The sequence below is a fragment of the Humulus lupulus genome, chromosome 9 (genome assembly GCF_963169125.1).
Source record: "Humulus lupulus chromosome 9, drHumLupu1.1, whole genome shotgun sequence".
Taxonomy (NCBI): domain Eukaryota; kingdom Viridiplantae; phylum Streptophyta; class Magnoliopsida; order Rosales; family Cannabaceae; genus Humulus; species Humulus lupulus.
In genome coordinates, this window is record NC_084801.1 from 172,966,247 (window position 1) to 173,038,335 (window position 72,089).

Here is a 72,089-nt window from a genome sequence, read left to right on the forward strand (position 1 = left end):
GATTTTCGCAGTTAATTGTTGTATAACCGCCGCGAAAGTTGAGAACAAAAGGCTTGATGTGGTGAATAGTCATGGTTTGCTTTACAAGCCCAAGGATAAGATTCCAATGAGCATGTTTTGGTTGTTACCACAATTTCTTCTTCTTGGAGGACTTGATGGGATTTCGAAGAAGAGCATTGAACTTTTTGTTACTAATCAAGGGCCTGCCTCTATGGATAGGTACATGACTCATTTTGCTATGGCTGTGTTTGGAGTGGGAACTATGGGAAGTGTCATATCGGTTTGTTTGGTTGATAAGATTAGCTCAAGCGGGAGTCATAGTAGTTGGTTCCAAGACACCTTGAACAGGAGTCGTTTGGATAAGTATTATTGGGTTTTGGCTACTTTGAGTGCTGCCAATTTTGTTTTATACATTTTGTTGGCTGTTTTGTATGATAGTAAATATTTAAGAACACATGATCAACAAGTGTCCAAAGATAACCAAATTATGGAGTATGGGGATGATTAATATATGTCTGCATTTATTTGTTTGTTTTTTTTATAGGCTTTGTTTGGAAATTTCGGGTTTAATTTGTCTTAAATGACTAATTGACGGTTTCTACTTTTTTATTGACAAGTAATATGTAGGAGAATAAATAATAGAGAATGGAAGAAAGGATTAGGCAAAAGTGTTCCTCATATTCCATCTATCGGTATACTTATATAAGGGAAGGGGTCAAGTCACTTCTTAGAATTAATTATATATAATTTATTTATTTTCCCATAATTTGTGATTTTTTTTATATAATAAAATAAATAATTAACAGTTTATAAAATTCCTATAGTCCTACATAGTTTACAAACTATTATGATGTTATACTTTTATGCTATATATAAAGTACCATTTATTCATTTTGATTTGTAATAAGTCCAAATATTAGTATTTTTATTTCTTATATAGATGAATTATTTAACTCAATCTTGCTAAATAATTTTTTTTACTTATATTAATATTTAACATGTTATTTATATTTATTGTTGACGTCGTTTTTCGTCAACTTAAATATGTAGAGCAATTAAACACGAAGAAAATAAAATAAAGAAATTTTTACGTGGTTCAACTTTTAAAATATGTTTATGTCCACAAGTCAATTTTATTAACTTGTCTACGTTAAAGCTTCAAGAATGAGCAATTTCACTGAGCATTTCTCACTACAAAGTTGTGTGTGAGTACAAATGATCAGATCCATGCTATTTAGAGACATGGTTACAAGAATATCTTCCTACAAGTTTAGGGTAGTTACAACATATATTCAAATCTAAATTCAAATGAACATTTGAATAATAATAATAATAATAATAATAATACAACTTAAATGCATTATTTATATAAACATCTCATCACTACAAGAAAAAATGGTTTTTTACTTTGGTTTTTATGCTGGATTCACTTCGGTTTTCACTTAAATTCGCAACCGCAGTAGTTCAGGGCGAAGTAAAAAGTATATAAAAACCGAAGTGAAATATAGGCTTTCTACTTAGGTTATTATGTAAAAACCGAAGGAGAAAGTGAGGATTCTACTTTGGTTTTTACATAATAACCGAAGTAGAAAGTTATGTACACTTCCGTGCTGGGTACTTTCTACTTCGGTTATTATGTAAAAACCGAAGTAGAATCCCCACTTTCTACTTCGTTTTTTTACATAATAACCGAAGGAGAAAGCCCCCTCCCTATTTTTTTTTAATAATCTAGAGTCCCAGAATGTTTACTTAGTTAGCTAGTTAGTAGTAGTTGTAGTATTTTAGATTCCGTGGATTTTGGTTCAAACTGGGACTTAGTTAGAAAATCCTAGCAACAATTATGGATTTTATAAGTTTAACTCATAGTTTAAGAATACTAATTATAACATAATGTTTGATTAATATTGCTGGTCTTAAATATGATATTTATTATAACCTAAGGTTTAGATGGAGCCAATAAGAACATGACACTTGTCATAAGCTTGATTATTAAGGAATTACGTATTTTAATAATTTAATAAAGAAATAGCAGCTTTAGTGCCTACCAGAAACTGTTAGGGTCGTATTTTGACACAGTCAAAGCAGTTATCTAACCTTAATTATGCTAAAAAGTACAATTACGTGTTTAAAATATTCACGTATGTCGATATATCGTAGCATTGGAGCCGATATATCACCTGAAGAAGGATACAGAAAACACGTTGACGTTGCACGAATGTACGAACGGAGGCTCGGGACTAGGGCAGAGCCGATATATCGCCACATAGGGGCGATATATCGCTCTTAGTATTTTTTTTTTTTTTTTTTGTTATTAATTTTTAAAATCAAACCTTAATTTCTTAGACCTACCTTTGAACATTTTGACCGAGTCTTCAGCCTCTGATTGACGAATACTCAATTATTTTCAATTTTATTCAAGCCAAAAAGAAGATATTTATTCCTAGAACTCTATAAATAGGACCTAGTACCCAGCCCTTCCACTCACTCTTCAGCTGTGATCAGACTCCAAGGTGCTAGTACTACCATAAAGTGATAAACACTTGGGTTGGGAAAAATTTGTGCCATTCTTAAAGCTTTATAAAATACTTGGGAAGTGAGGTTTAGTGTATTTCGGTATTGGAGTTAGACCAATCCATAAGGTCAACTAAGGTACTTTTACTCTTTAAGTTCAATCCTTTAAAACTCTTTAGTTTTCTTTACTCCTTTTTTTTTTTTTCAAATCCTAACTTTTGATATTGGTTTTTGATTAGGCTCTTGAAACTTAAAGATCTTATTTGGTAAGTTTCGTCTTGAAGGTTTAGTTTCCACATTTATTCTTTACTCTTTAGAAATACTCACCATTCTTATTGTTGGTTTTAGGAGTGTTCCAAATCCCGCATTTGTTCTCAATTATCCCGATTTTGGTAAGGAAAATAGGATAGAATTTTATATGTTTATAAGATATGTTATGCTATCTTATGTTATGTTATCTTATGTTACATTATGTATAGTATATTCATAGACCTTGGGCATATGACTTGTCTAGCTAGCAAGCCCCAATAACTTATGGGCATATGACTTGCTTGGCTAGCAAGCCCCCCACAAATCCATTGGGCATATGACTTGCTTAGTTAACAAGCCCCAAGTAGTATAATGGCCATTGTAGTAGTATATGACCTATGTTTATAGTATATGTTTATGGTATGTTTATAGTATATGTTTAGGATATAATTTTATGTATATGTTTATGTTGTTAGTAGTTTTTTGTTTTTTGCTGGGCATTAGGCTCACTCCTTTACTTTTAGTGTGATGTAGGAAAATAGATACTAAGGCAGAAGGATTCATGGAAACTTGGTGTGTGTGTTGAGGTGAATGGAGTGGATGGGCTGCATGTTGATTCGAGGACGACGTTATTTTGTTTAGTCTCTTTTAATTACGTTTTTATGTATTTTCCGCATTTAGCTTTGTAAACAATTTTCATTTAAAGTTTTGTTTTATTTTAAAACAATGAGCTCATTTATGTATTACAAATATTATTTTAAAGTTTTCACTAAAGTTATGAATTTTCTCATGTATGTTCTCTTCAAAGTAGTAATTATGTCTAGTAGTTTTAATGGTCTACGTCTTAGAAATAGTTGGGTCATTACAGTTGGTATCAGAGCAACGATCCATTTACATGAAATTCTCTTTGATACACATGCTCAAGCTCTGAATCTAATCGCCAATGTAAGTATTTATGTTTTAGTTATTATGTTTATGTGTTTTAGCTAACATTTTAGTCTTATGTTTTCAGTTAAGATATGGATGGAGCTTTAAAATATAACGATATCCGAGTCATTAAGGAAAATGATTAGAGAACCAAGAAATACAATAAGAATCTTGGAAAGAATCACTCGGAGATTACTATTATTCCATAACCAAATAGTTCATCTCCAAACGACTAAGCAAATAATGATGAAAGCTACAGAGCAATATATTTTAGTAATTATGCTTTTTAGAGATTTTTCTTTTGTAATTGCTGCTTTGGAAGAAATATGGGAGACAATAGATGTTGAAGATGAAATACCACCAGCTATGAGATATTATTTTCTCATAATTAGGTTTACCTCTAAGATGGAATTCCAATTCACACAAAAACAAAAGAATAGAATCTTTACGAATCTTCCCCGATGAATTTTTGAGGCTCACGAAAATGATGATTATGAAGAGATAGACGATGACATGTTAGATGAAGGATCTGATGTAGAAGATCCCGATTTTTAGAATAGATTAGTTTATTTATTTATTTTATTTATTATTTTGCCTTTATGATTGTACTTAGTGAAAACTGTTTTTCCAAATTAATATCATTGTTATTTTGATGACATGTATGAGTTTTAATTTATTTTGCAATCATAATAAATAATAAATTTAATGAATAATGACTAAGTTCGGTGAGGGTGGATACAAATCAATGAACCAGGGTTCTATATTGAGAGTTAGGGGGCCATAGTAGTGGGAACGATTTTACTGATCCCAGCCCTCCCTCAGTATGGTTAACTTTGGAACAACGATGAGTTTCGAGCCTGAGAATTTAGTTATATAGGATAATTAGAAACACACTTAGAAAATAATAAAGATGGCTTATTTTTCTAAGTTTAGGAACACACCCTAATCATAGAGAAGGCTTACATAATTTTTCATAAGAAATCATAATTAATAGGTTCGAGTTATGTTTGCTTAGATTAAGTTTTTGCTTTAGAGCCTATTAAGGTAAGTTATAACATATTTTTCTCAACTGTTAGAACTCTACTAAAGATGTCGCTCAGAAGATCTGCTCGCAACAATGTCAATGTCTCCATCGTCGCTCCTAAGAGCAATGAAGCCCCTTTAGTTTGCAGAAGGGGAAGGCGTGCTAATGCCAACCAAAATGCACCACCGCCGCTGGTTGATAGCACTGTAGAAATTACCAGATTACGGCAATAGATTGAGGAATTACTACAGCAGCAGTGACAGCAGGCTCAACCTCAGCCTCAGCCTCAGCCTCAGCCGCAACCACAGCCTTAGCAAATGGCTCCAGCATCCTAACAAGTTGGTCGATATGGGGGATGGCCAATGGCGAACTAAGCGCCATACCCAGCTCAACATGTGGAGCTTGTCTATGAGCGGTTTTGTAAGCAACATGCTTCAAACTTTGAAGGGACATCCGACCCCTTCGAGGCGGAAGAATGGCTCAAAAATGTAGAGCTGATCCTTGTACACATGAATCTCGGCAACACGGACCGCATATCCTGCGTTTCGTCTCTACTCAAGAAGAATGCAAGAATATGGTGGGACCTAGTGCAGCAAACTCACAATGTCGCCACCATGACTTGGACTAGATTTGTGGAGCTGTTCCACAAAAAGTACTACAACTCAGCTGTCATCGCTTCAAGGGTCGAGGAGTTTGCTAGTCTAAAGCAGGGCAACTTGATGGTAGCAGAGTATGCTCGGCAGTTCGACCGATTAGCTAAGTTTGCATCAGAGATGGTTCTAAATGATTTTTCGAGGGTGACCAAGTTCGTTAGAGGACTTCGACCAAAGATTGAGCTAGGGGTTAAGCTTGCAAACCCGTGAAATACTTCCTATGCTGATGTCTTAGAAACGACAATAGAAGTAGAAAGGCTTCGGGTGAACGTTAGTAAAGAAGAGGCTAGTAAGCCTAAGCCTAAACATCAGAATTAGCCTCAGAATGGTCGAAACAACAACAACAACAATCAGTCCAGTAACAATAGTAATGGTCAGAAGAGACGACATCCTGACAACAAGCAGTCCGATAACGATAAAAGGGCATGGATGAACAATGGAAGTAATAGGTCGGGTTATGTTGAATACCCGCAATGTGCTAAATGCCAAAAGAAACATCCTGGTGAATGTCGTGCAAACACTAAGGGATGATACAACTGTGGTCAGGAAAGACATCGGAAGAGAGAATGTCCCCAACTCAAGCAGAGGGAAAAAGGGATGACAAGATGGTTCCTGCCAGGGTATTTGCCTTAACCCAAGGAGAAGCTGACGCTAGCAATAAAGTAGTTACAGGTCAGGTTTCTATCCTCCATAATATATTTTCTGTATTATTTGATTCGGGAGCCACTTATTTGTATATCTCGTTAGGGATGATAGAGAAATTAGACAAACCTTGTGAAAAATTTAGAACTAGGTTTGTAACCGAGTTGCCTTCGGGCGAAGTAGTCCTATCATCACGGATAGTACGAGGTGTACCAATCAAGATAAAGGACGTAGAACTAGAAGGAGACCTGATAGAACTAAAGATTAAAGACTTCGACGTGATACTTGGAATGGATTGGCTAGCAAGGCATGGCGCAACCATCAACTGCAAACGTAAGAAAGTGATATTCGAGACTCCTGATGGTCAGAAACTATGCTTTATGGGACAAGTTTCAGGACTACGCACACTGCTTATTTCATCTCTCAAAGCTCAGAGGATGATAGAAAAAAGATGTCACGCATTTCTAGCCAGCGTCACGGATGTGGTTAAGGAGACACCACTGAAGGTTGGAGACATCCATATTGTAAAGGAATTTCCAGAAGTATTTCCTGATGACTTACCAGGGCTACCGCCAACTCGGGAAATTGACTTCACAATCGAGCTAGTACCGGGCACCGAGACTATCTCCAAGGCACCATATCGGATGGCACCTACCAAACTCAAGGAGTTAAAAATGTAGATACAAAAACTCCTAGACTTGGGTTTCATTAGACCAAGCCATTCGCCATGGGGAGCACCGGTTCTATTTGTGAAGAAGAACGACGGAAGTATGCGTATGTGCATAGATTACCGTAAGCTGAATAAGGTGATGATTAATAATAAGTACACGCTACCCCGGATTGACGACTTGTTCGATCAACTCTGAGGAGCGACCGTGTTCTCAAAGATTTATTTACAGTCTGGGTATCATCAACTCAAGGTACAGGAAGAGGATATTCCCAAGATAGCTTTTAGAACTCGTTATGAGCATTACGAGTTTTTAGTTATGTCTTTCAGTCTTACCAACACTCCAGCCGCGTTTATGGATTTAATGAATAGTGTCTTTAAGGACTACTTCGATAAATTCATTGTAGTGTTCATTAACGATATCTTGGTGTACTCAAAGGACGAAGTCGAGCATGAGAAACATTTAAGGTTGATCTTGTTACGAATAAAGGAGCATCAACTTTACTCCAAGTTCAAGAAGTGTGAATTTTGGCTTTCACAATTAGCATTCCCCGGCCATATTGTATCCAAGGACGGAGTTGCAGTAGACCCATCTAAAGTAGAGCCTGTGAAGGATTGGCCAAGAGCAAAGAACGCGTCTGAAGTAAGAAGTTTTCTGGGACTAGCAGGCTATTATCAGAGGTTCGTAGAAGGCTTTTCTAAGATAGCCACTCCGCTCACCAACCTAACTCGGAAGCAGCAGAGGTTCAACTGGAATGATAAGTGTGAAGAGAGTTTTCAGTTGCTAAAGGATAAACTATGCTCAGCACCAGTACTTTGTGTACCGACACCCAATGACAAGTTTGTAGTCTACTGTGATGCATAGAAGCAAGGGTTGGGTTGTGTTCTGATGCAGAATAACAAGGTGATTATTAAGGACATGACACTTGTCATAAGCTTGATTATTAAGGAATTAATTATTTTAATGATTTAATAAAGAAATAGTAGCTTTAGTGCCTACCAGAAACTGTTAGAGTCGTATTTTGACTTAGTCAAAGCAGTTATCTAACCTTAATTATGCTGAAAAAGTGCAATTACGTGTTTAAAATATTCACGTATGTCGATATATCGCAGCATTGGAGCCGATATATCGCCTGAAGAAGGATACAGTTAACACGTTGACGTTGCACGAACGTACGAACGAAGGCTCGGGACTAGGGCAGAGCCGATATATCGCCACATAGGGGCGATATATCGCCCTTAGTATTATTTATTTTTATTTTTGTTTTTAATTTTTAAAATCAAACCTTAATCACTTAGACCTACCTCTGAACATTTTGACCAAGTCTTCAGCCTCTGATTGACGAATATTCAATTATTTTCAATTTTATTCATTATTTTTATTTAAGCCAAAAATAAGATATTTATTCCTAGAACTCTATAAATATGACCTAGTACCCAGCCCTTCCACTCACTCTTCAACTGTGATCAAACTCCAAGGTGCTAGTACTACCATAAAGTGATAAACACTTGGGTTGGGAAAAAGGTTTGCCATTCTTAAATCTTTATAAAATACTTGGGAAGTGGGGTTTAGTTTATTTCGGTATTGGAGTTCGACCAATCCATAAGGTCAACTAAGGTACTCTTATTCTTTAAGTTCAATCCTTTAAAACTCTTTAGTTTTCTTTACTCCTTTTTTTTTTTTTTTTTCAGATCCTAACTTTTGATATTGGTTTTTGATTAGGTTCTTGAAACTTAAAGATCTTTCTTGGTAAGTTTCGTCTTGAAGGTTTAGTTTCCACATTTATTCTTTACTCTTTAGAAATACTCACCATTCTAATTGTTGATTTTAGGAGTGTTCCAAATCCCGCATTTGTTCTCAATTATCCTGCTTTTGGTAAGGAAAATAAGATAGAATTTTATATGTTTATATGATATGTTATGCTATCTTATGTTATGTTATCTTATGTATAGTATATTCATAGACCTTGGGCATATGACTTGTCTAGCTAGCAAGCCCCAATAACTTATGGGCATATGACTTGCTTGGCTAGCAAGCCCCCCACAAATCCATTGGGCATATGACTTTCTTAGTTAACAAGCCCCAAGTAGTATAATGGCCATTGTAGTAGTATATGACATATGTTTATAGTATATGTTTATGGTATGTTTATAGTATATGTTTAGGATATAATTTTATGTATATGTTTATGTTGTTTGTAGTTTTTTTTTTGCTGGGCATTAGGCTCACTCCTTTACTTTTAGTGTGATGCAGGAAAATAGATACTAAGGCAGAAGGATTCATGGAAACTTGGTGTGTGTGTTGAGGTGAATGGAGTGGATGGGCTGCGTGTTGATTCGAGGACGGCGTTATTTTGTTTAGTCTCTTTTAATTACGTTTTTATGTATTTTCCGCATTTAGCTTTGTAAACAATTTTCATTTAAAGTTTTGTTTTATTTTAAAATAATGAGCTCATTTATGTATTACAAATATTATTTTAAAGTTTTCACTAAAGTTATGAATTTTCTCATGTATATTCTCTTCAAAGTAGTAGTTATGTCTAGTAGTTTTAATGGTCTACGTCTTAGAAATAGTTGGGTCATTACAATTGGTATTAGAGCAACGATCCATTTACATGAAATTTCTCTTTGATACACACGCTCAAGCTCTGAATCTAAACGCCAATGTAAGTATTTATGTTTTAGTTATTATGTTTATGTGTTTTAGCTAACATTTTAGTCTTATGTTTTCAATTAAGATATGGATGGAGCTTTAAAATATAACGATATCCGAGTCATTAAGGCCTTAAAAATGATTAGAGAACCAAGAAATACAATAAGAATCTTGGAAAGAATCACTCGGAGATTACTATTATTCCATAACCCGAGAGAGGCCACTCGCCCCCCAGTCGGCCAAGCTGAGTTGGAGACCTTGTTCTCCAACAAGTTATGGGACATCATTGCCCCTCTGGTCACCAAGCTTCTTCAGGGGATTAGCTCCACCATGTGTGAGTTGACCGCTCGTAGCTTCTCTCAACTCGGCGACTCTAACAAGGTATCTCTCGTGGCCTCGTGCTGGTATTCTTCTATCCAGATAAGCTTATCACTTTCGCACTTGCGTTCAACTTAACTACATGTTGGAGCTAACACCCACATTTTTCTTACAGTCTGCCTTAGCCTGCCAACGCCTAGGGGACATCATGATGGAGAAGTCGTACGAACTTCAGAGATCCCAGGACAAGATTGTCTCCCTCAAGGAGAAAACGAAGGGATCTTGGGAAAAGCTTGCCCAAGCCAGAGTTGCCCTCGAGGCCGAGCGCAAACGTTCTCGGGAACTTGGGGACTCCCTCTAGAAGGCCTCCGAGGATTTGCAGCAGTCTGAAAGGGAAATGCAGGCGGCCGCCGATGGCATGCAACTAGCCTAGGAGGAGGCCAAGAAAGCTACAACTGAGAGCGGCCCTGGAGAATTCTCAGCTTCAGGAAGAGGCTAAGGAAGCTACCGATTGGGCTGAGTTAGCTGAGAGGAATACCCTCCAAGTCATGGAGATGAACATGACTGCCACGTGCCAGGTGCAAAAGCTCAAGCAGGAGACGGAGTCTATCGCTGAGGACGCCTTTTATGTGGCCTAGTATCATAATCAGGGCATGGATCTGGACTTCACCGGGGAGCCCGAGAAGTGTAAGTTCCTCTTCAACGAATGTCTCCGAGCTACCCAGGCTTCCGAGGCGACCCAAGTGGTTCCAACGGCCGAGGCAACCCAATCTGTTGAGGCCACTCAACCAACTGAGGTGACCTCAACTGTCGATACGGTCCAGTCAGGGAGTTCCCTAGGTGGAGATCTGATCATGGAACTAGTGACAGAGGTTCCCGAATACTAATTGTAATTTTTGCATTAGGCTTGTGTGCCATAAGCTTTTTGGGGTATAGACGAATAGTTGCTCGCGCCCCCGAGCATAGCTGTACCTATTTACCCAACTAAGAGTTATGTAGATTTTCTTGCTTTTTATCTGGTTTGGTTCTGTGAATTCACCGTAACTTAAAATGCCACGAGAATAAGCACTCAAACTATTTTATACAATTGGTTCTATAAATTCAACATAACACAAATGCTATGATAACAATAACTCATACTAGTTTTACATGATTCGGTTCTATAAATTCAACGTAACATGAATGTCACGAGAACAAGAACTCGGTCATTGTTTTTCAAAATTCGATTCTATAAATCCAAACGTAACACGAATGTCACAAGAACAAGAACTCAAATGATTTTAAACATGGTTCTATAAATTCAAACGTAACACGAATGTCACGAGAACAAGAACTCAAATCATTTCAAACATAGTTCTATAAATTCAAATGTAACACGAATGTCACGAGCACAAGAACTCAAATCATTTCAAACATGGTTCTATAAATTCAAACGCAACACAAATGTCACGAGAACAAGAACTCAAAACATTTCAAACATGGTTCTACAAATTCAAACGTAACACGAATGTCATGAGAACAAGAACCCAAATCATTTCAAATACCTGGTCTCCGCGTTTAGTCTCTAGTAGGCCCATAGTCCTAGAAGTGACTTCGACGCGATATTTACTATAGGCCTTTACTTGTTACCTTATGTCCCTACACCCCAAAAATTCAGGCTTTCAGGGGTTCTGGTATGCAAAAATAGCTGGCCCCAAGTGTGCACTACTAGAGAGGCCGAGGGTTTCGACACTGCCCCTGAGTGCATACCTATCTCCTAGGTTGTGTTCTCGGGAGGTGAGGTTATGGAGAGGCCCAGGCATAGGCCGCCTGTGCATCGTACATATTAGGATTTGATTATTACTCTCCGGGCGTGCACTGTCCTCGGGAGGTAACCTAAATTCCTGACTGTTATCCTGACTTTTCCAAATATGGGATACATCGATTCAAAGGGCACTTCGCTCGTCGACTAGCCAAGCTCCTTGTAACAAGGATTTCCTGAGGCCAAGTATAGGCACTCGACCTTCCTTTCGCATCTCGAGTTCAATAGACATGGTCAGAGCTCCTCGGGCTCGGTGTCTGCGAGAGATGACTAGTATATTCTCGTGCTACTTGAGTTATCTAGCTCTTAGGTACTAAGCTTAGATCTGTCCGGAACAAGCTACCTTCTATGCTAGACTTGGTTAGTTTCCTAAGACTTTCTATTTTCGGGATGGCGACACTAGGCCTACTCCTCTTGGCTAGATACAAGTTTAGTTTCCTATGTCCTCCCTTGCGCGGTGCAGTGCTACCCTCTGCAGTCACTTTTTCGGACGCGCGTGCTCTTAACACAACATTAATAAAAATTTAACGGAAGCTAAAGAAAAATACATAGGCAAAACAAACAGATTTCTTACCATGTTTTACTATATACACGGTTTCCATTATATGTGCCTAAAGGCTACAGGGTGTATTACAGAAATAAGAAATGTTTGTTGCAGATGCTACTGGTAAAACCGGCAAAGATGCTCGACATTCCAGGCGTGAGGAATCAACTCCCCACTAAGTCAGGCTAATTTATATGTTCTCGGACATATAACAATCTCGACTTGGTATGGGCTCTCCTAGTTGGGTCCTAGCACTTCTACACCTATGTCTCGGGTGGCTAAGAAGACTCTTCGCAACACCAGGTCTCTGATCCTGAATTTTCTGTCTTTCACTTTGGAGTTGAAATAGCTGGCACCCTTCTGCTGGTAGGACGCTGCTTGTAGCTGAGAAGCTTTGCGTAGCTCCTCATCGAGGTTCAGGGACTCCCAAAGTAAGGCATGGTTCGTGGTCGGATCATATGTATCCCGTCGGTGCATGGAGATTACTGCTTCAACTAGGAGCATAGCCTCATACCCGTAGGCCAGCAAGAAGGGAGAATGGCCGGTGGAGGTCCAGGCAGTGGTACGGTAGCTCCACAATGCCCTGGGAAACTCCTCGGGCCAAGTTCCTTTCGCCTGCTCCAACCTTTTCTTCAGAGTGGACTTGAGCATCTTGTTTACTACTCTACCTGGTCGTTGGCCTGTGGATGGGCTACGGAAGAGAAGCTCTTGATGACACCATGTTGTTGACAAAATTCAGTGAATACTTCGCTGCCAAACTACAATTCGTTGTCGGAGACTATCTTCCTCGGAAGCCCATATCGGCAAATGATATTTTTTTATGATGAAGTCCAAGGCCTTTTTGGAGGTAATTGTGGTGAGTGGCTCAGCCTCAACCCACTTCGTGAAGTATTCGATGGCCACTATGGCGTAGTTCACCCCTCCTTTCCCTGTAGGCAGAGACCCAATAAGGTCGACCCCCCAAACGGCAAAAGGCCATGGGCTGGTCATTTGAGTAAGCTCATTTGGAGGTGCTCGGGGGATGTTGGCAAAACACTGGAATTTGTCACATCTTTTAACGTAATCCATTGCATCTCCATTCATGGTGGGCCAGAAATATCCTTGTCTTAATATCTTTTTGGAAAGGCTTTGCCCCCCGGGGTGATTACCGCAGAAACCTTCATGTACCTCTCGCAGTACAAAACTGGCTTCTTGCCTGGACACGCACCGAAGCAAGGGCAACAAATAGCCTCACTTGTAAAGCCTATTATCCATTATTATATACCTCGGCGCTTGGTACAACAACTTCCGAGCAGCCTTCTTGTCCTGGGGCAACTCCACGAAGACAATGTATTTAATTATCGGCTCCATCCACCCATCTTAGGGTTGTACTATTTCCACCTCATCTGGAGCCATGATACTCGGAGAATCCAAGTAGTTGATGGGGACTACACTGATTAATTAGGCATCTTTGGTGGTAGTCAGCTTTGCCAGGGCGTCTGCATTGGAATTTTGCTCCCTCGGCACTTGCCGAATAGTGAATTTTTGGAAGTTGTGCAGCATTTCTTGAGCCTTTGCCAAGTATGCTTCCATTTTGTGCCCCGGGCCTGGTATTCTATGAGAATTTGGTTCACCACGAGTTGGGAATTGTTAAATATCTCAAGTCCTTCAGCCTTGAGTTCTAGTACCGCGTGAAGTCCAGCGATTAAGGCTTCGTATTCTGCTTCAATTTTAGAGGCGCTAAATCTGAAGCGGAGAGCACTATGCACTCTATGCCCCTCAGAGGAGACCAAAATAGGTCCCACCCCTGCACCATTCTCATTTAAAAATCCATCTACAAACAACTTCCACACTGGTCCGAACACCGAGGTGTGCTCGGTTCTCTCCTGATTCCCAGTACATTCGGTGATGAAATTGGCGAGTGCTTGTCCTTTTATGGTAGTCCTCGGGAGGTAGGTAATGTCAAACTGACTTAACTCCACCGACCATTTCAAGAGCCTCCCCGACGACTCAGGCTTCTGAAGGAATTGTCTGAGCGGGTGGTTGGTTAGGACCTTGATTGGGTGTGCTTGGAAGTAAGGCCTTAACTTCCGAGAGGCCACCATCAAGCAGAATGTTAAATTTTCCATCAGTGGATACCTAGACTCTGCTCCGAGGAGCCTCTTGCTGAAGTAATAGACGGGGTGTTGAACGCGTCTTTCCTCCCTAACTAACGCGACACTAACAACGTCCTCCAACACATCCATGTAGAGTAGGAGGGGTTCTCCATCCACTGGCTTGGACAGTATCAGAGGGTTTGCCATGTGTGCCTTGAGATATTGGAACACCCATTCGCACCCTTCTGTTCATGCAAATCTCTGACTCCCTCGGAGAATATTGAAGAAAGGGACGCACTTATCTGTTGCCTTGGAGACAAAACGACTTAAGGCTGTGATCCTCTCTGTTAGGATCTAAACATATTTATGCTTCTGGGGAGAAGGCATTTCAATTAAAGCTTTGATTTTTTTTGGGGTTTACCTCAATCCCCCGAGCGCTTACAATGAAGCCTAAAAAATTTCCGGAAGCTACCCCAAATGTGCACTTCCGGGGGTTGAGCTTCATCCCGAACCGATGGAGCACCGTAAAGACCTCAACCAGGTTGCTTACATGATTTGGGGTGGTCCAGGACTTAACCAACATATCATCCACATAGACCTCCGTGTTCTGCCCCAACGGGTTCTTGAACATTCTATTAACCTGTCTTTGGTAAGTGACACCGACGTTTTTCAACCCGAACGGCATCACGATGTAACAATTTACACCCTTGTCGGTTCGAAAGCTGGTGTGCTCCTGATCAGCGACATGCATGGATATTTGGTTATATCCCGAGTATGCATCCATAAATGACAGCAACTCGTAACCAGAGGTGGCATGGACCATCTGATTTATCCTGGGGAGTGGAAAACAGTCCTTCGGACAGGCCTTGTTAAGGTCTGAAAAATCTATGCATGTCCTCCAAGTGCCATTTGGCTTTGGAACATGGACAGGATTGGACGGCCACCTGGGATATTGGGCTTCTCAGATAAACCCGTTGGAGAGGAGCTTGTCTACCTCCGCCTTGAGGGCCTCTTTCCGAGTTTGGTTGAACTTATGTTGCTTCTGCTGGATGGGAGAAAAGCTAGAGTCAGCATTCAAGGCATGGCATATGACATTTGGATCAATGCCAATCATGTTGAAACGTGACCATGCGAACACATCTTGGTTTTCTCGAAGGAAGACCACTAATGCTTCTCAGACCTCCGTTTTCAAGCCTCCCCCGACTTTCACCTTCCTGTCGGGGGTGGAGGTATCCAGGACTACCTCCTCTATCCCCTCTATTGGTTCGATGGACCTCTCCTCTTGAACCCTAGGGTCTAACTCGTTAGGTCCCGAGTCCTGCAGTTCGTTCCTCCGGGGTCTCGAAGCTTTCAGAGACCTCCTCCCTCACTGTCATCACGGGAGCCTTGAGGGAGATATTATAGCATTGTCTCACCTCTTTTTGGTCCTTGCAGACTGTGCTGATTCCTGCATCCGTGGGGAATTTCATGCACAGATGACATATGGAAGGGACTGCTCCGAATTCCACTAGTGCTAGCCATCCCAAAATGTCATTGTATGCCAAGAGACAATCCACCACCACGAAGGTGCAATATTTAAAGGCCTGGTGAGGTATCTCTCTGAGCATTCCTGGGAGCTTTATCTACCCCATTGGGATGAGGGCTTCTCTCAAGAACCCATAAAGTGTCGAGGCGCACGGGGATAGGTCTGCCGTAGTCAGCCCCATCTTCTCGAAGGCTGATTTAAACAGGATATTCACCGAACTCCTGTTGTCTACCAGAATTTGAGCCACCATTTTGTTGGAGATTTGGCTCTCAATCACCAATGGATCGTGATGTGGGAGATGCACTCTCCGAGCATCGTCTTCGGAGAATGTTATGACTTGGTCAGTCATTGGCGACATTTGGGCAGGTAACTGGGTCAAAGCCATTATCTCGTCGTCGTGGTACAAAGCTCGCACATATTTGTTCTATGAGCTTCGTGAGGTGCCCCCCCGGTGAGGTCCTCCTGATATGGTTCCTACCCGCCCGTTTACTGGAGGAGGCCCTTGGGCTGTTGGATGCTGGGGACCTACATGAGTTCCTGTCGGGACCTGAGGGGTGGCAGATGGGGCCACCTGTTCGGCCCCGAGTGGCTGTGTTTGACGCGACCCACCCTTAGCATACTGGCGGAGGTGTCCCTGCTTGATGAGGTTTTTAATCTCATCCTTGAGCTGACGACATTCGTTAGTATGATGCCCTATGTCATTGTGGAAACGACAAAATTTGTCAGAGTCCTGTATATCCCTATATCTTCTGATGGGTTGTGGCTTCCTATAGTGCACATGTTGTGTCGTGGCCACGAAGATGTTCTCTTGGGATTCCACCAAGTCAATATATTCGGAATACTGCGAGACGTACTTCTCTCCTGATGTGACTCCCTTCTCAGGCTGTGTGATCCCACTTCCCCTGGGTTTTTGACCCTTACCCTTCCCTCCACACCTTGTGCCACTTAGAGCTCGACTAGATTCAGACAGATGGGATGGGGCGACAACTCCAGCACTGAATGCAGGCTGAAAAGTGTTGTATCCAGTGGGCGCTGCCTTGAACCCTGCCGGAGACATACCAAATCCAGGAGCAGACATGGCACTATAACCAGAAGGGGCGGCGCTTTGGCCAGGTTGGGCTCCCAACGACCCCTGCTGAATGTGAACGTAGGGGGAGTATTAGACCCTCGAGGCCATGGGATCAGGAGCGGCCGAGGCAAGGAAAAGGGCGGACGCTCCAAACGCCCCAATCTGGGTGTCTTCCCAGCTGATGTACTCTTGAGCTCGACGAATGAAGTCGTCAAGACGTCGACATCCCCTTCGCTGGAGATCATCCTAGAGTGGGGATCCTGCGCGGATGTCAGCTTGCAACGCCATCAACTGTTGGCCATCATCGACCCTCTTACTACTGGCAGCTTCTTCTTTGAAGCATTTGATGTAGGCCTTGAGGTCTCAAACGGTCCTTGCTTGATATTGGCCAAGGCATTGACCTCAAAACTCACCTCCTGAACCCCTATGAACTGTCTTTGGAAGGTGGATGATAACTGTTGCCACGTCTGAATGGACCCTGGTCGGAGCTTCTTAAACCATTCATCTGCTGGTCCGGTCAGGGTGAGGGGGAACACGTGACATTTTGCGTCGTCAAAGACACGATGTACCAACATTAGTCTGTTGAATTTGGACAAATGGTCCATGGGATCCCAACCACCATCATAAGCCGGTATGGACGACATCTTAAATCACAAAGGTAGCGGGGCCTCAACAAGGTGAGGAGCACATGACTCTACCTCCTCATCTTCTGAGTCAGACTCATGGCCTTGTCACCTGGCCATTCTGAGCATTATCTTCTTCAGATTTTCTAATTATGCTCGAAGAGGGTCGCAATCCCTGTGATGCTCTATGCCGGGAAGTCCTTTCTCCAAGCGTTGAGATTGTCTTGGAGATTTGATGGGCCTCTACCATTAGGCTCATGTACTCTGGACTTATTACACCTCCGAGTATTGAGGTTGTCTCGTAGGTCGGCTTGTCCTCGGAACGCACTGTTGTCTTCTAGGCGGGCCACCTCAGTTTCTCCATCAGACACATTTTCATTTACCGAGACGCTGATGCCTCATTTGCGATTATGTGGGACATTCCTCGGGTGATTATTCCTGTGGGACTAGTTCAGTCCCGAAGGGATACCAACTCCAGGCCTCGAATGGTTTGTATGAGCTCGTTGAGGCGGAGGGCCCCGAGCTCCACAGGTGTTGTCTGCCTGGCGGTGTCTTCAGGCCCTTGCTTCATTACCCTTACCAGTTTGCTGCGGAGCTGGGTGGCCTTCAGGCTCTTGGCGGGCCCACTTATGCTTCGAAGCAGGGTCAATATTGGCCTTACCTTTACCACGGTTCTGCGGTGGCGCTGAGGCTCCAACTCTTGCTGGGTTCCCAGCGGGCACCCTAGCTGGCGAATCCTGCGCCTCGCCAGCCAGGTGTTTAGGAGGCACATCAGCTGTGTTGACAGGTGGCACGCTGTTGGGTGCCCAGCTGGCGTGCTGTCGTTGGGGTCCACTCGCAACCTTGGGCTACAAGAGTGGCCCTCGTGGAAAGCACCATCTCTTGAAGGGCAACGATGTTACCCTCTTGAGCATCAAGCTTTTGTTGTTGGGTAGCCACCAGCTCGTGCAGCACCACTACCTCCGGCGTCTCTTCCGCCTCCATGGGCTGAGGATATTCATCCTCATAATACCCCTGGTCAACATCATTATCCTCGCCGTCATATTCAGCATACTCATCGTAGTCCTCCATCATCTCATGTATGTTCTGAGGAGGTTGCCTACTGGGTTCTCCTCCTTCAACTCCGGTAGGAGGGGGCACTTCATTTGTAACGTTTCTTCGTGTAGTAACCATGATCGTGAATGTTTCAAATGATTTCTTCAACTCTCAATGAAAGCACCAAAATGTTGACTTCCTTTTTTGTTATCAACGTTTATAAAAGAGGTTAAAGAAATAGCTATATGAACACAGGTTTTTACGTGGTTCAGGTTATAAAAGAACCATATTCCACGAGTCTTTATTATTAGAGAGATTTCAATCTTGTGGTTGCGAGCTTCTACGCAGCATTTAGATTGCTCTAAGTACAAGTATTTCTCTCAACAAAAAACTCAACCTTTTACAATGAGACTCCCAGCCTTATTTATAGTGGTTGGGGTCATTAATGTTAATCATAAACAACTAATGTACATTCTTCCCATAACAACAAATGGACATTCTTCCCATAATTGGGGGATTAATACACTTCAATGCATTGGGCTGCAATGAATAGATGCTATGGCCCAGGCGAGACTTGCAGGGCCCACTGCATAAGGGTAACCACTTTACGGGGAACATGCCTCTGGGACTGTCAGGGCATGTTGTACGTATTTTCGTGTCAGGCGGCGTAATGGGCATGCGAATTGTCGAGTCGTACCTTGACAACACTATTGACGGATCGCCCACAAAGGTTGTCAAACAATCTTCTAACTCCGAGAACCTACACCCCTTGACACGTTGCTCCATCTCCTAGGTCCGAGAACTAAAACCTCGGGCCTGGGAGGCAATCAAGACACAACACTCCTTGTCTTAACTGTTCGAGCTGGAGAAACTCTGTCTCCAATATCGAAACTTGGCGAGTAACTCACCAAGGCACCTACTGTCCTCCTTGGACACATCCTAACCTAGGAAGACCTTTTCTCCGACTACAGGCCTCGGGAAGTAACATACCTCGAGGATGTCCGCATACATCCTAGCCAGCCACCGGGGACGACCATGTGTCGGTTATGAGAAAATACGGACAACAATCTTAATACTAAACCCATAATTTTTTTCCAAGAAAATTTACTTCAAAAGCTTGAAAATGCAGAGAATTTTGTAACTTTCAAGCCCTAAAATCATCAGAAATCTTCCTTAAACACCTCTGTGTAATCACGCACGAAGAAGGAGAAAGAAATAAGTTAGGTTGCACAGGTATGTGTAATGAGGACTTCCAACGTCTCCCATTGGGATACGTGCCACGTGTCCCACGTTTCTCGGTGGGAGGCATAGATGTCCTCCCTGGACATGTGTTAGGCAAAGGTTTTTCAGCGTCCCACCCTTTTAATGTCTTACAATTTTAGTCATTAATAAAAAAATTCAATGTCTCCCAACATAAGACATTAAAAACCCCTCCTAATTTTTAATGTGTTACACCAATGGTGTAAGACATTGTAGGGAGTCATTGAAAGTAGAATTTGTTGTAATGGTGTTATACTGTTAAACTATAAATAAAGTAAACTTCATTAATTTTGATTTGTAATTTGTCCAAATATTAGTATTTTTTTCGTTATACAGGTGATTGATTTAACTCAGCCCAATAGTTATATTTTTTCGAGTTCATCAAATTTAAATTAATATTTAACATATTATTTATATATTTAATTTTGTAAATTATATTTTTATATCATTTAAATTTGTGTGTATACTTATATAAAAGGGAGCTAAAGGGGAGTTGATGTGACTTCCTAGAATCATCTATATATTCATCTATTTTGTTATAATTTGTGAATTTTTAAAAAATTTTATTTAACAAAAGAATTAATTAACAATTTTAAAAAATCCCTCTAGTCTCACATGGTTTACAAACAATTATGGTTGTTATATTTTTAAGCTATAGATAAAGTAAACTTCATTCACTTTGATTTGTAATTTGTCCAAATATTAGTATTTTTCTTCTTATAAATGTTAGTTGATTTAACTCAATCTTGCCCAATAGTTATATTTTTTTTTGAGTTCATTAAATTTATATTAATATTTAACATATTATTTCTATTTTTAATTTTATAGTATATATTTTTATATCATTTAAATTTATAAATTATATATTATATATTAAAAAATGACAAATATAACAAAAAATATATATATATATACTAGGTATAAACAAATAGGCAAGTTTATTTAGTTTTATTTAGATGTAATTATATAATAGAACTTAGATATTTTGTATATTGAAATTATTTTTCAGTTATTGTATTAATAATTTTTTTCATTTAATTATATTAAAAAAATATTTTGAAATATATATGTTATCCCAAAAATTTGAAAAGAATGGTGTGGCAATAAAATTGGCACATGACATGAGTTAGTGGGGTGATCTGGCTTAGCAATGGCCCAATACATCAGTTAAGAAATTGGACAGATAGTCAAGTCAAATACACCCGACCGAAGAGAATATTTGGTCTAAGGGTTGCTTGGCTCAGACTCCAGTTTGAAGACCCTAATAATTGATTTAAAGCCAAGTCCAAGAAGATTGAAGGAGAGATTTGGATTTTGGTTCAAGGGATAAAAGCAACAGGTCCGATCGGACCTAAGCTTGGGGAACCTCTTGATATTTTGGCTCGAACGTGTCCAAAGAGAATGACTAAGGCTTAAGTTTTAGTCAAGGGGAGGGCCACATAATGGCCGATCAGATATGCCATGGAAGAGGTATGCTTGGGCTTGTACAAGGTGAGAAGGAGGAGGAAGGTAAGCTCGGACCACCTTGGTCCGAGGAGAAGATTGCAAGGTCCGATCGGACCTTGGTTGAAAGAGAGGCTCGGACCACTTTGGTCCGAGGAGAATGGCATCATGTCCGACCGGACATGTCCATGGGAGAGGTGCCTTGGACCATTTTGGTCCGAGGAGATGGAATGGAGAAGATGGCTCGGACCACCTTGGTCCGAGGAGAAAACTACAAGGTCCGATCGGACCTTGATTGAAGGAAATGGGCTCGGGCTTGATCGAGGTGAGATGCCAAAGAGGGTGGTTCAGACCACCTTAAGCCAAGGAGAAAACCATTGTGTCCGATCGGACACAATGGAGGAGCTTACCTCGAACTCGCCCAATGTAAGGAGCAAAGGAGGTGGGCTCAGACCACCTTGGTCCGAGGAGAGCCAAGCTTATATGACCTTTGGTCTGAGGAGAGCCATGCATATGCCACCTTTGACCCACGGAAAGCTTGAAGGAGTAATCAACATGCATGTGACACTACGTCAAACTTCCCGAAACGACTTCATTGAGAATTGGTCTAAGCATCCGGGAATCTCTCACTCCTCACTCGAATTTAGGGATCAGTTGTATTTTAAACATTTATTATAATATAAATATAAGGTGAATAATAAAATATCCCTATCTAAAGGGGATATCAGTTGAGAATCCCAGGTCTATAAATAGAGGATTGGGAGGATCGTAAAAGGACTTTTGGCAAATTGAGAGTTAATCTGTGTTCTAGAGACACTACTACAAAATACCATTTACGGGACACTTTTTTAGGACATGCACATAAATGCAAGTCTTTAAAAATATTTATGAAGTTTTTAGAACACTCATTGAGAGTCCTAAAAAAATGCAATTTAGGACTCGCAATGAGTGTCCTAAAAGAAAATGCGAGTCCTAAAAAAATCTGGGCTATAAAAATAAGTGTTTTACTTAATGTTTTTAAGGACTTGCTTTGTGAATCCTTAATACTCTTTTAGGACTCGCAATGAGTGTCCTAAAAAAATCTGCGAGTCCTAAAAAAATCTAGGCTAAAAAAAAGTTGTCTTGCTTAATAAATTTAAGGTTTTTCTTTGAGAGTCCTTAATACTTTTTTAGGACTCCTAAAAAAGTATTAAGGACTCCCAAAACAAGCCCTTAAATATTTTATTTATTAATAGTATAAAATTAGAGTTTTATAATCATATTTTTTTTATTTGAATAATATAATCAGATTTTTATTTATAAAATAAAAATATATATATATAAGTGAAAAATCATTTTCTTCCTCCCTCCCTACCCGATCCACTTTCCTTTCTCCCTCTCTCTCTCTCGCATGCTCTCTGCTAGCCCGAATGGCTGCCCTCCGATGGTCGCCGCCGTGTAGGCACCGGATCAAGAGTACCAGACACCGCCGAAACTCCAGCCTCACGAGCTCTTCGTTGCCGTTCTCCGCCGCGAGCAGAAGCCTCCAGGCTCGTACGTCACCGCCGTGGCTTCAAGGCCAATTTCTGGCCTCCTCTGACATCGTCTCAGGCGAAGGGTACCATGGGTGAACTCAGGGTATCAAGACGAACAAAGCCCATCCAAGGATCGGGCTTTTAAGTGACCGAAGGAGACGGAATCAGCTCTCCATTTGCTGCTTGTAGTCTTCTTCTCGAGGTGAGTTCTTGTTTGTCTCTAACATTGCCTTTTCTTATTGATTTTATGGTGGGTTTATGATTTAGGATTCTTTCCATATGTGAACATTTTGAAGAGCTGAAAATACGAGGAGTGTACTCAATGGGAATAGCTCAAATAATTAGGTCTGTAATTTGCTTCTACAAAGTCTGTTCAAATCTATCTTGGGTACCAATTGCTATAGTTCTGAGTACTCAATTATTGTAGGGTTAGATGTTTCCTGGTTCAAATAAATATAGAGTAAGAATAAAACTATTGCAGTACTTGTTATAACCAATATCTATTAGTTCTATAAAATAATTACTTCTAATTCATGCTTAATAAAAAGAAAGAAAACAAAGGTGTTTCGGTTTTTTTTCTTTCACTTATTCAGTTATGTGTGTTTCCTTACACAATTGGGGTATATATAATCAGTCAAAATTAGTAAGGAATATACTCTATACTAGATTCATTCTCTTCATCAAAAATAACAAAAGATTCATTCTCATTACCTTATTACTCCCTGTTGCAGACCAAGTTCTAAATGTCATGTTCATCCACATGAGAGGGGTATAGTTGATTTCCACCCTATATATGTGAGTGACCTTCCAGTCTAGTCTCAAAATTTGGGGAATTGAAAGCTCCTTCCAATTCACTGTCTATTTTTTGGGTTAATTTATTTTCTGCTTATCTATTTTGTTTATCTTACATGTTAGTTATCTTCTATTTGTTTTCCCTTTTGACAGTTCCATTCAAATGAGGCTAGTGGATCTATGAAACCAATTACTTATGGTTCCATATAATTAACGACAGTTGACCAATCAAGATTTAGAAGGACTCGAGTTACTGAGGGTGGTATGATTCTTTTTGCAGCCATCATTGTTGTGCCTGCTCTTATTATGACTTTTATTTGTGAATGTGTTTTGATTATTAGGAAAGATCTCCTTTTGAAAAGCGTTCTCTCATATATACATATATATAAATATATATAGGCATGTGTTCTATTCAGATAAATTTGAACCATCTAAGATTACTACTAAGCACACCCAAAGCTTCACCCTATCAACCCAAGACCTTTAATTATAGGCACACCCTATAACCATTTAATCTTGGTTGTATGGTTTTTGTAAGTGTTGATGATTTTTAATTTAGAAAATAATTAATTTTGCTCTGTGATTCCATGGTAAAATTTCTTCTTTGTGTATGACTTGTTTTTTTTTTTTAACGTTTAAGAATAAAAAGGCTACTTTTAATGGCCAATTCAATTTCGTCTTGTGGGCAATGTTTCTTTATAATAATATATCTTGTTATATATAAAATTGGCTCGTTGATAGAAGAAGTATCGTATATATTTTTTTTCTCATTAGACTCTACTTAATGTTTAACTCTGTTGTGATTATAGTTTTAGGAACCAACCAATAAATGTAAAACTAATGGTATAATACCATCTCTTGTGTTTTTGCAATTGTTTTATCTTTTGGGTCATTAAATCTAACAGCCCATTCATGATATATATATATGTATGGTTTTTTTTTTAACTCAATTAGTTTTACTCATCTGAAATATACAAAGTATAAATAATATGTATGGTTTATTCCAGGCTTGATCATTGTAGATTATCTCAATTGAACTTACTTGTATGTAGATATATTCTGACATGAGTGTGAAAATTACCAAGTAGTTTAGTTGCCAAATATAATCAGAAGACTTTTATTTAGCAAGTTTTCTAGCATGTGGATTTTCCACTACTACACATACACAAAAAAAGGATTGACAGGTCATTTTATCTTTCTGAAAACATTCTTGATCATTGTAGATTATCTCAATTGAACTTACTTGTATGTAGATATATTCTTGTCAGACCAATTTGAACCAAGTTTCTGCAATAATAAACCTGAGTGTGAAAATTACTAAGTAGTTTAGTTGCCAAATATAATCAAAAGACTTTTATTTAGCAAGTTTTCTAGCATGTGGATTTTCATGGACTGCTCCATCACATTTTTTCCTTTGTTTTTTCCTTTGTGTTGGACAACTCGTGGTTCTTTTAAATGTTAGAGCTCAAGCTTTGTACTTTCCCATGTCTGGCACAGCAGCCTGTTTTAAGATTTCTGTGTAGGACCGTGATATTGATATACATTCTAATTGTAATATGATTTCTTTCCAGATTCACCAAGTCTTCTGTGCAAGATATACGCATCAACCTTGCAATATCTGCTGTCTTTGTAAGTTGTGACAATTTAGAGAGTGGTTTATCCTCTGTTTCCATATTTGTTTTTGCGATTGTCGTTAGCAGATAGTGATGATAATATATATATCTATATATATATATATATATATATATAACAGACACATTTTCCAATTCATTCTAGAAAATTGAAGGTTGAGCCTTTTACCTTTATGAGTAGTAATTGTTACTTGTGACTGTTTCTATAAGATCTATAGTGTTGAATGGCAGGTCCAGCCTTCATTACATCTTCAAGTACATTATTATATGATTTCCACAAATTATTGGCTTGATTTCCACAAATTATATTATTGTGATTGAACTGCATGAAAATGAAACAGAATGGCCATTTAGGCTTTTGGAAAATAACTAAATTTGTCAGCATTGATGGAGCAAATTGCTTTTTATTCATTGTTTCCCACTTGCTTGATTGTTCACAAGAATTATCATATTTATTTTATGTGCCTTGATTCATGATCATATATGCATGTTATTAAAATGAGATGTTTAATTCGGTTTGTGCATATTTATAATTCTTTGGCACACCATCTGTTTGATAGAAGTTCTGAGTTAAAGTCTTTTTCTTTTTATCTTGTCATTCTTTCATTCTTGACAAAACCAATATATATTCGGTTATAATGCATATTTTACACAAGCTAATTGATAAAACCACAACTGCTAGCCTCCTACAATATTAGAGTAGTATAAGTGCCTGAGTAGTATTTAAAAGTTGTGCTTGTTTTTCCCAAGTTATATGTTGAGGAGCTTTCTCTTCGTAAGCTTGTATCCTGACTTATTACCCTTCAATACTAAGATTTTTTTAATTTATGCTGCATGGCTTTGAAAGCTTATAGGTTAAGGAAACATAAATATCATGCTTAAGAGGGATCATTATGTCAGTACATTTGTTTTTTCTAATTTTATTTATGAAGTTGGAATGGTCTATTTCTTTCTTTGGTTATTTATGTTGATATTAAGAGTTTGCTTTGGTTATTTGGCTTTATGAATTTCACGACAGAGAGGTTTGTGGGTTCACGACATAGCAGGTTTTTTTTTTTTTTTTTATTTCTTTGATAAATAAATACTTTATCTTATTTATATAAGATAAATATATGTGTATGTTATTTACCTATATTATTCTTTTTTTTTTCTTCTGTATTTTATTCTTTGAAGACATCATATGCTTCATATTCTGCAAGACTGCAACTAATATTGAAATTGAAATAATGCATTTTCATTATTTACCAACATATGCGTAATATTCCTCTAGTAATTATTTTTGAAATCAGGACAAGGTGGATCATCTAGCAAGAATTAAAATGTTTTTTTCCCTAGTCATACATCATGTACCTTACTTTTTCTGATGAGACTCCTATAAATGTCTAAATAAGTGACTAACTCAGTAGGTCTCAACTCAAGTATAATTTGGCTCATGTATATCTCATGCCTTTTTTAACACCTTGTAAATATCTGTAGTACCTTTGCGCAAACTCTTAAATCGTGATCTTAATGGCTTTCATTTATGGTTTTATAGGGTTTTGATGAATACATGAATTTGGTTCTTGATGATGCTGAAGAAGTCAATGTCAAGAATTTGGGGCTCGGTAGGGACGGTGGCTGGGCTGGGCTCGGGGCTGGCTGGTGGGGTTCTCAACTTCACGGCGGCGACACTATAGCTCACGGCGGCAGCAAGTATTTATTTTATTTCTTGATTTTTTTATGTTAAAATATGTTTCATTTGATTGTGTTGGATATGTTCAGATCTGATTTTGAGCCTAGACTAATAATGAATATCATCTTTAGTGTATTTTGCTTATGCTTTAATGGCTTTATACTTGTGTTTCACTATTGGTTTTTTGTGTATTTTGTGACTGGATTTTGGTGTGTTTATGGTTTATTTTGATGCTTCTTTAATGGATTAATATGGTAGATTTATGGTCTATTTTGTTGCTGATTTTGGTGTAGTTTGCTACTGTTTTGAAATACCTCTACGTACTGGATGAATAACATTTTATGAAATAGTACTATCTATACCTTCTATTATATATATTTATAATTGTTGTGTGTGTCTACTTATTTATAAGTTTGAATTATAATTGTTGTCTGCTAGTCCTAAAAAGTCTTTTTTGTAAAAAAAATTTGCCATTTTTTTAGTATTTTCTTTTCAAAATTCTTTTGATACATATTCGACACTTAAATGGATATATGTTTTTAAATCAAAATTAAAATTGTAGCTGTATTTTTTTTTTTAAAAAAAATTACTTTTAAGGGCATGCAAAGTGAGTCCTAAAAAATTATCCGCGAGTCCTAAAAAATTTGATTGAGTGTCTTTAATTAAGTTTTTAGGACTCGCATTGGGAGTCCTAAAAACATTCTTTTTAGGACTCGCAATGCGTCCTAAAAACTTAATTAAATGCACTCAACCAGATTTTTTAGGACTCGCCCCTAAAAACTTAATTAAAGGCACTCAATCAGATTTTTTAGGGCTCGCACAGATTTTTTTAGGACTCGCAAGTTTTTTAGGACTCGCATTGCGAGTCTTAAAAAACCTTAGTTTTTAAGGCTCTCAAATAGAGGACTCGCGCCCCGCGAGTCCTAAAAAATTTTTTAGGACTCGAGTAGTGAGAGAAGAAACTCAGTTGACACTGGTTCATCTGATCTTGAGTGTAAATACAGTAATAAAATCTCTAAGTGGATTAGGCTATTACCGATTATCGGGGCTGAACCACTATAAAATCTCGTGTTATTTACTTTCATTGATAAAAACTGTCTGTTGTCGTTTATAATTCTCTTGAAGGCTTGTTGTATTTGACGTTCTTACGTCGTTGGCTAAAATCACAGTCAACAATATATGTGAAGTTTTTTAAATAATCGCGCGAAGTCTATTGCCTAGTTACGTTAGCTCATAAAAGAGGACAGATGTACAAATCATAAAGGAAGAACTAAAACTAACACAGTAACTAATTACTAATTATATTAGGGTTTTTATATCTCAATAGTCACTTTAGCCCTTGAGTTTTTTTTTTTTTTTTTTTTTTTTTTTTGAGCACTTACATTCTTATGTTTGTCAAATATTAACAATTTAGTTCAATAGTTAAACTCTCGTTTAAACTATGTAACGGAAAAATATATGGTAATATGAAAAATATATATTTATTTTTTAATTTAAAATACCATTAGAATAAAATAATTAATTTAAATAATAAAAAACTAAAAAAATTAATAAAAAAAATAATTTGGTGGCAGACAGAACATCTAAACTTAGTATACATATAAACACAGTAACTAGCCTTCTTCATCATTGCTTTAACTTTCTGCTGCAAGGCATTGATACAAGTCTTAAATCATAAAAAAAATATGTATAAACTTGCGTAATACACACAAATATATACATATATATATATATAGTATAGTCTGCATTCTATTTATTTCACATAAAGTAGTATGCATCAAATCTAATAATTTAGAATTTCTTTCAATACTTGGAAGATATTTCTGTACCATTTTAGATTTAACACATAGTTCAACACTATCACAATCAATCAATCCACATTTAAATGCTCTTTTAATTGTACTAAATCTTATATGTGCATGTCTAACATGCCACACAGTAATAGAATTTGAGTCAAACAAATAACAAGAAGAATTAGAAGCTTTAATATTCATATTGTCAATAGAGTTACACAGTTTGAACATGCTGTCACAAGCATATCCCTTCCCCACAAATAAATTTTCTTTTGACAATATAAGCTTGTTGGAATCTATCACAACATTGATTCCTGGTTTGCCAAGCAAATTGTCATTCACAAGGTTTCCACTCATTACTAGTACATACAAAACATTGTTAACAGAACCTTCTTGCCGAATGTGAATAATAAGTCTGTAGTTCCATTTCCTTCAACCTAATAATCTTACTTGCCAACGAACAAAATCAGTACCATAAAATCTATCCAATCTCACAAAGTCTTGAGTCATGTATTTCAAACCCGAAGATGAAGTAGATTCTTCCATGATGATGTATCTTAGGAAATATGGAATTAAAATGTTGTGGGAGAGTGATATTACACCACCAAAATATTATGAATCTACACTAAAATATCCTTGACAAAGAGACCAATAAAAGATCGAGTTAGATGATGCGAACCCTAGTTTGTAGACCAAACTTCTTGATTCTTCTTGGAGCTTCAAACCCTTGCTTAGAATACCACCTTGAACTTCTTCTTCCTTTTGCAAAATACACAACCAAGACTTATACACAAGAAGTATCTTCGTCCTGATTCTCTATTTCCTAGCCCTCTATTGATGCGTGAGGCTTATCTAAGAGGAAATGAGAATTAGGATTGAACCACTACAAGGAAATGGGGTTAATACTTCGGTTTTTAAGGTGGAAAGACTTCGTTTTTCGCATGAAATCACAACCGAAGTAGTTCAAAGCGAAGTAAAAAGTGGTGAAAAACCGAAGTGAAAAATAGACTTTCTACTTCGGGTATTATTTATAAACCGAAGTAGAAAGTGAGGTTTCTACTTTGGTTTATACATAATAAGTGAAGTAGAAAGTCTTAAATGGAAGTGCTGGTAAGAATTGTGAACCTTTCTATTTCAGATTTTATGTATAAACTGAAGTAGAAAGTGTGGTTTCTACTTCAGTTTATACATAAAAACTAAATAATAAGTTTTTTTTTTAACTGAATTTAATGAAATTGGAAATTAATTATGATTTTCTAAATGGTCAAATTTCGAATTTATATATATATATTTTTATATTTCGAATTAATTCTGATTTTTTTAATGGGTCAATCAATTAGAAATTAAAAATCTTAAAAATTAAATATTTATACAATGTAATAAGTATTTAGGTACAATAAAAATTTATGCATTGATATAAGTACTTAAGTAAAATAACCTAAAAATATTGATATATTCACATTGACATAAAACTAAACATAGAACTAAATGAACTTATTATAAACAAAATAGGTTGTAAGTCATCAATCGTCCTAACCATTCGTGTTGGATTGACAAGTGGTCTGCAATCTCACAATATTTTTTTCCCCATCAAACTGTAAAATTAACAAACATAAATTAATAACAATATTGATTATTTTATAGTTTACATTATACATAAATAAGTTATGAAAAATAAACTTACTTTGTCTTTTAGGATTTCTAATGCATTTGTTACCCGTACAAGATCTCTAATTTATTTCAATTTACTATGAAAATATTCAACAAATCACATAGTAGATAAGCATAATGTCATATAGTAGTTTCATGTTTGTCCTGAGATTTAGTTAAAGGTGAAGGGATGCCTTAATCTTTCAGGATGGACACCGAATTCTTTCAGGATCACTACAGTTCTTTAGGCAACACTTTAAAGACAACAATTAGTAAATCCTAAGAGAAAATTCGGCAGAGTTTCCTCTGTTTTTATAGCATATTCTAATTTTATAATTACCTACAAATTCAAGACAAAAATCAAAACATATATTTTCATCCTTATATCACCACAACACGCAAATTTTTCAAAACCTACTTCACTAATTTGATAAATAAATATTGCAATAATGATAACTAAAATTACAAAATTACACACCTCCAATATTACTCTAGATTAAGGTCACCCGAAATCAACACCAAGCTCTCCACTAAATCAACAAGACTATTAAAAAGTTTTCAAAAAAACTTAGTAAAATAATTAACAAACAACATATCAAACTAGCTAGTTATAGAAAACAAAAATAAATGTTACTAATAATCTAAGCATTCTATGTTCTCTAAGTTATAACATTAGCAACAACACAACCTAACTAAGTTAAACTATTGAACGAAGTTCACCTTCACACAAATTTTAAAATTCACTAATTTATATATAATTGATAACATTTCCAACAATTTCTATAAATAAATAGAAAATCACACAAAATATTACACAAAATAAATATGAAATTCGGAATGATATATATATATATAAATAATACAAATAAAGTTTTTTGGATTCAAACATTTAAGCTCAAAATCAACTCTAAACATATATACAAACAACACATTCAATACATTATATATAAAAAGCTACAAAAAAACACATTATATATAAAAACAAAAAATCTGAAAATAATATAGAAAATTAAAAACAAAATCATACAATCAAAGATTGAACTATCCATACCTATTTTGAAGCTCAAGAACGTATTTAAACCCCAAAAATCCAATCAAAATCATGTAGGAAATCCTATTTTTGAACTCCAAATATACCCACTGCCAGAGCCTTTTTTTTCACCCTAAAAATGAAAATAGATCAACTTTTAGCTTCTACTTAAGTTTTTGAGCAAGGAAATTGGTCAGAAATGGTGGAAAAACAAAAACAAAATGGTTAGAAAACCAAACCCTCGTTAATCGTACGACCAGAAATGGCGTTTTTGGCTTTTGGGTTTCTGCTTTAGAGAGAGAGATGAGGGAAATGAGGTCAAAGTGAAGGGAAAAAAAGTTTTAAAACCTTTTACTTCAGTTTATATATAAAAATTGAAGTGGAAAATGGACTTTCTACTTCGGTTTTTTATATATAAACCGAAGTAAAAGGGTCTCAAAATAACTAATGGCCCTGTTTGCGTGCACTTTTCCACTTCGGTTCTTTCATAAAAACCGAAGTGGAAACTCCCCATTTGGTGTACCAACCAAACACGACCCTCGTCTTATTGTTCTATTTACTTCATTTTTTATGAAAGCGAAGTAATAGCCCATTTTTTTTAAGCGCCATTCCCACAAGCGAGGTAAAAGTCCATTTAGAAGCTATTTTACTTCGGTTTTTAATTATTGTTTGTATAAAAAACGAAGTAAAGCCTATATTTCTAGTAATGAACGATCCTTTAAAATCACACAGTCAATCACTTTCTTTATGTGTTTCTTGGAGAAAACTTGAGATCTTGAAAGCTAGAGAAATAGAGAGGTTAGAGAGAGATTTGAGAGAGTGATCAAGTCTATCAAAACTCTATGAGAATCTTTTTTATAGAGTAGGCACAGTCATAGTTCAATTAAATAAGATTAGAGCCTCAAAACACAACAATTGGAGCTAAAACACAATTATGTACGGACACGTCAGGCGACGGGTTGCCTCCTGGGTGACAACGCAATGCCACTTAGGTAGGTCAAAACTCTCAAAATTGACCTTAAACACTTCCACATGCTCTCAAATTTTTTGGGCATCCTTAAATACCTCATTGTATCACTTTGGACAGAAAAACATAATTTTTAAGTGCCTTTAATTGAAACTCAAATTTCACGTGAAATTATTAAGTGTTGTATACCTAGCTTGTATAACAACACTTATTATTTGTATTTAAACCAATCATAACAATTACTACTATTAGTAACACTAGACATAGTCAAACGTTCAAAATTTCACGCCTAATAACCTAATTACTGGATGATTACTGTTAGGATAAAAAATATTCATAAAAGACAAAAAAGGTGGTGAATAATGAAATGATTAGAGCAAATATGGTATAAATCAAAAGGCCCGAATCAGAAATGGTCAAAACCCCAGCCCAAGAGATTCAGAAGCGGCCCAAAAGCCCTGAACGGAAGAGATACTTGGGCCAGAAGTGGCATATGTCCATCGGTCATTTTAGTAAACCTTTTGTGCCTCAAAGGTGTGTCAGGCCTAGTGGAGATATCCCATCGACTTTTTCCCATCGTGCCAGCTCATAAATGCAATAAATAAATGTTTAAGGAGTACTGGATGTAAAGCCTCCTTGTCCTTTCCTTCCCCACACCGCACCCCAGCGACATGTATATGTTGATGTCAGTCCTTAACTTTGTGGAAATGTCGAAAAAACCAACACATAGCAAATAAAATATCTACGATTGTGGAAAAGAGAATTCTCCTTTATTTTTTTCTAACGTTTTCTATAATGGAAATTTCATGTAATATGCATAATAATTTAGTGAAATTTTTTAATATTTCACCATAATTTGTTATTCTAAATATATGACAATTTTAATTTTTTAGATAAAAATATTCCTAGCATCGAAATTGTATTGAAAAAGTATCGTTTGGGATAATAATCAAGTTTTCATGACTGCATCGAAATAGCATCGATGTACCATCGATTTTGCATCGAAATTGCTTCGAAAAAGCATCGTTTGGTATAATAATCAAGTTTTCATGATTGCATCGAAATAGTATCGATGTACCATCGAAATGCCATCGATTTTGCATCGAAACATCATCGATGTACCATCGATTTTGCATCGAACACACCATCGATGTACCATTGATTTTACATCGAAATACTATCGATTTTGCATCGAAAAAAATCTCGTTTTGGCAAAGAAAAAACAACTTTTTATGATTGCATCGAAAGAACATCAAAACACCATCGATTTTGCATCGAAAAATCGATGGTACATTGATGATGTTTTGATGCAATCATGAAAACTTGATTTTTATCCAAAACGATATTTTTTCGATGCAAAATCGATGATACATCGATGGTATTTCGATGCAAAATCGATGATACATCGATGCCGATGGTGTTTCGATGCAAAATTGATGGTACATCGATGATGTTTCGATGGTACATCGATGGTGTTTCGATGCAAAATCGATGGTACATCGATGCTATTTCGATTCAAAATCGATAGTATTTTGATGCAAAATCGATAGTACATCGATGCTATTTCGATGCAATCATGAAAACTTGATTATTATCCCAAACGATGTTTTTTCGATGTAAGGAGTATTTTTATCTAAAAAATTAAAATTGTCATATATTGTGGATAGTAAATTATTGTGGCATATTAAAAAATTTACTAAATTATTATGTATATAATATAAAAATTCCCTTCTATAATCAATACTAGTCGATCATGATACACGTTTTGTGGAATATTGAGAAACAAAAATACAATTGGGAAGAAGTTGTAGCTTTTTTCTTTTTGGTCGGGAAAGTTGTAGCTCTTTCATTGGCCTGCACACTATTATTTATAGATTACTACAATGTTTAATTTATTTTCTCAGTCAAGTTGGATTGCACTGACGCGAGGCGCTACACCGCTGCATAATCTGCATTTGTGGATCATCTCTTATCTTATTTCCAAATTATGTAAGAACAGTTTATATACATCCCAATTTTTTCTATTCATTCATCATTATAAAAAGTGAAAATAGTTGATGAGATGCCATTTTTTTCCATTCACATTTGTTGTTATTTAACATGTTAATTCTACTATAATTATTTATTATTTTATAAAATATAAGATATTTGTATTGGTATGGCCTAGCCTAACCATATATTAAGACAAAGAATATAGGAGAAAATTTTGGAGAGAATGTTATTAACAAATCATATCTAGTATTTTGTTTTGTGAATTATTGATCAGTCTACAATTATATAATACACATATATAGATCCATTTATATTTATATATGTATATAAATACTAGATCAAACAAAATCTGACTATATGATATTTCTGTATACAAAATGTCACAGAGAGATCCGTAGAATATATCACTTGGCAATGAGATCTTTTGTTTGGATCAAGATCAAAGGTAAGCCACCACAATAATTACTTTACACAATCATGGCCAAATCATTACAAGCAGAGAGCTGAAGAAGAGCTCCATATGTGGCTATAGATCTATTAGTACTCGGAATTTCTGGCACGTACAAAGCCACAACAATTCTAGTCCTTATTTACTCGTATATTTTTCGTAACCTCTCAACAAACCAATTTCTTATAGAGATCTAGGATAAAAATACGTTTGGAAGTAAATACGTATAATTACTAATTACCAGGGTAATAATTATACACTCTAGATATTATACTTAATTTTAAAATATAAAGTTTGTTTAGAAGTTAAGTCCTAACAATGTAATTACACCTAATTCTCATAGACTATGAGAATTATTAGAAAGTGTAATTGAAGCATTTCAATTACCTAAAATTACATAATTAATGTGTAATTGCTTGGTTACACAAAATGCCAAATCTAGTAATTATCTCAAATTACTCTCATTTCCAATTAAAAAGTAGTTTTCCAAAAGCCCCCATTGACATTATAATTTTATTGAAATATAGAAGATATTTTCAATATCGATCAAACTTTCAAGAAAATTCACAGATGTGATAGATATTTGTCTAAAATTATAAAAAAAAAATGGAAATCTACAAAAATGCACTAAAAGTTAAAAAAAACTTGAAAAATACGGTGCATTACAAAAATACGAAATTTTTAGATAAAAACACGGAGGGGCAAAAGTGTAAATACAGAGTGCCAAATTCGTAAATAAAAGTGGTAAAATATAATTTTTTGTGATCAACGTTTACAAACTTGTAAATATCTGTTACAAAATTGTAAACGTCTGTTACAAGTTTGTAAATAATATTTACAAAAATCAGTTTTAGAATTGTATTTTTTTTTCACATAAAATTTACGAACAAATTCATAACTAAATTTTTTATTTGTTTAACAATATTATACAAATCTAGTTTCATAACTAAGAAATATATTTTGTAACTAACATTTACAAAAATAATTTATTGTTAAGAAATCGTAACAAAAATTTACATAAAAATATTATACTTTTCCATATTGTACCAACTTAAAACTTAAAAATATAAATTTAAGATATTCATATGTATAAAATACTTTATTAAAATGAAATCTAAAATACATTAAAATCTAATAAAGATATGAAAATCTATTACAAATTTCTAAATATCTGTTACAATTGTAAATATTTGTTACAAATTTGTAAACATTTATTACTAAATGGTAAAAAACTTTTACATTTTTGTAACTAATATTTAGAAAATTAGTTTAAAAATAGATTAAATTGTAACTAAAAAATTTATTTTTGTAACAAAAGTTTCTAAAACTAGTTTTATAATTAGAAAATATATTTTTGTAACTAATATTTACAAAAATATTATATAATTTTTATTAGCATAATTGTAACAAAGATTTATAAATCTAATTTAAAAATATTAAAATAATAATATTGTGACGATCATTAACTATATTGTAACATATAATTATTAAACCAATAACTAATGTATCTCATAGATATTGAATTCGAACACAATAAATAAAACATAAATTTATTTAGTTTGATCAATTTTTTTAATTATTTATCCTTTGTTATTTTTATCTCATCTCTCAACATATATACTACTAATTTATTGATTGACTTATTTAAAATTAGTTTATTTTTAATAGTAACATTATATGTTTTCTTGAAGCAATATCATAATTATTTTGTTTATATATTGCTTTGTTAAACTATTTAAACATAAAGTAAAAAGTAAAAAGTAAAATATTAAAAAAAACAAAGAGATAGAGGAAAAAAATAAAATAAAATGTAAACTACGAAAGACAAAAAAAAAAAGAAATGGAGAATATTACCAAAAAGAAAAACTAAATTTAGTTGATATATATTTATATATAAAAGTAGTATATTATATACATATAAAAAATATTTATAGAATCGTTGGAATTATTGTTTGGTTGATTCAGAAAAAAAAAAAAAATTGTGGGTGGAAACTAAAACACAAGTCATAATTATGTGACAAATGAAGGAGAGCGAACAATTATACCGTAAATTTGTTATAATTTTATATAACCGTAAATTTAGATTTTTTTTCTTATAAACTGTACAATTTGTAATTTTCCCGAACAAAATTATGAAAATTTAATTTCACTTCTCATCTCTTCTTCTTGAGAGAAAAATAATTTAGAGTTTTATTAATTGAATTAATTTTAATTAATATTAAGTAATCTAATTATTTTATAATATTAATAAAATAAGACAAGAAAAATATCACTACTGATAAATTAATTAAAAAATATCTATAATTATGATTATCAACAAAATTCTTCTAAAATATTCTAGAAATTATTTTAGTAATAATTATGTAAATTAAATTCAATTAGGTTTATATTTGAATTTAAATGATTATTAAATTGTAACAATTGAGAATATATTTATAATAACTTATCTCATAAATCACTAAGCATACCCATATGCTTTACTATAATTAGAATTCCAATTTTATAGAGAAAACTCTCTCACTTGCAATCATATTTCTCCATAGTAAAAACATTATAATTTTCAATCATTTTTCTCCATAGTAACAACAGTATGCATTCTTATTTTATTAATAATTCTATTTCAATTATTATTATCGTTTTTACCTAATACCATTTTTAATTTGCATAACAACTTTTGCTAATGAACTATTCTTATGCTATTTAATTGCTCAGTCTAGGATGAACAGATACACCAAATGTAATAAAAATTATAATTTTAAAGATAGTGCTCATTATTTTCATGTCACTCTATGATTAAGAAAAAAAGAATTTTAGAAGGCACATAATAATATTAAAGAAAAATTGACAAATCTTTCATAATTTAAACCTTATTCCTTACCCTATTTATTTTCCTACTACAAAAAACTTGATTTTTAGTCACAAAAAAAGTTGTGACTAAAAGTTTAAAATGTTGTGACTAAAAGTTTTAGTCACTAAAAAATATTATCACCACGTTATCACTAAAAAGTCCGTGACTAAAAGTTTTAGCCACACTAAAAATATCGTTGTGACTAAAAGTCACTTTTAGTGACAACAATTATTTGTAACTAATAGTCATCACAATTAGTGACAACTTTCTTTAAGCCACAACACATTTATTTTTAGTGATAATTTTAATTATCACTAATATTTCTTTAGTGACAACAAAAATGTATCACTAATACTTCTTTAGTGATAATTTATTGTTGTCACTAATAGTGATTTAATCACAAAAAAAAATTTCATGAATATATTTAATTAAAATGGATAAAAAGATGACCAATCAATGCAATTTTTTACACAACTAAAGAAAAAACCTGAATATAATAGCAAGTAGCCACATTTATTATCATCAAGAAAGTTAAGCATATTATTATACCACTAATATCTAAAGTATTACAGCCAAATCAAGTATGAGACCAACTGAGAAAAGCTAGAAACAAGTTGAGAAAAACTAACCAACAAGCTGAAAGTTCAATCACAGATAATGTATTTTATTGGGAACCAAAAAAAGATTAAAATCTACAAACATCAAAGCCCATTAATAAAAAGAAAAACAGAATCCATTGGATTAGTCATCCTTCTCTTGAGCTTCCTCTCATCTTTATCACCCTTCTTCTTTACCTGCAACATTTTAGTATTGTTATACTTAGAGACAAAATAGTTCATATTACATTTTGAATTCCATGTATGATCAAATCATCCTCAACATCTTTCCTAGTTTTAAACAAGCCATTATTGTATTTCACGCAAGGACAAGAGATCAAATCATTCAATTCATTGTGTGAAAATGCAAAATCAAGAAATGATTTAACTCTTTTTTCATACTCATGACTTAGTCTATTTCAATTTTGCATCCAACTCTTATCCATTCATGTATTATTCAATTAAATGTTGTGTAATAAACAGATGTATTATTCAATTAAATGTTGTGTAATAAACAGACCTTTTCCTTTGCTGCTTGAAACAAGGATCACACACGTCCAACACCAAATCTTTCAAACCTGAATACAAATAGTAACAATGAATCATTATCAAATGAGTATAAACACAAGATCAATGAAAGCCAAAGTCCTCTCATTATTAACTAACATTAACTAATAGCAAACATGTTAATGTGAATGAGAAATTGAGAATCAAGAAGTTAATTGAAAAATGCCTTTTTTGTTCCTTAAATATTTTTCTATAATTTTTTTATCATTTTATAGTATAAATATTTTATATTTTATTGAATATTTTAAATAGATTAATATTAATTTATATTATACTAATGATATATTTTAAATAAATTATCCAATAATATATCATTAATAAAAACCACAGGTATGTTAATTAAAAACATTTCTTAATTCTTGCCCTGTCTCAAAATCTCTTCTTTCCTTTGACAATTTCATTTTTCTTGATTTTGATGTGTTGTTTTTTGGGGTATCTTTGATTATTAAAATTATTTGATCAAATTTGTTTCATTTTTGCCAAATTGTAGATTTATAAGACTTTTGGAGTGGCAGGTGTTTGAAAATTATTGAATTGAATTTCTATGAATTTCTTCTATGTCTCATGATCTTATTTGAAAATTGTGAAAGACTTATAAAAAGAGTGAATCAAATTGATAGTTATTGATTTGGTACCTTCTTTGGACTTGGGTTTGTTGAATTTGGTTTATGTATGATTTTGATCAATGAATTTGTTTGTATGTGAGTGTTTGGTTGGAGGTGGCTGTTGTCTTGACTCAGGCTCAGCTAGTTGTGAATTTAGTCATAAGAGTCAAAAACAATAAACTTAATTGCAAGTTTGGGACCCAATGAAGAATCTTCAACTATTAAACCATGCTAACATATACTTGATGTTGAATTTTGCTTTTGGCTTTGGTGATAAATATGAAAGGTTTGCATTCTTCTTTTTCTTTTTTACCCTTATCTTCAAATTATTTGCTGTTTCTTTAGAAACTTTTTTGGTCTTTTATCCATCTTTGATACTTTTTTTTATGTGTTTCAATTGCTCATTACAACATATAAAATACATTAAGAATAACTTACTTCATTTGCTCAGCTTCCTTTTCATCCAACCAAGTCTTTAACTTTTCAGCCTCACTTAACACCTGAAAATCTCTCAATATTAAGTCATATAAAAAACTAATTTCTGGCATTCTTAAGAGTCACAATACAACTACAGTTTATTCATAAAACAAGAGATTATAAACACCCAGGCTGCCAGAGTATGATTCTGCACCAAAGCAATATATGTATATTTGGAATGATATACTCTTCCATTCCAAGACCCAGTCCACCAAAGCAAATGTGTTCAAACTCCACATGGACATTTATTAACATAGAAAAACAGGGCACCAAAAATCAAAGCCATATTAAATAAATAGACTTTTCTTCTTCTGAGATTTTGAAATTAAGTAGTCACCGTTATTAAGTATGGAATTACCAACACAAATATAATATATATATGTAGGTAGATGTGTAGTTTTTCTTATACTTCCATTGCATTAGAACACAAAAATGAGTACTACTTCACATACAATATATCTTAGCTCATTTATATTGATGCTGCTATCCTCTATCAGCATCACTATTAGTGTTGATCAAACTCAAAGGAACATATCTTTGGGTTCATCACTCACTGCGCAACTTACCAAAAATGAGTCATGGCAATCTCCATCTGGAGATTTTGCTTTTGGCTTCCAACAAATCCAAAAAGATGGCTTCCTTCTTGCTATCTGGTTCAACAAAATACCTCAGTAACTTCTGAATATATACATATATTTTTTCTACTATATATATATATATGAATATTTCTTCATAGAAAAAATAGAGAAAGTTTGTTGAATTTATGGATAGCTTTTCTAAGCATGTAGATAGATGAGACTTCCGTGGAGCTCCTTTATACTTAGCATTTGTTTTAGAAAAAATACACTTCCACACTTAGTATATTTTCTAGCTTGTAAAAAACAATTTTCACCCCTAAAGGTTTGATCCATGTGTCACAAAAACATATATCAGTGAATTGCTAAACATCACATACAAGAACAGAGCAAAGAAAGGGAGTATGAAGGGCCAAGATGTGGCTGTCAAGGTTATTCCAAAATCAAAGGTTATTCCAAAACATGTTCTTCAAAAATGGCTGCTGTTCTTTGGGTACAGGTTTGTCTTAAAGAGAATAGTAACAACAATTGCCATAGAGGATGTAAGGAGAGAACTGAGAAACAGTGAAAGTTTAGGTTCCTAAGTCAGGCAGAACTAGATGGAAGGTCTGTCTTGCAGATCAAGGAGAACTAGATTTGTAAACTCTTGACAATTAAGAGTTGGAAAATCAAATTACGAACCCTAATTTGAACACCTAAACAAAAATATATTGAAGGTGAGACAAAAAATTAGTTTATAAGAGAAAACAAACCTTTAGAAGCAGCTGAAATAGGCCAAGTGAAGATGATCTTAGAAGAAACTTCGGTCCTTGTTCGTAATCCTTGCGAAAGACACAGTAAGATCGAACATGGAGGTGAGAGAGAGCGAGAAGGAGAGGAGAAGATGCATATTCCGTGATTACTGTTTTAATTAATAATTTAGAAATACTGTTTTATTTTATTTTTGGATATTTTAGTCACAATTAAAGTTATATAGTTGTGACTAAAAATCAATTATTGTTCACAGCAAATTATGGTTATAACTAAATAGAAATTAGTGACATATTTTAGTGATTAACATTTATTAGTTGTCACTAAATGTACTATTAGTCTCAATAGTTTACTGTGGCCTTCTAAAATTTCTAAAATTAAAAAATTAAATATTGTCACAAAAAATTTGTTGTCACTACAATATTTTTTGCTACAAATTATGACTAAAAAATATATTTAGTCACATATTATTTTTGTTGTCACTAAATGATTGTGACTAAAAGTTAAGTTTTTTTTGTAGTATATGCATAAAATTAACATAATACTATGTATGATTTTCATTTACTACAAATCATGAATTACCTTATTCCTTAATCTATTTGTTTTCCTATATGCATCAAATTAACATACTTCTATGTATGATTTTTATTTACTGCAAATGATAATTTACATTATGTTTTTTCTCTTATTCAATAAATATGATATTCATCATTAATGTAAAATAAATCAAAATGTACCACTCACAATATACAATAACCAGGAAATATATAAATTTCTCACACCCGGATTATACAAAACTTTAAAAAAATTATAAGAATAACCATACAAATAAAAAAGTTCTTCAAAACTATATATGCAACACCATGATTAGCCAAAATTGTTACACTGTACATTTGAAATAGTGCTTAATTCGCTCAATGGGTTATTTGGCCATAAACATGCAACTAAATGTAATTAACAGTCCATGATTAAAATTTTTGATCAAAATGATAAATATTTCATTAAAATATTAAGTTGTACAAGTCATCTCGTAATAAACATTTAGAAAGTTGTTTACCGTTTTATCTACTATCTTGTTTGGTTTGATTTTATTTAACTGACATAAAAATATATATTAAAAAAATAACAGCTAACAGTTACTAACACATGTTATTGATTGCTAAACTTTTCTCCCAATGTTGTAGGTTTGACATGGAGCGATAAATTGTCTGAGTACGTTTTATGGCTGATGGCATTATTTTTGACAGAAGTATGGCAGCTTAATTACAAGACTGCAGTCACAGGTGTCAATATATTTAGGGGCTTGGAAGATATAGCTCCTTTAACTTTGCAACATGTTGTGGATTCTTACTTGGGTAATTATGGAATGGCTTTTCTATCTAGTGTTGCTTATACTGGTGTAAGTTTCTAACAATCCCACAATTATTGAATTAAATATTTATTATATGAACATAAGTATTATGTCAAAATTTTACACTCTCAATCGCATCTCTTTAATTAATATAATAAATCATACCTAAATAATAATTAGTTAAAATTAAGGCCAAAAAATATGAATAATTTTTTATGTATTTAATTCGTTGTTGGTACTATATAATAAATACTTATATGTTGGATTTCAGGGATTGGTGTTTTTGTCATTATCAGCATTAGGAACTTGCAATACAGTGGGGAAAAACTCGTGCCATGTTAAAAAAAGATACAAGTTCTTGTTTTTCTTAGCATTACCTCAATTGCTTGTGGGTATATCCTTCCATAAATTAAACTCATTAGAAGAGCTTCTTAGTGAAGTTGAGTGCTTAAAACCATCTAAACGGTTGCGCTTGATCAACATAGTTGCTTGGATAGTGGTTAATTTGGCTGGAACCTTTGTACTTTCTCGAATAGATATATGGACACTTAGATTTGCGATCCCAACTATGTGTATGTTGGTGGCAACATTGTTCTTCTGGAGTTGTAGTGTCCATAATTCTATCAAGAGACATGATCCTCCTGGAAGCTTCCTTACTACCATGCGTAGGGTCATTGTTCCCAGCTTCTACTTAAGATCCACTGAGCCAAATCAGGGTTATGATAATACTAGAACGCGCTATGGTCGTCGCCTTAGGTATGGGTTTCCATCTGCATCTCGTATTCGCACTTTTTCTACTATACATAAAATCATTATTTACTCACAATATACATATATATATATATATAACTAATTATAATTGTAGTCACAAATTATAATCGCTACAAGTCTTTGGACTAATATCACTTTTAATTACTACAGAAAAATACTAAAATACTTGTATGTGACTAATATTATTCATAAGTTATTCATAATGTAGTTTTAAATTTAATTATAGCTTATTATATATATTAATAAAATTTATTGTGATTAAAAACACATTTGATTATAACAAATTATAACTTTTGTAACAAATACTTTTAATCGCGAACTTTTTTAGTGTCAATAGGTAGATAATGATTGTTACATCCAAATTTCGAGAATAAATAAACAATCTCGAAATATAGGCTCGTAAAAAGTAAGATAATGATTAACAAGTGTTAGCATTATATTTGTAAAAATTGTCACTGTAACGCCCTGGTTACCCCAGAACAGTTACGGTGAACGGTGGACCGGAAATTTGACTCGCTACCCGAGTCATTTGGTCAAAAACGTGCTCTAAGTGTAATTAACAGGTTAAGGTATAAAACCAATAAAAAGGAAATGGATATTTTCATTACAAACTGCTCTGCAGAGCTAATCAAAACATTTACAAGTTGTTCTCAGTACAAAATGGTCACTACTGTTTAAAATTTACAATCCCGCCGACCTAAGCGGCAAAAACAGGGTAAGTCCCCTAGTTCCTCTGAGAACTCCTTGGCCGTGGTGGTCAAGCGGCCACATATGTATACATCACCACATCAGCTCTCCACTCAAGGCTAGGTGAGCTTTTCTTTCCCTTTACCTGCACCACATAGCACCCATGAGCCAAAGCCCAGCAAGAAAACATAACACTTTTCATAAACATTATCAAATGGTTATCATTATAATCACACTGAGCATAAAGCTTTCAAACAAGTGAGTGAACATCACATGAGGTCCTGATAAACCATACTGAGTGACTGTCAAGCATGTCACTATTTCAAATGGAAGAGTGGCTGCTAGGTAAGCCACTAGCCTTCAATAGGTTCTGGTAAACCATACTGAGTGACTGACAAGCACATCACTGTTTCAAATGGGAGAGTGGCTGCTAGGTAAGCCACTAGCCTCCAAGCGCTTATTTCATTCATCAACCCTCGAGGTCGGTCTGGCATTAATGCTCTTTGAGTCATTCAATGCTGATAGTCGATTAGATCTAATCTTTGATGGCTGGCGTGATTCACGCTAAGGCCGTCCTGACTGATGAGTCAGCGCAATGTGACCAGTGCCCAGTACCACTGCCGAAACTGACTAATAAGTCACAGCTTCACAGTTGATACTAGCACCTTTGCCAAATCTGACTAATGAGTCAGTGCCATGCACAAGTGAGCAAGATATGCTAAGCATTCTATATTCAATCCATGTCCATATTTACACAACCAACATGCCTCATGAATATCCATGCATGTCACACTTGGGGCGCAGTTTTCTTACCTTTGATTCGAGCTAGAATGAACAAAAGAACGACCCTTGAGAACAGTTTAGCTTTTAGTCCTTTAGCGGTTACCTAATCATAACACATATAGGATACCATCAATAATCATGATAATCAAGGGTTCTCAAACCATTATCTAGCCTCCAAGAGATCAATCCAAACTAATCCAAGTAGTAAGGACACTCCCGAGGCCTAAAACTAGGTTCCCGGGGCCAAAACGAGCAAACGGGGCGAAAACAGGGTAAGGGCTGCGGCCCTAGCACCTTGGGCCGCGGCCCCCAGGGTTCTCTGAGGCAAGGGCCGCGGCGCCCTCCATCAAGGGCCACGCCGCCCAGCAAGCACAAGTTCTCCACCTGCTTCTTCAAGGCAGGGCCGCGGCGCCCCAAGAACAGGGCCGCGGCCCTTCACCCTAGGCCACTCCCAACCGCGTTTTTAACACTCCAAAGCCTCCAAAATCATACCCAAACATTCCCCAATCATCAAAACAAAGTTCCCAAGCTTCCCCATGCATCAAAACCCTCAAAACCCAAGGTTCAAACGAATGGAAAACTCAACAATTCACAAAATTAATTCAAAGCTTAAAAACTCGGAAAAACTCAAAACTTAAACTTCGATTACCTTCGATTAGGTTGTTTTCCGTCAAATCCTTCGGTTAAGAAGCTTCTAATCTTTCCTAGGATCGCTATGCCTCGATCCTCACTCGATTCCGACTCCTAGAACTCAAGATTTCGTCAAATATGCTCCGAGTTGCGAAAATGAACTAACGAAGGGAAACGAGAGGTTTTCTATCGTATGCTCTATCTGATAAGCTACTTCAAGCTCAAGTAACCTCAAATAAAACCTAATGCTTGGGGTCCCAAAAACACCCCCGGGGACATTATAGCCAAAACCTCCAGAATTTCACCCCGATCTCAAATATTCCCAATTTATCATCAAATGAACATTTCTATTACCCCAACATTGACCCCGTTATTACAAAACCGCTAATCCACTAAAAATAATCGTCTCATGCCGATTAGCTCGAATATATCTCCATAATAATGGAATCTCATTCATAAATCATATCATGCACCCAAATACACAAATTACCCTCAACGGGCCAAATTATCGTCACACCCCTGTAATTAGAAATATGGACTCACATGCATGCATTTCACATCATATTATAATATAATCAACATGTACATGCATATTATCAATTAATAACATAATTAAGCAAGTATGGCCCTCCCGGCCTACTATTCACGCCGTTAAACATATCGGAGAATTCGGGGCATTACAGTCACGAAGTTCCCTAGCTACGCCATTAGTGCTCGAGTATGAGTTGCAGGCTCCAAAACGTCAGTTTCCTCCAAGAGATAAGTTCGAACGACTAAATGAGCAAAGAGCACTTCTACAAAAACAGGCTTTTAGGACACTTTTTTAGGGTACTCACCTCGATGCGAGCCTTAAAAACAGCTCCTGGACTTTTTAGGACAATTATTGAGAATCCTTAATGAATTTTTTTTAGGACATGCAGTGTGAGCCCTAAAAACTTATGTGTCCTAAAAGTTTGAATTTTTTTAACGAAAGTTCCTGGACTTCTTATTAGGACACTAATTGAGAGTCCTAAAAGAATTTCTTTTAGGATACCCAGTGCGAGCCCTAAAATCCTATGCGTGTCCTAAAAATTTGAATAATTTTTTTAACAAAAGTTATATTATATATTAAATCAGAAAAAGAAAAAAAAACACTCTGTCCATTCTCTCTCTCTCTCTTGGATTCCCTCTCTCCCCCACTTCTCTCTCTCTCTCTCTCTCTCTCTCAAATTTTTGCCAGCCACAAACGACGGCTCTCTAGCCACCCCTTGCGTCGCCCAGGGTGCTTCTATTTATACCCATTAGTTTTTTCTCTCTGCACCCATTTTTAATTAATTATTTATTTTTAAATATATCTTTGTCATAAATTTATATAAATAACTTTACTAGTTATTTACTATTAAAATTATATTTCATCACCAAATAAAATTCTTAATAATTTAAGTGCTACAAATATCATTATACATAAAGATTTTCGCCACAATCCTCATGATTATATAATGTCTCTACATTCCTACAACTGAACACTATAACATAGTTCATTTTCACCTCCCTTTTCCTTATATATATATATATATAAATACACTAGGGGAAAGCTACGTGCAATACACATTTGTTTAATTTAATTTAGAAAATGTATTATTTGTTTTAATTAAGTTTTTATGATTATCATATATATTTTAAATATATAAAAAATGACATAAACATATTAAAAAAAAATTAACTAAAACATTATTTATGGTTTTTTTAAATAATAATAATAACACGATGACCTTTTTTAGAACACACACTACAAATTACACATTAATCATTGAAGAAAAAGCTAGCCTATTCTTGATAAAAGATAAATGTTATTCAAATTTCTTATGTAGATACTCATTCATATTATTTGTAAACACACGACACTTACATATAATATATTTATAATGTTTGTTGTTATATTAAATATATAATTTTGTATTATATATTATTATAATAATGATATTTTATAGCATTTAAATTTATATTAATATAATTATTAAATGTCTAGTCTTGTATTATATATTATTATAATAATGATACTTTATAATATTTAAATTTATATTAGTATAATCAAGATATATTTATTTTTAATTAGTTTTAAAAGTATATTCCGTTAATTAATTAAAATATGTCATTAAAGTTAACAAACAAAATCCTTAAAACCAAGATACTTACCTAATCACATAATATTTATTTAAATTATTTTATTTCTTAAAAAATAATATTAATTAAGATTCCATTTTATTTAAGAAATAATATTTTTTGACTAGATATTAATTATTTTATTTCTAAAAATAAATCTTCTAAACAAAGTATTACATGAAGCTTTTGTTAATTAAAAACTTCAATTTTTTTTCAATTTTTTACACTTAAGCTCATTCAAATTTTTTTAGCTTTTTAATCCTTTAAATTTATAAAAATAATTATGTACATCAACTAATCTTTATAGACAAAGTAATGATACGTGCACCCGTAATATATAGTAAAATTTTTGTCATAAGTTCATATGTAGTTCATTATGTTGCACTTAAATTCTTATGTAAATTTTTTGGTGGCGAAAATTTCTATTGTTATATATTTGTTGAGGATGTTGGTTCCTTAGCTGTTAAATGTGCCAAGTGTCACGGGCCGACTATTTGGGGATTCCAACTAGACGGAACGTGCGACACTTGCAGACTCTTCAAGCTAGCAAGTCAGCCTACAACACACACCTACAGGCAAACAAACTCAGCGGTTAGTCACGTACACATCTCGGACATGCAACGGGCAATAACGAAGTATGAGCAAGCACAAAGCAAGTCATTCCTAGGAACGTCCACACAACACAAAGCACACAACAAGGCAAGTGGCACACAAAGGCCCAACGAAGGTAACAAACAAGTAACACATAAGCAACAAGGAAGTACACAGGGGCAAGTATGGATAAATGTTATTTCATTAATATATAGCCTTGATAGGGTAAGGGAGTACACAGCTTTGGCCCCTATCTGCTGATGGCCATGGTGCTTCCCTAAGTCACCAGGTCACCTCCCCCTAAGGAGCCTTCTAGGGAAATAAAGTCTTCCCAGGAACATATATGATTTTTGTCTGGGAGACATATGCAATATTACAAAACTGCCACTACCCTATCCCATGAGGTTGCTTGGTGCAAGACTTGACTAATGATCAAGCACCAAGGCATGCTCATTACAAAATGGCCCCATGTGGGTGTGCCAAAGGGGCAGCACGCCACACCAAGCAGTACATGTGGCCGCACTCAATTAGCAACAAATTTGGCTTTTGAGAAATTTGCTGCATAAAAAGATATGTAGTTTATTTTGTTGCCAAAAATTAAATAAAATAATTTATTTACATCAAAAAATTATTAAAATCTAATTAAAAAATTATTGAAATGTTAATTAAAACAAAAACAATAAAAAATTCATATTAAAAAAACTAAGAATTTAATACTTTTTTATGCTAATTTTTTTTAAGATGAATTAAAACAAATATTATGATGAATATTGGGTTACCTTTTGAAGATTACTTTTTTATTATTTTTATTTCAATAATTTGTTAATTAGACTTTAATAATTTTTTTAAGTGAATAAATTATTTTATTTAACTTTTGCCAACAAAATTTTTACTTAGGCAAAAGTGCAACAAACCGAACTACATACATAGGTATATATGTTGGAATTTTTTCAAAAGTGAATTTTGCCGCCAATTTGATGCTCCTTTGTGTACCATTTGACACACTTAACAGCTGAAGGACCAACGTCTATAACAATGTGTAATGATAAGGATTTTTGTCGCCAGCAAATTAATTTATATAAGAATTTAAGTGCAACAAAATTAACTAAATAGGAATTTATGATGCAAAATTTTAAAATATATTCATATGCATCTGAATATTACATATAGTAACATGAGTCCCAGTTTAAACAAATAGGATTGGTTGAAAAAACTTTCACGATATGTAATATTTAGATGCATATTTTAGATGGGCATATCATTAGTCCATATATAAATATTAAGTGATTAGTACATAACTAATTAGCTAATATTTCTAGATGGGGATCAAGTTGTTCCGCCTTTACATAATACTTAATTCAATCTTAATACCATATTTAATTTATCCTGATTCTACGTGCAATATAGGTTTCATATAATATACATTGGATGTTCTCCTCAAGCGCTTATTGTTAATTTTACAATACAATTACATTTAAATATAATCTCTCTTTTTTTCTTTGAATAGAAGATATACAAGTTTTAGAAATGTTCGTATTAAGCCCCGAAAAAAATGTACACAGAACTTGTCTATGGAAAAATCAAAGAAACCAAGGCTTGTGTACGTTTGTATTAGCTAGTCTTCATATTTGTTAACTATCCTTGGTGAAAAATAAAATTGTTATTATAATAATAAGAATCATAATTGTAGTAAAAGTAGTTGACAGATAATGTATGCTCGAATAATAAAGTAGCTAGAGTATTATCTTCGTATAGGGTAAAATAAAGTTAAAACTATTGAAATCTTATTGTGTAAGTTGTTCTTGATTAAAAAACATTATAAAAAAAATTGTATGGAAAAAATAAAAAAGAAAAACAATCTGATCAACATTATAATAATATATCTAGTTATCATTTTAAAAATAAATTGTATAATATTACAATATCACATTTACTATTTTAATAATAAATAATAGTTCAATTTTTATATTTGAAAATACAATATTACTTCTAAAATTTAAATTTAAAAATAGAAATCTATATGTTGATAGCATATGGTCAAACTTTTTATAATAGGTTAAACTCTTTCATATGATAATGAGAAAAATTCAAATTAAGTTATTCACAATATGTTAAGACTGTGCCTTAGTTATATATTACATATATGTATAAAAGTATACACATTTAATAACACAGAATTCTGCGCAGGTGCCTAGACAAAGCAATAATTAATTTACCAAATAATGCTGATCAAGAACAAAGAAACAGGGTGATCCGAGATGTTGAAGAAGTTAAAAAATTCATATGCAGAATTCCCTTTTGTATGGCCTTTTTCGTTTTGGGTATTGTATCTTCAGTGGGAGACACTTACTTTATCCAACAGGCAGCCAACATGGATTTTAAAGAGTATGAAGCCCCAATTGTTGTGCTTCAACTATGGTACGAACTCTCCAAAAAACTGATCAGCAAACTTTATATGAAAATAATGCAAAAACTACTCAAGAACAATAGTAGAAGTAATAATAATAATAGTAATAATAGCAATAGTAGTGTACATAATTTGTTCTCATCAAAATATGCTGGTTGTGTTGGAGTAGCTGTATCCATGATTTTTGCAATGCTATGTTGTTTTACTGCTGCAAACGTGGAGAAGCACAGGTTAGATAAGGTTAAAGATATGTACGATAAACATGGTACTGCTTCTGATGGAATAATTCCGATGAGCATGTTTTGGTTGCTACCGCAATTCTTTCTTCTTGGGAGCTTTGATGGGATTTTAGATGAAAGCATTGATCTTTTCTGTAATACTCATGAGGCTCCTACTTCTTCAGATCGTGTTATGCGTGTTTTTTCTTTGCTCATTATTGGTTTAGGAAAAATAGGTAGTATCTTATCGGTATTTGTGGCTCGAAAGGCTAGTGCATGGGTAGGTAAGACTAGTTGGTTTGAAGAGGACCTAAACAAGAGTCGTTTGGATAAGTATTACTGGGTATTAGCTGCGTTGAGTATAGCAAATCTTGTTTATTATAACATCTTGTATTATTGTACTAGTTTGAGATCAGAAGTGAGAGAATCATATTAGATTTGATGGACCAGTTTAGCTTTGTCGGGTACAATTTTAGTATATCTAATTTGGTAGACTGCGATATTGTGTTATACGGTGTGTATCGTGTACATTATTCTAAATGGAAGTATTATGTTTGGTTTTTATATATATATATATTTTAAGATGTTCTATATTAGATTGATATATATATATATATATTATATTTTTGGAGATTTTCAAGTGATATGTTGGTCCAGCAACCTGTTTGGATTGAAGGAAGCTCAATGGAGCTTAGAACAATGAAACAAGCCATAAAATTTCCTATTGCGGCTAGGCTTCTCATTCCAACATCAAGGTATAAATACCTCATAAAACGATACCATTTTGTCCAAAATAACAAAAGCATAAACGACAAAGTCTAACATAAATACTTGATAATAAAGAAACTGCAAATAAAAGCTGAAATATTTGGAAAAAGGACAAAAATAAAATAGACTCGAAGCAGCTGCATCATTCTCTTCCCCACTGTGAGAAGAACTCGTCTCCGAGTTCAGAGTAGTGGTGGGCGCATCGTCAGGAGGATGATAATCATACAGGTCAGCCACGTTGAAAGTGTTGGAAATTTTGAGATGGGGAGGAAGCTCAACGACATATGCGTTGTCGTTAACTTTGTGTATAATGGGGCACAGACCAATCTTCTTCGACATGAACTTGTTATAGGTACCCAGGGGAAAGCGTCACTACAAGAATTTTATTATTTAATTACATTAGATGATAGCACGTTTTAAAAAATGTTACCGAATTATATTGAAAAATAAACATTTTATTAATTATTTAGTACTATTGCTTGATATTAAAAAAAAATTAAAAAAATAAACAATACCACACAGAATCCATACAATTTTAACGTGTTCTTTCACTCTCTCTCTCTCATTTCTCCTCATCCCGATTGTCTCTTCAATTCTCCAATCACTCTCATGGATTTCTAGCAATCATTCTTGTGATCTCAAGCGCTCATCAACATGGGCATGGACAGGTACTTCTACAACTTCATTTTTTCCCTCTTCATCCATATCTTTTCCCCCAATAATAAACCTAATCCTCACTCTAGGTTTTAACAACAATTTGTTTTTTGTTTTTTCATAATTTATTTAATTATTCCTCAACCATATTTTCTCATTGTTAATCAAATTGATATAATAATGATCTCTATTATTTTTCTGGTGTGTGTTTGGATAGGAAGAAATGTTTACATATAAGTTAAACTCATATATATATATATATATATAGAAAGAGAGAGAAAGAGTGAATATAGGACAAATCTGGTCTTGTTTGCTATTTTGAAGTATATATTAGTAAGCTTTAAATAATGCATTAAAAGTGTTTAACAGAATGCTTCACTGAGATATATGAGTAATTGCTTGTAAATGAGTAAATGGGATTCTTGGCCTTGACTTTCTTTCTTTTTCTACACTTCTTTTATGGTTAATGTATGCCTACCTGTTTGACTTTTATATATATATATAAATATATTTCATATCAGTGTTCTCTTTTCAAGTCATTGTATGATATCGAATGCTTACTTAGATGCTATAGTTTAGTTTAGTTTACCATGAAAAATGATTAAGTGTTGCTTTCCAATGATTTATGTCTTAATGAACTGTTTATATGTATATATGTGTTTATGTAAGCAAATGTAAAAAAGGGAAGGGGGGATAATGGGAGGTGAGTCGTTTTTAGCTGTAAAGGAGATGACATATGTGTGGGGTTCGGAGAATTTAAAAACAGAGAGGAATGTTTTATGTATATATATATATATATATATATAAACATATAAAATTAATCGTTGTATCTTTCTTTCTTTATTCTTTTAACAATTGAACGCATGCTTCAAAAACCGCACGCATGCAATACTTCAAAAACCAGCTCAAGATCAGAGAATTCACAAGTCCAAAACAAAAACCGCTCAATTAAAGTGATCACAAATATATATATCTTGAAAAAAAAAAATACACTGCCACTTACAACTATTAATTGCAACTGATTTTGGGCTTCATAATCAAACTCAACCATACCTTATTGTTAGTTCAAATAGCCAGTGGCAATAAAAAAAAGGGATCAACCCCCCAAAGAAAGAACATAACAGATGAAACCTTGAAGAACACTGTCATTCAAAAATGAACATAGGGGGCAAAGATAATTACGATGAATAGAAAAGAATTAAAAAAAATTGTATCATATTTTGTGTCTCAGAAGATAAAAAATCTCTCTTTTTCTATTTTCGAATGGTAAACTAAGCATAGTCATAAACTAAGACCATTATTCTACAACATGTTCAGTACAAATGTACAATATGCCAACCATTGAATAAACATGTATATATATACAAGGAAACATTTATGGGGCTCGTTTGGCATAATGTTTATATACAGCCTTTACCATTCTAGAACTCTACAAACAACACAAGAATTATTAGAGTAATGATAAGAATACTTAAAATTTCATATGGTGTGAGCACCTTAAAAAAAATGTAAATAAAATGATGGCTCATCATTTGGTATGGTTTGAGTGCTCTATAACTAAACTAAAAAACAAGAATCCAACCAAACTATCCACCAAGAAGTCAACTGATAAAGCAACAAAATTTTCAACTTATGATAGCCTAAGTAATTTGATTTACAAAGACCAGAGAAGCCAACTTATCAACACAATCATTAGCCTTTCTGAAAATATGAGAACAACCTACATTCATACAGCTATACAGGTCAAAAACCCTAAAACAATCATTATGCAAAGCCTGCAAGCCATATTCTCATGTTGTGTAAACCAAGTGGAGAAGTACATATACAAGGAATGTTTGTAGCTATATATGTATGCACGCTTTTAAAATACAACTCTTATGATAATATAAATATATACATACATTAATCCATAACGTATATAATAAATTTGAGTGAAAATTTAGAGCATTTTTGTTTAATTATATATATATATATTAATATAAAGTGAGAAAGAGTTCTCCATTTGGGAAAAACATAGAATAAAGCATAATGGGTTGTATATGGTGTTGCATAGGAGGCGTTGAATAGCTGTTTTGTTTTGAATAGCAGTTTGTTTTACTTATTTCATTGGTCTCAGATAACTGTTGGATTCAACGATTACGTTTTTCGCCTTTGCTCATTTGTCTACTTTGATCTTATGTTGGCCATCTTTAAGCATAGTGTTGGGAAAATTATTGCTACGCAAGTGCAAATATCGCAATTTAGTAATAATTTTGGTAAAACCAAGTATCGTTCTTAAGGACTCACCAATTACTAATCAATTAATATTTTTGTTTCTATTTATTCAATTAAACTTTGATTCTTGTAATAATGCAGAAGGAAAATATAAATTGCAGAAACAATAATTAGGAACTTTTTGCAAAACAATAAGTTTCAGAAAAACCTTGAATTTAAATAATAAGACAGTAATTAGGGCATTTAATCTCATCAACTATCCTCCTTATTAATCCCTAATATAAGTTACCAATTTGTTCTTCTTTTCTTCCTATTTCAATTAATGAGTTGACAAAAGTAGTTTATAATCATACTATGAATTATAAACTCAACCTAAGTGAAAATTTCTTATATTTCTATAGTAAATTTAATCACAAAGACAACATTAATCACAACAACTCAAAAGATAGTTAAATAAACTAGATACTCTCGTTCTAAATTATATAATTGTGTCATGAACAACCAAAGCAAATTCAAAAGGAATGATAATTGGATTCAAGCGATTCAATTAACAGCCCTAAACAGAAAATTAGTTCATAACTGTCGTTATAAACACAAAGAAATTCAAGAACAACATAAAGAAATAGATGAATAACAAACAATTTAGAATCCTCCTTGAGTGTTCTTCAAGCTTTTCAGCCACCAAAGCTATCTCTCCATATTCCTCTCTAGCCTCCTTTCGGCTTCCCCTTTTTCTCCTCTTTAAAACCTATTTTTTCATTTTTGAAAGAGGCAGGCCACGACCCTACTTATACCATGCCGCGACCTGTGTCCTAATTTTCTGAGAATTTGTACCTCTAAGCCGCGACCCTCACTACAAGAAATTCAGCTTTTACCTACCAATTTTATTTGTGGGTAAAAATGGTGCATTGGTAGGTAAATCCCTTTACCTACAAATTTTGACCAATAACCTATTGGTAGGTAATAGTTAGTCGAGAAATGTATTATTACCTACGATTAGTATATTGGTAGGTAAAAATCGTGTGGACCCTACAAAAAGTGAGTCAGCGTCATTGACCTAGTGTTTGACGTGGCATTATACGTGGCAAGTGATGTGGCACTCCACGTGGCACATGACGGGGCAATTATGTATCAGGAAAGATGACATAGCAAATGACGTGTCTTCCATCATGGCAGGTGACGTGGAAGATGAAGTGGCACGTGATAGTAGCTTATTGGGCCACGTGACAATGTATTAGGTTTGGACATTTACCTACACTTAAATATGTGTAGGCAATAATTTAATTTATTGGTAGGTATTACATGTGGCAGTAGCTTACTGGGTCACATGGCTGTGTATTAGGTTCTGACATTTACCTACACTTAAATATGTATAGGCAATAGTATAATTTATTGGTAGGTAGTATTGAATTATTATTTTGGAAAATATTTAAAATTAATTATTTATAGATGATAAATTAATTTAATTAATTAAAAAACAAACAACTTTTATAAAATAAAATAAAAATATATTATAAAATGTTCAAACAAATGAAAATATTTAAAATTAATTATTTATAGATGATAAATTAATTTAATTAATTAAAAAACAAACAACTTTTATAAAATAAAATAAAAATATATTATAAAATGTTCAAACAAACAAACATAAAAGATAAAATGTCCATAATAATTTATCTTTAAAGTTTTGAATTAAAAACATAAAATAAAATTACGAATCATCTTGTTCCTCTAGAATTGAAGGGACGGGAGAATTTTCGACATTTGTATCAAAACATTGATCTGATGGAGGCGGTGGCATCATATTATTTTTCCTTAGTATTTCCACAATAATACTTAGTTGGTCGTTTGTAGAATCAAGTCGGTTGTTTGCTTCATCAAGGCGTTGAGCTAGCTCATCATATGTTGCTTATTTGACTCAGTTGGATTGTGTTGGGAAGTAGAAGTTGTACTTGAAAAAGATCGACCCCAACCTTTCAAGTGTGCAGAATAGCGTCCAAGAATACACTCTAATGTCTTTATCAGACATTTCTTCTGGAGTGTGTTGAGCCCTTAACGCCATCATTTTATCCTATATACTCATTTTATTTTCTAATTAGTAATGATAATTATAAATAAGTTACAAAATAAAAAAAATAAAAATTATACTTACATATATTTATGCTTTTAATTAGTTTTAAAAGTATATTCCGTTAAATAATTAAAATATGTCGTTAAAGTTAACAAACAAAATCGTTAAAACCAAGATACTTACCTAATCACATAATATTTATTTAACTTATTTTATTTCATTAAAAATAATATTAATTAAGATTCCATTTTATGTAAAAAATAATAATTTTTTACTAGCTATGAATTATTTTATTTCTAAAAATAAATCTTCTAATCAAAGTATTACATAAGGCTTTTGTTAATTAAAAACTTCAATTTTATTTTTTCAAATTTTGACACTTAAGCTCATTAGAATTTTTTTAGCTTTTTAATCCTTTAAATTTATAGAAATAATTATGCACATCAACTAATCTTTATAGAGAAAGTAATGATACATGCACCCGTAATATATAGTAATTTTTTTTTCATAAATTCATATGTAGTTTATTATGTTGCACTTAAATTCTTATGTATATTTTTTGGTGGCGAATATTTCTATTGTTATATATTTGTTGAGGATGTTGGTTCCTTAGGTGTTAAATGTGTCAAGAAGTACATGTGGCCACACTCAATTAGCAACAAATTTGACTTTTGAGAAATTTGCGGCATAAATAACTATGTAGTTTATTTTGTTGCCAAAAATGAAATAAAATAATTTATTTACATCAAAAGATTATTAAAATCTAATTAAAAAATTATTGAAATGTTAATTAAAACAAAAACAATAAAAAATTCATCTTAAGAAAACTAAGAATTTAATACTTTTTTATGCTAAATTTAATTTTTTTAAGATGAATTAAAACAAATATTATGATGAATATTGGGTTACCTTTTGAAGATTACTTTTTTTTATCAAGAAGAAGAAATGAACTTCATTAATCAACCAGTCAAACTATACAAACCAACCAAACTGAACAAACAGAGGCTATAAACTCAGCCAACCCAGCCTAATAACAAGGGAAATCCCCACCAAAAATACAAGCTCAAACAACAAAACCAGCCCACCCAACTAATTACATTGTTATTTTAGCTAAAAATCTCTGTTCCTGTATAGCCAACTTCCTATTTTTTACAATGTAAAGTCTGTGTTGTATTATAGAGACTTTATCTCAGTTGCAATTCCAACAACAGTCCAAGAATAATTGTCAAAGATACATCTATTATGATTCCTCCAGATGCTATAGACAGCAGCTGCCAAAATCATGTTTGTGATATAAAATAGAATGCCAGGTTTTCTGCTAGAAAGCCAGACCTTCCAGCTATCAAACTCAGTAGGCCAGGCACTAAAAGCCATCAAATCAAAAATAAGGTCCATAACCTGTTTGGAAAGAATACATGCAAAGAAAAGATGGGAATGACTTTCAACATAGCTACCACAAACAGGACACATAAGGGAATCAATTGGTACACAGAACTGGAGCATATTGTCACGAGTAAGCAGCTGAGAGTTAACTACTTGCCATACAGAAATCTGTGCTTAGGAATAGACAATCTACACCAAATAGCTCGATGATAACCAACCTGTTGTTGACTAAGAGTACTGTTGTACAGTTTTGATGATTGAAGCTTTCTAGAAACACTAGTAGTTTTAATGTCATCACAACTGAATTTACTTCTCAATTTACATAACTTCCTCCAATACCAGCTAGTATCAGGAGGCAGCTTATAAGACCAGAAGTTTGAGCCTTTCAAATAGATTGAGTTTATCCATTTAACCCACAGCATATCATGCTTCTCAGAGATAGCCCATATATACTTAGCTAAGATGGCATGGTTCCAAACCAAACCATTTCTGAACCCAAGACCACCATAGGCAGACAAACCTTCGACCAAGAAGCCATATGAATCTTGCTCCTATTGCCATTGACTCCCCAGAGAAAACCACGACAAAGTTTTTCAACTTCCTTAATTATTCTTTGGGGAAGAACAAAGATACTCAACCAATAGTTCCTCAGCCCAAATAGAACTGAATGGATAAGTTGCATTCTACCAGCGAAAGATAAGTGCCTACTTGCCCAAGTATGCAATCGCAATTTGATTTTTTGGATGATGATATGACAGTCTTCATGCTTCCTTTTGGTTGGTCTCATAGGGACACCAAGGTACTTATGAGGGAAGGACCTTTTTGAAAGTTTTATCTCATCAGCAATCTTTTGTCTATCAATAGCAGAAACTCCCCCAAAGTATATCTGAGATTTACTCTCATTGATTTGAAGCCCTGTAGAAGAACTGAACTCCCCAATCACACTCTTTAGCACTTTAACAGCTGACAGAGATCCTTTACAAAATAACAGCAGATCATCTGCAAAACATAAGTTAATAAGTTTGAGACTCTTGCACATAGGGTGAAACCTGAAGACAAAACCTTGAGCTGCTAGTTGGAGACTTCGAGTGAGATATTCCATGATTAAAACAAATAAAAGAGGAGATATTGGATCCCCTTGACGAAGCCCCTTCTCACCCTTAAAACTGCCGTGAACCCTTCCATTCATAAGTAAAAAGTAAGATGTGTTTCTCAAGCAAGTCATAATCCAGCCTATAAATCTAGATGGGAAACACAAAACCTTTAGGAGCTCCTCAATAAACCACCAATCAACTGTGTCATAGGCTTTGCTTATGTCTATTTTAATTGCACACCTTGGCGAGATAGAAGATCTACCATAATTCTTGATAAGATCTTGACAAATTAAGATATTATGAGCTATGGATCTACCTTGGATAAATGCTCCCTGGTTTAATTGAACTAAATCTGTTTTCGACCACTTTGCTTTTCGACACGAGTTTTGAATTTCTTGAAAATATTTTAAATTTGCGATTTTTGTCACAAAAAATAAACCCATGTCATTCCAGTAAAGTTGTCGATGAATAGAATGAAGCACCTGTTTTGATCATTTGATGGAGTACGCAATGGCCCGCAAACATCTGTATAGACTAGCTCTAGTGGTTTCTTGGCTCCCCAAGCTTTGCTGGATGGAAAAGGTTTTCGATGTTGCTTCCCGAGCATGAACCCTTCACAGACTGTGTTGAGCTCCTTGATTGTTGGGAGGTCTCACATCATATTCTTCTGCTGGAGGATCTTTAGCCCGTGGAAATTGAAATGCCCGAACCTTCTGTGCCATAGCCACGATTCATCTGCTTGCGCTTGCATTGCGACATTGCTTTCGTATCTCCATTGTAAAGGAAAGCATCTGTTTTCTTTCATTTCTATCTTTGCAATTTGAAATGATTTATCTTGCTTGTCATAGATTGTGCAAGAATCTTCTTCAAAATGCAAAGAGTACCCTTTTTCAATCATTTTTCCTGCACTTAGTAGGTTCTGATCGATGTTGGGTACCAAGAGTACATCATTGATGTATCTCTTGCCTTTTTTTGTGTGAATGGCAATGGTGCCTTTTCCAACTACTTTCAAGAAGTCACCATTACCAATCTTGACTCTAATCAAGACTGCAAAATAATCTTTCATTTTTTGTCATGTTTTGTTACTACAACCACTCTCTAGATACCAAGTATCTTTTTCTTCTGATGTAGCTTGGCAGACATAACAATACAAGAAAATGGTCTTGAGTGGCGACATTATTAGCAGTGACTTGGTCACTGCTAATAATACCAATATTAGCGACGACAAAGCTTTATCGGCGCTAATATCAGTCCGGTTTCCAGAACAAACAAGATACGGGTTGAGGATTGCCAAGCATTTGGTACTAAGTTTCCTCCTCCGTTTTTAGTAACAAAATGAACCAGAAGTAGGACCAAACTGAGAGTTAGCAGCAGAAACAAAGCTGAATTTGTGAATGAGATATACAAGTTTCCTATATTCATAGGAATCAATGGGAGAATGGAAAATTGCTCAAGTAGGCTGGGGACCACCGCTAGATTCAGAGCATCTGTATAGGCTGCACTATTGACTCCGTTACGAGTTTTTTAATATTTGCGGCGACACGTGTCGCTGCTGAAAAATTCAAAAACACCTAGAAAAAATGTGGGAAATTTCCCTCCATCGTGAATATTTAAGACTATTAGCGGTGACATGTGTTGCCGCTAATAGTCGCCACGTCAATAAAAGAATATCAGCGGCGACTATTAGCGACGACACATGTCGCCGCTAATAGTCGCCCAAATATTGCCTCGACTTATCCTCCCCTTTCTTCTTTCTTTTGAAATTCCCAGCCTCACCTCTCCCACAGCCCCTCCTCCCCCGAGCCTCTTCCCCAGCCCCCCCGCCCCTGAGACCCCGCCCCCGAGCCTCCTCCGCCCTCCACCCTCTGCCTCCAAGCCTCTCCCCCATCCCCCCACCCCCAAGCCTCTCCCCCAACCCCTCCGCCCCTGAGCTTCTCCCCCAGCCCCCTCCACCCCGAGCCTCTCCCCCGAGCCCGTCCGCCCCCCATGTGGACCCTTAGCCCCTCCGCCCTGAGCACGTCGCCTCCCCACCCCGACCGAGGTATATATATTACCTAAATAGGTATATTATATATGTGTGTGTGTGTGTAAATATATTTATATATGTTTTTTTATTATTTATTTGTTTATTGTTTTTATTTTATTTTGTTTTTTGTTTTATATATGTTTTGTGTGTGTATATATATATATGTAGACTATATATGTGACTGTGTGTGTGGATGTGTATGTGTTTGTTTATATATTTATATATATATGTAAATGTGTATATATATGTATGTGTGTATATGTAAGTATATAGATATACATGTGTGTGGGTGTGTGTGGTGTATATATATGTGTGTGTGAGGTGTATATATATATTATGTGTTATAATTTTTTTTTGTCTTACTAACATTCTTTTCTATTTAGGAGAAAATGAATTGGTGTAATTTTTGGAACCTTTTCTTTTAGAACATTTTATTAATTATTATGTGTCTCTTATTTCTTGCATTATTATTATTATTTACTATTGTTAGATGAGTTTGAATATCGTAAATATTCATCCATAGTGAGGTAGGTTCTGAGATACACATTGTGTATTGTGGTGATAAGGGGGGTTATGAACTTGCATGTATTAGTGAAGTAGGTTCTGTGAAATTTTTGTGTGCCGCGGAGATATAAGGAAGAAACTTATAGTATGTTGTTTGAATTATTTCTTTTAACTGTATAAAAATGGGTAGGTCTTTAGTATAGGGGGGATCCTGCCCAATTTTTTGTAGATTTATAGGGTCGTAAGTCGGGATAGGGCCTTTATAGGGTCGAGGTTGGGATAGTGTCTTTATAGGGTCGGGGGTCGTGATATTGTCTTTATAGGGTCGGGATAGGGTCAAGATAAGGTCGGGGTCGGGATAAGGTCTTTATATGTTCGGGGGTCGGGATAAGGTCTTTATAGGGATGGGGGTCGTGATAGTGTCTTTATATGGTCGGGCGTCAGGATAGTGTCTTTATAGGGTGGGGACAAGGTTAGGGGTCGGGATAAGGTCTTTATAGGGTCGAGGGTCGAGATAAGGTCTTTATAGGGTCATGATAATGTCGGGGGTCGGGATAAGGTCTTTCTAGTTTTGGGGGTCAGGATAGGGTCTTTATAGGGCCGGGGGTCAAGATAAGGTCTTTATAGGGTCGGAGGTCGGGGGTTGGGATAAGATCTTTATAGGGACGGGATAGGGTGAGGGTCAGGATAAGGTCTTTATAGGGTCGGGGGTCGGGATAGTATCTTTATAGGGTCGGGGGTCGAGATAAGGTCTTTATAGGGACGATATTGGGTCAGGATCGGGATAAGGTCTTTATAGGGTCGGGGGTTGGGATAGTGTCTTTATAGGGTCGAGATAGGGTCGAGGGTCGGAATAAGGTCTTTATAGGGTCAGGATAGGTTCCGGGGTTGGGATAAGGTCTTTATAGGTCGGATCATCCTCATATGAGCGAACCTTCGTCCCAACCCCCGCCTCCTCATATGAGTGGGTCATTGTCTCAACCTCCGCCCTATCCGTATCCATACATGTATGGATTTGGAGGATCATCGTTACCTCCATAGTATCCATCGGTGTTGCCTCCGCACACACCACAAGCACTGCAGCCACCGCAGGCACCAAAAAAAGGACACAATACGGAGGACGCCGAAGGTTGAGATGTTTCATATATTATTGTATCAAACAATAACTTTTAATTAATAAATTATTGTATGTGTGAATACGGGAAGTTGTCCCTTTGAACACCCTACACCAAGTCGCAAGAATAGACCTCAATATGTGAAGTACTCCTATGGAACGACCTAAGAATGGCTTCTCAAGTTGTTAAGATTCCATGGAAAGGAGGAATGACTTGTCCATGCCGGGCACAAGGGCCTTGCATAGCGAGGCATGCCTTGGTCGCCCAGTCCATCCGCTGAGACACTAAGGTCTTGCATAACAAGGCATTCCTCGCCCACGTCGATGACCCCCAGCCGAAGTTAATAGGGCCTCACATAGCAAGGTGCACCTCGCCTTGCTTGAGTCCCCCATAGGCGTGATGGCCTCGCACAACAAGGCACACCAGCGCCTCGCGCACCCAGGTTCATGTCGCGCGTCTGCGTCTCACAACCTGGTCTCGCTAGTGCCTTGTGCACCCAAGTCTGTGTTGCGCGTCTGCGTCTTGCGACCCTGTCAAGCAAGCGCCTCGCACACCCAGGTCCGTGCCGCGAGTATGCGTCTCGCGACCCCGTCTCGCCAGCGCCTCGCGCACCCAGGTCCGTGCTGTGCGTCTGCGTCTCTCGACCCCGTCTCGCCAACGCCTCGCGCATCTAGATCCGTGCTGCGCATCTGCATCTCGCAACCCCGTCGTGCCAGCGCCTCGCGCACCCAGGTCCATTTCGCGCGTATGCCTCTCACGACCTCGTCTCGCCGGTGCCTCGCGCACCCAGGTCCGTGCTGCGCGTTTGAGTCTCGCGACCCCATCTCACACGTGCTTCGTGCATCCAGGTCCGTGCTGCGCGTCTGCATCTCGCGCCAAAACCTCACACCAGCGCCTCACGGGCCAGGTCCGTGCTACGCGTTTACATCTCGCAACCCCGTCTCGCCAGCGCCTCACACACCCAGGTTCGTGTTGCGCATTTATGTCTCGCGACCCCTTCTCGCGCCAGCGCCTCGCCTACCCAAATTCCGTGCTGCATGTCTGTTTTTCGCGATCCTGCCTTGCGCCAGCGCCTCGCGCACCCAAGTCCGTGCTGCGTGTCTGCGTCTCGCGACCCCGCCTCGTGCTAGCGCCTATCGCACCCAGTAGGTGTACCTCGCGAGGTTCTCGTCAGGCGCACCCCGTGCACCGCATAGCTGCACCCTTGGCGCACACCAATCAACCATACGGTGCCTCACACCAATGGAGTAATTATATTAGCAGAGAAGGAACCTTCAAACGTTAAAAGAATGGGCGCCCTGTGAGTGAAAGAACCTACACGCGACTCAAAGAGATCGTACGGGTATGAAGTAGGTACAGGTGTACGAGTCTGAGGACCCCAGGCATCTGATCCTCATATCCACACCACACAAGTAGTGGTCGTACGAGTGAGGTACCTAATGTGGTCCTTCTCAGCCAACCCCTGACAACCGTCCCTGCCAAGTAGTGGAAGTACGAGGAGTGGTGGCATGACCTGCATGTCTCTGACCACAAACAAGCGTCAACACCACGATCCTCTGCTCCCCCACGACCTATGCCACTATCATGACATTGTACCCAAGTACCTTCTTGTCCCCTGGGACACCCTTATATCAAAGGCCACTAGAGCTGAGCTATAAATATACCTCCACTCCTCGAACTAAGGGGTTGGAAAAATAATGTAACACGAGACTATTCTCAGAGCAATATACAAGCTTTCTTCTATTGTTCACTTGCAACTTCTCTTGAAATTTCTACAAGTTCTTTTGAGTTCTTAAGTCTCTGATTAAGTCTTTGAGTTTTCTATCCATTTTTCGTTGACAAGTTTCTGTCGTCAACAGTATGGATAGTTAATTTGGATAATATTGTATTATTGGATTGTTTTTTGAATAAATTATTAATTTTATGCATATTTAATTTTAGTATCATTATTTTTATGCTGATTTAATTATGATATTATAAATCAAAATAATATTATTTTAATATTTTTATTATTTTTTAATTATATAAAAGCATTAGGGGCAACTTTTGTTGCCCCTAATAATATATAAGTCGCCGCTAATATTATATTATTAGAGATGACTTTTTATTACCAGGAGCAAAATATGATATGGGAATCACGATTATTAGGGGCAACATTCAATTTATTAGGGGCGAAATTGTCACCGCTAATACTAATTATTAGGGGTGACAGTTTTGTCGCCGCTAATAATCGACATTAACATCGAAATGTTAGCAGCGACACATTAGCGGTGACTTCAGGTATTATTAGAGGCGACATCCATCGCCCCTAAAGACCCTTTTTGTTGTAGTGTAGAAGAGATTATTTTCATCATTTTTCTCTTCTAAAATATTAGCTTGATGGGATTTCTTAAAACGACAAGTTTTTTCAGTGTGGTCAATTTTTTTACAATTTTGGCATTGATGTTTTCCTTTAAACCAACAGTCTTTCTCCAGGTGACTTTTTCTTTTACAAATGGCACATGCAAAATACTTTTTGTTATTTTCTTTTTGTTTTTCTTGATAACTCTTGCTTTTAAAATTTTCTAGTGATTTTCTCCCATCAGCTTTAGATGTATGAGACGATAAATTAATTTTAGACTAAAAGGCATTTTCAGTCGAATTTTCACTATGCCTTTCTCGCCTACTTTCGTATGCTTCAAGTGAACCCATTAATTCAGTTGGTGATGGAGTATCTAAATCTTTTGTTTCTTCTATCACAGAGATTATTGCATCATATTTTTCTGTATAATAAATTAGTATTTTTTTCTACTATTTTCTTGTCAGAAATTATTTCCCCATAGATTCCCATTTTATTTACTATTTCTCTAATTCTAGAATAGTAATCTTTTGCAGTCTCATTATCATTCATTTTAACATTTTCAAAATCTCTTTTGAGCTTCTGTAGTTTAATAATACGTACCTTGACTGTTCCTTGTAACTCCTCCTGCGATGAGTCCCATGCTTCTTTTGCAGTTGATGCGCCCATAATTCATGGAAATATATCATCTGTCATAGGTTGTTGCAAGCAGAATATCACTTGAGAGTTTTTTTGTTGATTCTCCTCCAGGGCCTTCTTCTGAGTCTCCGTAAGTGAAGACTTGTCTTCCGAAACACTAAATCCATCTTCAACAATTTTCCATAGATTTTGTGAACGAAAATTGGTCCTCATTTTGATGGACCAAAAAATAATAATTTTCTCCATGGAAAATTGGAAGAGGTAGAGATGAACGGCGAGAATCAAAACTCATGGTGAGTTGGAAAAACTACACCTGGTGTTGATCGAACCTGTCTCATTGAACCTGTCTCTGGTACCACTGATGGTTTGTGAATTCGAGATAAAGAAAATAGTGATGATTTGTTGTAGTTTAAAATATTTGAGTAGTAGTAGTAGTGGATAGAGTAATGATGAGTTAGGATATTATAGTTGATGTTGTTGAGTGAACAAGTGAAGAAATTCGGGTTTGGAGGAGTAACGTTTATGTTATAGAAAGTAAATGATAGTAGAAAGTAGCAGAATTTTATTGATGGTTTGTAGTTTCTAATTACTTCATTTGCTACCATGATGGAGTATTTATAGTGGTTAGCCCACTTTACATTATTTGTTCTAGATTTTTCTATTGTATTTGATTTACAAATACAACTTCTAAACTAATCTACACAATAAAGAGTCTAGACTCTTCAAGCATATAACTTCTAGGAAGTTCTAAACTATAGAATTTTCTAGAAAATATCTTTGAAGTTTTTCTATTTTACAAATATCTAAAGTAAAGTATTCTACAAATATCTAGAATATTCTAGAGTATTCAAAAAAATGTGTAGCAACTTCTAATAAATGGAAGAAGAAGAACAGTCTAATATAAAAGTAAGAATAGAAAGAATTTACTTTTCTACATAATAATATAGAAATAAAGAAAAATATCTTCTCCAGTTTTCACAAAAAAGTATATATTAGTTTTTTAAGAAAACAATATCCCACTGGAAAAGCTTTATGAGTGGAGCTATCACAAGCTTGAATGTGTATACCGTGATAAAATTCCAGTTGTATAGCACTGTTCTTTTTCTAAAGAGAGAATCCAATTCTCTCTCTCTCTCAATCTTTGAATTTTTATCATATAGCGGAATACACGTGTTTTAGGCAGGAATATGGAGAAACAAAAGTGAAAAATAAGAATATGGGTTCTTTATATACAAGTCTTTTTTCTGGATGGTGTTTCACGAACAATAATTCTTGGACTGATAGAGGGAGCATAATAATTGCTTGGAATCCAAGAGTTTTTTCTTTGGATATCAAGTTATGTACTGCTCAACTCATTCACTGTGTTGTGCAAATTCCAAATAAAACAGGTAGATTTCTGGTCACCTTTGTATATGGATATAATATTGAGTCTTTCAGGGAGCAACTATGGAAGGATTTACAAGACTTGGCTGGTTGTATCAACGAACCTTGGATGGTGATAGGTGATTTCAATGAAATTCTTTCACTACAAGATAGAATTGGCAAAAAGACTACCACTAAGTTGTCAAGTAACTTTCTACAGTGTTTGCAATTCTGTCAGTTAGAAGACTTGAAATTCTCAGGTTGCTATTATACTTGGAATAATAAACAGAGGGCTGAGGAGAGAGTGTATTCAAAGATTGATAGAGCTGTAGTGAATTCACAATGGATTGACCAATTTCCTAACTCAGAGGCTGTGTTCTTACCCGAAGGAGTCTTTGATCATTGTCCGATTCTGATTCATTTTTCTTCTGAGATTCAGGGGGAGAAGAAGCATTTTAGGTATTTTCGAATGTGGAAAGAGGCACATGGTTTTGAGGAAAAAATAAGCAATAAGTGGAATTCTTCAGTTGTGGGATCACCAATGTTTCAGGTAGTCTCTAAATTAAAAAGATTGAAGCAAGTGCTTTTGACTATCAATAGAGAAGGATTCTCAGACATTCAGCAAACAGAATTGAAGGCAGGGTTAGCTTTGAAGGATGCTCAGGAACAACTGCAGAAGGACCCATTAAATGCTAGATTGATTACTCAAGAACAGCGAGCTAGAGAACTTTTTCTGTTTTGCCATAAAGCTTATATGAGTTTCTTAGCTCAGAAAGCTAAAGTGGCTTGGATGGCTAATGGTGATGAAAATACACATGTCTTTCATGCTTCTCTCAAGGCTAGGAGAATCCAGAATAGGATCTTGTCTATCAAGACAGAGACAGGGGTTTGGGTAGACTCTCCTATTGATATTAAAAGAGCCTTCTTGGACTTTTACCAAAGTTTGTTGGGGACAACAATGGTACACATGAAAACAGTATCTCGGTCAATTATGAAGCTTGGACCAGTTTTGAATGAAGATCAGATTCAGAAAGTCACAAGAGGTTACTCAGCTCAGGAGGTCAAGACTGTTATGTTTGGCATTCCAGGATTGAAAGCACCAGGCCCAGATGGTTTTAGCAGTTACTTTTATCAAGACAATTGGTCCTTGGTGGGTCCGGCGGTTACTACAGCAGTATTGTCTTTCTTGAATTCGGGTAAGCTTCTTAAGGAGATTAATAACACAGCCATTACACTCATTCCCAAAAATATATGCCCTGATACAGTGTGTGACTTTAGACCCATCTCTTGTTGCAATGTCATATATAAAGTTGCCTCCAAGATGATATGCTCAAGAATTCGGCAAATGTTACCAGAAATAATGGCAGAGAATCAAGGGGGATTTGTACATGGAAGATATATAGCTCATAACATCATGATATGTCAAGACTTAGTTCGATTTTATGGGAGGCAAAGTTGTAGGCCATGTTGCATTATTAAATTGGATTTGAGGAAAGCATATGATACTATAGAATGGGATTTTATTGAAGAAATGCTCATTGAATTTCAGTTTCCTCAGAAATTTATACAACTTATCATGGTATGTGTCCGCTCTCCCAGGTTTTCACTGATGATTAATGGCTCACTAAATGGATTTTTTGAGGCCAAAAGAAGGCTAAGGCAAGGTGATCCATTATCTCCCCTATTATTTGTGCTTGGTATGGAGTATCTATCTAGAATTATGCTTAAAGTTAGTTCTTCTCCAGGTTATAAATTCCATGATAGATGTGCAAGTTTGAAATTGAATCACCTTTGCTTTGTTGATGATATTTTATTATTCAGCCATGGAGACTTTGTATCTATCTTATGGATGCTTAGGGGACTTAAACTTTTCTCTAAGACTTCGGGACTCTTTCCAAATGAAGCTAAATCTGCAATTTATTGCAGTGGTATGTCTGAATTCGAGATTGATAGAGTGGTGCAGGCTTCGGGTTTCAGTCAAGCCTCTTTACCTTTCAAATACCTGGGCATTCCCATCTGCTCTAAGCGCATAACAAATGCTGAATGTGGGATTATACTAGAAAAGATGGTGGCTAGAATTCAACCGTGGAGATCTAGGAACCTATCTTATAGTGCTAGAGCTATTCTGATCAACTCAGTCTTGCTGTCAATACACTCTTATTGGGCTCAAATTATGGTGTTGCCAAAAAAGTTATTGAAGGATATTGAAGCCATTTGCAGGGCCTTTCTTTGGAAGGGAGTGGCTGATTCTCATAGTCCAGGAGATGTTGCCTGGTCTACTGTATGCACACCAAAATCAACAGGAGGACTAGGTTTCAGGAGAATATTGGAATGGAATTTTGCTGCCTTGGGAAAGTATGTATGGGCAATAGCATCTAAGAAGGATAATCTATGGGTAAGGTGGATTCATAGTATCTATCTGAAAAACATGGATTGGTGGACTTACCCAGTACAACAAAATTGCAGCTGGTATTGGAGGAAAATCATAGAAAATAAGGAGTTGTTCAGAGCAAAAATGGACAAGGCATCATTTATTGCACTGAGGTATAGTGTTCAAACTGGACACTCAATATTATATGATCAACAAACAAAGGTTTAATGGAGTCAATATGTCTGGGAGAGGTGTAGCATTCCGAAGCACAGATACATACTTTGGCTAGCTATGCAACAGAGATTGCGAACCAGAGTGTATCTCAGTAGATTTTGGCACGAGATGGACAAGTTATGCTTGCTGTGTGGGGATCACAATAAAGAGATTTCTCATCTTTTCTTTCAATGTACCTACAGCAATCAATGTCTAATGAAAATGAAGGAATGGCTAGGCTGTCGAGCACAAACAGAGAATTTTTACAAGTTACTGCAATGGTTTTCCAAGGTGAAACACTTCAGCAAACTCAGGAGGAAGTTCTGCATTGCAGCTGTCACTGCTTTAGTATACCACCTATGGAGAGTTCGGAATGATGCTTTGTGGTCATGCAAGATTTAGCATGTAAATCATACTTTAGAGCGTATCAAAACAGAGTTGAAAATGCGACTTACTGTTTTAGTGTATAAGGGGAAAAAAGATAGAGATAATGATTGGATTCAAAAGTTGTACAGTTAGATACATGGATATAAGTTAGGTATATGGGATGAAAGTCATATAGGGGTAAACTCCATCAGAAATCCAATAGTGTACATGATTGATTTTGAGCAAAATAATGATTCTTATTCACAAAAAAAAAAAAAAATGGAGAAACTACTGTAGAATATAATTATGAAAGTTATAGCTCTTTCATTGGACCTACATGCATGTTGATCTAACAGTTGATCCTTTTCCACCAACCTTGTGTGGTATATGTTAATTATGGCATATATAGCAATCGCCTTATACATTTATATATAAATATGTAACATATATGGTATTTGTATTAGTTTTTCACAGTCAAGTTGGATTTCACGACGAACGTGAAGCTGGACAACGTTGCATAATCTGCATTTGTAGATTATCTCTAATCTTTTTTCCAAATTCTGTAAGAATAGTTTCTATATATCCCAGTTTTCTCTCTTCTTTCATCGATCATTTATAAAAAGTGAAAATATATAGTTGATGAGATGCGGAATTTTGTTTCCAGTCATATTTGTTGTTATTTAAAAATGTTATTAGCAAATCATATTTAGTATATTGTTTGTCAATTATTCAGTCACACACATATACAGATCCATTTATATATATACACTAGATTTAACAAAATCTTACTATATTCTGCATTTATTAAAATGTCACAGTGATTAGAACCGTACAATACTTGGCAATGACATCTTTTATTTGGATCAAAGTCAAAGGTAAGCGTATCTCAGTCTTTCAGATAATAATTAAATGTTATAGAAAAATAGCACTATATATATTTATATAAATAGAATATATAAGATTTTTTCCCTATAAATATTACCACTACTAATTTGTCTCATTTGAAATTTTTCACTAATTGTCAAAATTTACCCCTAAATTATTATCACTACGGAATTAATTGTGGTTCTTTGTCCAAAAAAATTGATGTGACGTGATGAGAAAATAATAAGTAACTTTTTCACACCGCATTCTGTCGCCCAAACATTTACATCTTTCAAATAGTACTCCTCGAATTTCAAGTAAGGAAGCGTCAGTTAATATTGGAAATAGTTGGAAGTAATTTTTATCAACCAACAAAATTTGAGGATACAATTTGATAGCAGGAATAGTTTTGGGCTAATAAATTATATTTATTTATAAATATATATATATTTCCCGAAAAAAAGCTTCATTCAAACGAGCACAATTATCACTTTAAGCAATCATGGCCAATTCATTACCAGCAATCATGTGCTTGATCTAACATCACAAAGGGCATATTATTGCGAATGAAGTAGAGCCGAAGAAGAGTGCCATCTCTGGCTATAGATCTATTTGTACTCATTACTTTTCACATGTATAAAGCCACAACAATCCCAATCGTTTATTTTTTTTTTCTTTTGTTGAAGGAAAATAATATTTCACTATCGGGTTCACATAGACCACAGTCCTCTACTTGTCAAGCAATACTCAAAAAACAGCAACATATCTCCCACTGAGATGACTTAAAAAAGGCTAATCAAGCCGAATAGCCGGATATAATGATAGACTCATCATATAGACACACCTAGATATAAACCTAATCTAACCCCATACAGAGACAGTAATTAATAAGAAACCTAATCAATTCCACACACTCTCTCTCTCTCGTACCACTCTCAATATGAGTTAGAATATTAGAGAAAAGATGGAAGAAAAATAATTTTCTGAAATTTTATAACAATTTAAAAAAAAATTTTAATATTTATCTTTTTGAATATATCAAAATGTGCTAAATATTATAAAATTACATTAACTTTAATTCTAATTTGAAAAATAAAAAAAAACACCAGTTATGTTTGAATCCAAACAAAAGAAGAAATATATATTTTTTAATCTTTTAGAATTTATTCATTTTTTTTCTCTAAGTCTTAGCTTGATTGCTACACATATATATTGTTGAAAAACAAATTAAGATTATCAATATATTCAAACATTATTAAGTTTGGTTAAAGGAACACTTCTTTTCTAGAAAACTAGGATAATTTTGGTTTTCCTTTTTCTTCTGCTCTTTTTGGCCAATGGAGTCATCGACGCTTGCGTATGCGTTGGCCAGGCTCTAGTCAAGGTGTGTCTTTCATGCAATGGCTAGCTAGGCTTCTCCCTTCCATTTCTAGTCTTCATTTTCAACTATGTGTTGTGGTCTTGCGAATGGTGGTAGCTCAAGTGACTTCAGCAAATCTGGTTTCATGATCAGATCTCTGGTTTGTGGTCTAGTGGCTTGGGGGGTCTTCTCCGCTTCGTGGTTTAGTGTCTTGTAACTGGTTTTTCCTGCTCTATGCCCG

The 72,089-nt window shown here is 35.1% G+C and overlaps 4 protein-coding genes and 1 long non-coding RNA gene across 6 annotated transcripts in view; 4 read left to right on the forward strand and 1 right to left on the reverse strand.

The window, feature by feature from the left end:
• The window catches only part of LOC133802479 (protein NRT1/ PTR FAMILY 5.5-like), a 3,674-nt gene extending 3,019 nt beyond the window's left edge, over positions 1-655 (forward strand). Inside the window, exon 5 of the mRNA XM_062240793.1 lies at positions 1-655. This exon is cut by the window's left edge and continues 357 nt beyond it. Coding sequence (XP_062096777.1) covers positions 1-508 — 508 coding nt within the window. The 3' untranslated portion in view covers positions 509-655.
• Positions 656-22,369: 21,714 nt separating this feature from the next.
• Positions 22,370-26,804, forward strand: LOC133801142 (uncharacterized). 2 transcript variants are annotated; one of them, XR_009876754.1, is made up of 6 exons: positions 22,370-22,735; positions 22,830-22,878; positions 23,265-23,328; positions 23,479-23,587; positions 24,897-24,954; positions 26,491-26,804. It is a non-coding gene; the product is annotated as an uncharacterized LOC133801142 (long non-coding RNA). The 2 variants fall into 2 exon arrangements; XR_009876753.1 differs by lacking the exon at positions 22,830-22,878.
• A 7,055-nt stretch (positions 26,805-33,859) lies between these two features.
• LOC133802480 (protein NRT1/ PTR FAMILY 5.5-like) lies at positions 33,860-51,011 on the forward strand. The gene is made up of 5 exons (XM_062240794.1): positions 33,860-34,057; positions 34,447-34,505; positions 42,111-42,325; positions 42,549-43,033; positions 50,069-51,011. The coding sequence occupies exons 2-5, from the start codon at positions 34,475-34,477 to the stop codon at positions 50,940-50,942; spliced, it is 1,605 nt and encodes a 534-aa protein (XP_062096778.1). The 5' UTR covers positions 33,860-34,057; positions 34,447-34,474; the 3' UTR covers positions 50,943-51,011.
• Positions 51,012-57,397: 6,386 nt separating this feature from the next.
• LOC133800311 (uncharacterized) lies at positions 57,398-59,756 on the reverse strand. The gene is made up of 6 exons (XM_062238266.1): positions 59,347-59,756; positions 58,659-58,774; positions 58,117-58,571; positions 57,815-58,024; positions 57,546-57,611; positions 57,398-57,484 (listed from the first exon to the last, which is right to left on the reverse strand). The coding sequence occupies exons 1-6, from the start codon at positions 59,754-59,756 to the stop codon at positions 57,398-57,400; spliced, it is 1,344 nt and encodes a 447-aa protein (XP_062094250.1).
• Positions 59,757-70,077: 10,321 nt separating this feature from the next.
• LOC133801145 (protein NRT1/ PTR FAMILY 5.5-like) overlaps positions 70,078-72,089 on the forward strand; it is a 3,600-nt gene continuing 1,588 nt past the window's right edge. The window contains exons 1-2 of the mRNA XM_062239298.1: positions 70,078-70,186; positions 70,443-70,499. Coding sequence (XP_062095282.1) covers positions 70,469-70,499 — 31 coding nt within the window. The 5' untranslated portion in view covers positions 70,078-70,186; positions 70,443-70,468. The remainder of the gene's footprint in view (positions 70,187-70,442; positions 70,500-72,089) is intronic.

Coding starts and splice junctions, on each gene's coding strand:
- LOC133800311 (XM_062238266.1), bottom strand. CDS start 59,756: ATGAAAGATTATTTTGCAGTCTTGATTAGAGTCAAGATTGGTAATGGT. Junction 57,612..57,814: donor GTACTCTTAGTCAACAACAG/GTTGGTTATCAT, acceptor CTTTCCAAACAG/GTTATGGACCTTATTTTTGA. Junction 57,485..57,545: donor CTGAGTTTGATAGCTGGAAG/GTCTGGCTTTCT, acceptor TGATTTTGGCAG/CTGCTGTCTATAGCATCTGG.
- LOC133802480 (XM_062240794.1), top strand. CDS start 34,475: ATGAGATCTTTTGTTTGGATCAAGATCAAAG. Junction 42,326..42,548: donor CTAGTGTTGCTTATACTGGT/GTAAGTTTCTAA, acceptor GTTGGATTTCAG/GGATTGGTGTTTTTGTCATT. Junction 43,034..50,068: donor CGCTATGGTCGTCGCCTTAG/GTATGGGTTTCC, acceptor AATTCTGCGCAG/GTGCCTAGACAAAGCAATAA.